The sequence below is a fragment of the Homo sapiens genome, chromosome 5 (genome assembly GCF_000001405.40).
Source record: "Homo sapiens chromosome 5, GRCh38.p14 Primary Assembly".
NCBI classification, from domain to species: domain Eukaryota; kingdom Metazoa; phylum Chordata; class Mammalia; order Primates; family Hominidae; genus Homo; species Homo sapiens.
The window spans coordinates 6,286,091-6,358,179 of NC_000005.10; the positions used below are offsets into that span (position 1 = coordinate 6,286,091).

Genomic DNA, 72,089 nt, shown 5'->3' on the forward strand with positions numbered 1-72,089 from the left:
GCTCTCAGTTAACTATGAGTAGGATGGAGAAGAAGGAGAGAGGGAGGGAGCGAAGGAAACAAAGAAGGAAGGAAATAAAGAAGGAAGAAAGGAAATAAGGAAGGAAGGAAATAGGAAGGAAAGAAACAAGGAAGGAAGGAAGGAAGAAAAGGCAAGCATGCCAGAAAATTTCAAAGTCCAACTGTTGAAAACCAAAGGTGAAAAGAAAATCTCAAACATAACCCATAAGACTTCCTGATTCAGCTCTGACAAATAAAGAACTTGGAAGACAACACTCCCATCCATTCTTAGAAGCTCAACAAACTGAAAATAAATTTTTAAAAATTAGACTCATCAGAAAAATGAGACTGAAGGGCAAACCACCACCCCAAAACCTAGGAAAACAGGCACAACAGGAGCGATGTACCCACCACGGTCTGTGTACCTAGAGCAGGAGCTGCTGGAGCCATGGACTGGAAGAAGCACATACACAGTCGTCTGAGTTGCTGGAGGCTTAGTGTGGACCAGCAAGAGACTGAGAAATTTCTGGAAACCACAGCATGGCAGGAGGCGTGAGGGCGCCCACACGTTCATGGGCGTCACTACCTGGACACACACCAGGTTTCCATGGTAAGGATCTAAGAAAGATCTCTTATGGCTATGGCATGGGGAAGGGAAGAAATATTATCAAAATCTTAAGTGAAATAACTCAGAAACAGAGAGTCAAATGCTGCATGTTCTCATGTATAAGTAGGAGCTGAATCATGTCTACCGGTGGATGTGGAGTGTGGAATAATAGACATTGGAGACTCCAAAGGGTGGGAGGTGAGCAAGGAGTGAGAGATGAGAAATTACTTAGTGGCTGCAAGGTACATTATCTGGGCGATGATTACGCTACACCACTACACAGTATATCCACATAACAAAACTGCACGTGTACCTATTACATTTGTACAAAAAAGAGGGGGGGTGGGGGAGAAGTGCCCAGACCTTCTCTGTAGCAAAGGCTCACTCTCCAGGGAAAAACACGGGTTAAGGGCATTAATACATCTCCAGCCCTTGTTCACTTAAGGGGAAAACTAGTCACCAGGGGCCAGGCTTTAAGGAAATAAATTGGCAATGCTACAGCCAGGGAATCCAAAGGGGAGCAGGTGAAACCTATCCCATGAAGAAAGACTGGTGAAGGTCACAGCCCACAGACACAGGCCCACCAAGCCACCGACATTCAATCAGAACCTTACAGACACGCCTCCTCCCCTTCCCCTTACCACCCACGCCCAGCAGGGCTCCCATGCAGCGGCGGAGCACAGCTAATATTGCTGCAAGTCACAGACTGTCAAAGGAGTGTTCTAAAAGAAGCTCAAAGACAAGAAGGAAGATAAAAAACAAGGACACTAGGGGAATTTGAAGCCCCTAACACTTAGAGCCACAGCAAACATTGAAACAGCAGCCTGGCTCACAGCCAGATTCACATAAATCCTCACATAAAGGCCTATGAACCTTCGTTCTTATTATCCAACTTTCAAAAAAAAATTACAAGGCATGCAAAGAGGCAAGAAAAAAATAGTCTGAAGAGGCAAAGTAAGCATCAGAATCAGACTCAGAGATGACACAGATGTTGGAATTAGCAGACACTGAATTTAAAGTAACCATGATTAGTATGTTAAGAACACTAGTGGAAAAAGTAGAAAACATGCAAAAACAGATGGGTAATGTAAGCAGAGGGATGAAAATTCTAAGAAAGAATTAAAAGGAAATGCTAGAAATCAGGAGCGCTGTAGCCGAAATTTTAAAATGCTTTTGATGGGCTTGTAAGAGACTAGACACAGCCAAGGAAAGAATCAGTGTGCTTGAAGCTATGTCCATAGAAACTTCCAGAAAGAGAAGAGTAAAAACAAAACAAGGAAACAGGCAAACAACAAAAATAACAACAACAAAAACAAACACCCAAAAATTTGGAGACAATTTCAAAAGTTGTAACATAAGTGTAATTGGAATATCAGAAGGAAAAGAAAGAGAGAACTCATCAGAAGAAATATTTAAAGTAATAATGGCCCAGATTATTCCAAAATTAAAGATAATACTAAGCCCCGAATCTAGGAAGCTCAGAGAACACCAAGCAGGATTAATGCCAAAAGACACACACACCCATTCATAGGCGTAGCACATTCAAAGCGCGAGAAATCAGACAAGGAAAAAACCTTGAAAGAAATCGGGGTGGGGGAGCAATCTTATCTATAGAAAATCAAGGATAAATATTACAGTGTTTCTCATCATAAATTATGCACATATGAAGAGAATGGAGTGAAATATCTCAAGTGTTGGAAGGAAATAAAACAACCAATCTAGAATTTTTATATCCCATGAAATTATCCTTCAAAAATGAAGGAAAAATACTTTCTCAGATGAGCAAAAAGTGAGACAATTCATTGCCAGCAAATCAGCTCTGCAAGAATATTCAAAGAAATTCTGTGTCCAGAAAGAAGGAAAACAACAGAGATCAGAAACCAGGTTCTACATTTTTTAAAATTAAGAGTATCAGAGAAGAAATACGTGGAAGTAACATGCTTTTATTGATCTTATGCTTAATTTATCTGAAAGATAATTGGCTGTTTAAAGTAATAACAGTAACAATGCATTGGGAGATTATAGCACACAGTGAAGCTGAATAAATGGCAACAGTGTCACAAGGTATAGGAGAGAGGCATTGGGATTGCTCCAGTAGAAGTTTCCTGCACCACATGTGACGAAGTGTAGCAGCATTAGAAGGTTGCTTTGGATCATGTAAAAATAAATATTGTAAATTCTAAGGCAAACATGAAAAAAAAGCTAAAAGAATTAAAATTGACACGCTCAGAGAAGAGATAAAATAGAATTATATAAAATGCTCAATAAAGCAAAAGACAGCAGAAAAATAGGAAAATTTTTTAAAAAATAAGAATAAATGGAGTAAATAGAGAACTGTTAAAAACAGTAGATATTCATCCAGTTATATCGATAAGCACTTTAAAGTGTACAGCCTAAGAAATTATTTTTAAAAAATTGTCAGATGAGTTTGTTTTTAAATATCCAACTATATGTTGTTTACAAAAAGCACATATTATATAGAAAGACTCAGACAAATTAAAATTGAAGGGATGGAGAAAGTTGTAACATGCTGACACTCTTGAATAAAAAAGCAGGAATAGCTGTAATAATTTCAAACACAGCACTCTTCAGAACAGGGAAGATCAGTGATGAAGAGGGACATTAACAATAAAAGGGTCAATTTTCCAGGAAGACATAATTATAAGCATGAATATATCACACAACAGAGCATCCAAATACATGAGGAAGAAACTGACTGAACCGAAAGGAGAAATAAACAGCTCCACTATTATAGTTAGCCACTGCCAGAATTGACAGTTTAAGCAGGCAGAAAATCAGTAAAGATGCGGACAACCTGAACAGCGCTATCAATCAACTTGATCTAATTGACATTTTTAAAAATATTTCAGCCAGCAGTAACAGAATACACATTCTTCTTAAGCTCACAGGGAACATTTGCCAAGATAGGTTACATTCTGGGCCTTGAAAAACACCTTAAGTTTGAAAAAATAGAAACCCATTTAAAGCATGTTCTCAGACTACAATGGAACTAAATTAGAAATTAATAACAGAAAGATAGCTGAAAAATTCCCAAATATTTGTAAATTAAATAACGTGCTCTTAAATACCCCATAGGTCTAAAATAAATCTCAAAGAAATTTAAAAAGACTTTGAAAACTAAATGAAAATTAAAATACAATGTAGCCAAATTTGTGGAAGTCAGCAAAAGTATCAAAGAACCAAAGAGTTAGTTATTTTAGGGAGGCAAGAAGAAGGATCCTAATGCCCACAAAAGACCACCATCTGGATTCCTCCTGTTCTGTTCAGAATTCTGCCCAAGATCAAATTCACAAAGCCTGACATCTCTATTGGAGATGTGGCAAAAAAGCTGGCTGAGATGTGGAATAACTTAAATGACAGCGAAAGGAGCCTTACCTCACTGCATTAGTCCAGTGTCATGCTGCTACGAAGAAAAACCTGAGACGGGGTAATTTATAAAGGAAGGAGGTTTAATTGACTCACAGTTCCGCATTGCTGGGGAGGCCTCAGGAAACTTACAATCATGGCAGAAGGCAAGGAAAAACAAGCACCTTCTTCACAGGATGGCAAGATGGAGTGAGTGCCAAAAGGGGAAATGCCAGACACCTGTAAAACCATCAGATCTCGTGAGAACTCACTATCACAAGAACAGCAACCGCCCCCATGACCCAATTACCTCCACCTGGTCCCACCCTTGACAGGTGGGGATTATCGGGATTACAATTCCAGGTGAGACTGGGTTGGGGTCACAGAGCCAAACCATATCAATCACCAAGGCAGCAAAGCTGAAGGAGAAGTATGAGAAGGATGTTGCTGACTATAAGTCTAGAAAGTTTGATGGTGCAAAAGGTCCTGCTAAAGTTGCCCAAAAACAAGTGGAAGAGGAAGATGAAGAAGACGAGGAGGAAGTAAAGGAGGAGGATGAATTAAAAAAACTGTTCATCTATTTTAAAAATGCTTTTCTATAATGACTTTGTGTCCTACACCTCTGATAAGTTCAATTAATTTTAGCATTTTTTAATATATTCCTTAGGATTTTCTACTTAATGATCAGGTTGTCTGCAAATAAAAACAACTTTACTTCTTCCCTAAAAAAAAAAAAAAAAAAAAAAAAAAAAAAAAAAAATCACAAAATTGATAAATCTATAGCCAGGATTACCAAAAGTGAGAGAGAGAATATAAATCACAGATATAAAAAATGAGAGAATATTCATTAAATAATGAATCCCTTTGGCATAAGGATAATAAAGGTATACTATGAACAACTCTGTTTCCAAATTTGATAACTTAGATGAAATGAATGAATTTCTTGAGAGACACAAACTACCAAAACTCACACAAGGAGAGAGAGGCAACTTGAATAGGCATGTGTTTATTAAAGAAATTGAATAAATAACTTATAGCCTTCCTAAAAAGAAAGTACTATACCAGATGTTTTCACCAGTAAATTCTAACAAACATTTCAAGAAATAATACTAATTCTTTACAATATCTTCCAAAAAAATAAAAGCAGAGGGAACATTTCCTAACTCAGGTATGAGGCCAGATTACCTTAATACCTAAATCAGATAAAGATGTGAAATGAAAGGAAAACTATAGACTGATATCTCTCATAAATATATATGAAAAACTTCAACAAAATATTAGGAAATCAAATCCATCGAAGTACAAAAAGAATTATACATCCCAACCAAGTGGGATGTATTTAAAACATTCAAGGCTGGTTCAAGACTCAAAAATAAAAAAAAATCAATGTAACCCTCCATATCAACAAGCTAAAGAAAAGAAATAATTTGATCAAATCAATCAACACAGAGAAAGGCATTTAACAAAATCCAACACCCATTTATCATAAAACTCTTAGCAAACTAGAAACAGAGAGGACATCATCAACTTGATAAAAAAGTTATTAAAAGCTGAAAGCTAATATCATATTTAAAGAAAACAGAGTGGAATCTTCCCCCTCAAAATCAGGAACAAGGCAACAATGTCCTCTCTCACCATTCCTATTCAACATTGTGCTAGAAGTTTTACCTGGTGCAATAAAAATAGAAAAAGGAAGAAATGTATATGGATTAGAAAGAAAGAAGTAAAACTGTCTTTAGTCACAGATATAATCTTTTATGTAGAAAAGTCCAATTAAAAACACTTCTGGAACTAATAAATATGTATAACAAGGTCTCAAAAGTCAATTGCTTTCTTTTATACCAGAAATTTAAAAATTAGCATTTGAAATTAGAAAAGAAAATACTGAGATGCTTAATTTTATGTGTCAGCTTGACTGAGCCACAGTGCCCAGATATCTGGTCAAACATTCTAGACTTTCTTGTGAAAGTATTTTTTTGGATTAACATTTAAACGGATAGAATTCGAGTAAAGACAATTACCCTCTATAATGTGGGTGGGCTTCATCCAATCAGATGAAGCATTCAGTAGAACAAAGACTGGCCTTTCTCAAGCAAGAAAAAATTCTGCCAGCAGATGGCCTTTGGAGTCCAACTTCTACTCTTCCCTGGGTCTCCAGCCTGCTGCCTAACCTGCATATTTGCAGTTGCCAAGGCTTCACAATTATATGAGCCAATTTCTTTAAATCTTCCTGTCTCCCCACCCCAAACACACACACACACTCACACACATTGTCTCACACACGCACTCACACACAGAGATGATGATGTTTCTGTTTTTCTGTTTCTCTGGAGAACCCTAATACAAATACCATTTACAATAGCACAAAAAATGAAATGATTAGGTATAACTATAACAAAAATATGTATAGGATATGAATGCAGAAAACTATGAAATGCTGATGAAATCAAAAACTAAATAAATGGACAGATATTCCATGTTCATGGATAGGAAGACAATATTGTCAAGATGTCAGTTCTTTCCAACTTGATCCACAGATTCAAGACAATCCAGACTTTACTGGACTACTTTGTAGGCATCAATAAACTAATTTTAAAGTGTGTATCAAATGGCAAAATAGTTAGATCACACAACACTAAAGAAGGAGTAGGAGAAGAAGAAGGAGGAGGAAGAACAATAAAGCTGAAGGACTCACAGTGCTCTATTTCAAGACTTACTATTAAGCTACAGTAATCAAAACCTAGTGTTGGCAAAAATAAATAAATAGGTCAATGTAACTAAATAGTCCATAAATAGAGCCACACAGATATAGTTAACTGATCTTTGATAAAGGAGCAAAGGCAATTCCATATAGAAAAGACAGTTTTTTTTAACAATTGTGCTAGAAAACTTGGATGTCAATATGAAAATAAAACCCTAGCCCTTACACATGTCACAAAAAATTAACTCAAAATTGACCATATACCTAAATGTAAAACACGAAGCTATAAAACTTCTGGAAGAAATGACGAGAGAAAAAACTATAAGACCTGGCTTTTTTGAGGTGGTTTTATATACAACATGAAATGATAATCCATGAAAGTAAATTGAACTGATAACTTGGAATTTATTAAAATTTAAAACTGCTATGTAAAAGATACTTATGAAAATAAAAATACAAACCACAGAATGGGAGAAACTATTTGCAAAACATATCTGTTAAAAGACTTGTATTCAAAATATACAAAGAAACTTAAAACTCAACAATGAAAAGAGAAATAACCCAACTTTTCTTTTTTAGATTCATGGGGTACACATGCAAGTTTGTTACATAGGTATATTGTATGGTGTTGAGGTTTCGGCTTCTAATGATCCTGTTAGCCAAGTAGCAAACATAATACACAATAGATAGTTTTTCAATCCTGTCCCCCCATTTCCCCTTTTTGGAATCCCCAGTATTTATTGTTCTCATCTTTGTGTCTATGTGTACCCAATGTTTAGCTCCTCTGTAAAAGTGAAAACATGCAATATTTGGTTTTCTGTTTCTGTACTAGTTTGCTTGTGATAATGGCCCCAGCTGCATACATGTTGCTGCAAAAGATATGATTTTATTATTTTCATAGCTATGTAGTATTCCATGGTGTATATGTACCACATTTTCTTTATCCAATCCGCCATTGTTTGGTATCTGTGTTGATTCCATATCTTTGCTATTGTGAATAGTGCTATGATAAACATGCAAGTGCAGGTGTCTTTTTGATGGAACAATTTATTTTTCTTGGGGTATATACTGAGTAATGGAATTGCTGGGTTGAATAATAATTCTAGTTTTACTTCCTTGAGAAATCTCCAAACTGCTTTCCACAGAGGCTGAACGACTTTGTATTCCCACCAACAGTGTGTAAGAGTTCCCGTTTCTCCACAGCCTCATCAACATCTGTTATTTTTTGACTTTTAAGTAATAGCCGTTGTGACTGGTGTGAGATAATATCTCATTGTGCTTTCTATTTGCATCTTCCTGATGATTAGTGATGTTGAACATTTTTTTCATGTTTTTGGCCACTTATATGTCTTTCTCTTTCTCTGAGAAGTGTCTGTTATGTCCTTTGCCCAGTTTTTAAATAGTTTTTTTTTTCTTTTTGATTTGTTCAAGTTTCTTATAAAATCTAGATATTGGTCTTTTGTGAAATGTACATTTTGCAAATATTTTCTCTCATCCCATAGGTCATCTGTTTACTCTGCCGTTAGTTTTTGTTATTGTTGTTTGTTTGTTTTTGCTGTGCAGAAGCTCTTTTGTTTAATTAGGTACCAATTGTCAATTTTGTTTTTGTTGCATTCACTTTTGAGGACTTAGACATAAATTCTTTGCCAAGGCTAATGACCAGAAGGGTATTCCCTAGATTTTCTTCCAGGATTTTTATAGTTTGAGGTTTTGCATTTAAGTCTCTAGTCCATCTTGTGTTAATTTTTGTATATGAAATAACTCAGCTTTTAAAACAGTCAAAAGATTTAGACACTTCACCAATGAAGACTTGCAGATGGAAACTAATCATGTGAATAGGCAACATCATTATTCATTAGGGAAATGCAAATTAAAACAATAATAAGTTATCATTACAGATCTATTGGAATGGCTAAGTTAGCTAGAATTGGCTAAAATCCAAATAACTGACAAGATCAAATCTGGCAATGATACAGAGCAACAGAAACTCTCATTCATTTTTAATAAGAATACAAAATGGCACAGCCAATTTGGAAGAGAGTTTAGCAGTTTCTTTTAAAGCTAAATTTACTCTTCCCATATGATCCAGCAGTCATGTTCTTGGGTAATTACCCCACCAATTTGAAAACGTTTGTACACACAAACATCTTCATGCAGATGTTGGTAGTCATTTTATCATAACCACTGAAAACTAGAAGCAGCCAATAGGTCCTTCAATAGATGAATGGATAAGCAAACTTGGTACATCCATACAGTGGAATACCATTCTCCAATAAAAAGGAGTGAGCTGCTAGTGAGCCACTTAAAGACACAGAAGAAACTTAAATGCATATTGTGGAGTGAAAGATGAAAATCTGAACAGGATATGTACTGATTCCAGTTATGCGATATTCTAGAAAGGGAAAAATTGCATAAAGACAACAAATCAGTAGTTGCCAGAGGTTCATGCTGGGGACAGGGCGTGTATAGGTGAAGCACAAGATTGTTTTCGAGTGGCAAAACTATCCTGTATAATACTGTAATGGTGGGTACATACACTATACAAAACCCATAACATAAATTTGCAGCACAAAGAGGAAACCTTAAGGTATGCAAAATTTTTTTTTTTTTGAAAATTACTCAAGAGGTCAAAGGATTCCAGGATGGCATAAAGATTGTGAAAAAGAATGTGACTATTTTACAAGTGTAAGACATAATCTTCAGAGGCAAGTGGAAAAGGCACTGGCTTAAGTAACTTAGAAAATGCATGGAGCCTGTAAGACTAAACACAACAGAAACAGTATATAAGCACTGTGCTCTAGCTGATAAAGCTGCTTCCCACAGGGGTACAGGTTAATAATTCTGACCACTATGCATGTCTAGTGAAATTGAACGATTAAATAAATGGATGGTGAATGGTAGGAGTTATATTTCTCACGATTGAAATGGAAGGTTCGAGATAACTGGAGGAGCTAGAATACTCCACGTGATGACGGCTCATCATTGGTGACATAAACTCATGTTTACCTTAATATGAATATGGATGGTTTCATAGAGAAACATTTATAGATATATGTATATACACAGGCTGGTATACACACGTATTTCCTTGCTGTCAGATGATAGCAACTAGGACTAACAACACCTCAGTGGCAGCAAGTACATCTAGGCTCCAGACCATGGTTTCCACTCATAATACTCTCCTGCAATGGAAGGACCCTGGTATCCTTGGGGAAATGGCTGGTTCTAGGCCTGGGGCAGGAAACATAGAAGATGAACCTTAAGCATCTCGCAGCACCAGGAAGCAAGTAAGTAATAACAACAATATCAGAAAATAAAATATTCGTAATAATTATTTTTTAAATTTAATTATATATAACATTCAAAACTGTGATAAGGAAGCCAACTAAAAGATGTCTCAATGGTCTAAGTTGGCTCTAGTAAAATAGAACCCAACTAAAAAGCTTTCAATTGTCAAAACTGGACCAATTTGAGCAATACAATGAATAAAGTAGTATTGGATTATAACCCAAAGTGTAAAAAAAAAAGTCCATCCATGAGTCCACACTGATATAAAGAAATAATTGAATAAATAAATTAATGGGGAAGAATAGAAAAGGCTGTCACACAAAATAATTCAAAATAATCTGTACAGATACTCTGCCTTCCAAGAGGTGGAGCCTAACTCTCCACTCTTAAGTATGGGCTGTGCATAGTGACTTCCTTCCAAAGAGTATAGTAGGAAGCAGGGGTTACTTTACAGAAGAGAAATGTCACAAGTGTGACTGCATCTGAGTGTTCAAGGTTAACTTCCATAGTGGTAAGTCATGTTAATAGCATGTGCCCTTTGTGTGACATGATGAGAATGGCATTGTACATCTGTGATCTTCCTCCCCAAAAACGTGTAATCCCCAACTAATCGTGAGAAAACATCAGACAAATCCCAACGGAAGGATGTTCTACGAAATACTTGGCCGGCTTTCCTCCATACTGTGAAGGTCACCCAAACAAAGTCTGCAAAAACAGCACCACCAAGAGGGGGCTAAGGAGACAGGATGACTAAATGAAATGCGGCATCCTGGGCGCGGGCCCAGAACAGAAAAAGAGCATTAGGCAAAAATTAAGAAATCTGAATGAAGTATGGGTTTTAGTTTATACTATGTCAATGTTGTTTCATTAATTATGAGAAATGTAACATACTAATTTAAACGTTAACAATCAGGGAAGCTTTGTGTGAGCTTTATATGAGGGCTGTATTCTCTTTACAACTTTTCTGTAAGTCTAAAATTATTTTACAACTAAAAGCTTATTTTAAAACATGAGCTGTAAAATGACATATAATCAATGAATTTTCTAGCTCTTCATTTATTACATTTACTTAATTCTTTTTTTTTTTTTTCAGACGGAGTCTTGCACTATTGCCCAGGCTGGAATGCAATGGCACGATCTCCGCTCACTACAACCTCTGCCTCCTGGGTTCAAGCGATTCTCCTGCCTCAGCCTCCCAAGTAGCTGGGATTACAGGCACGTTCCACAATGCCCGGCTAATTTTTTGCATTTTTAGTAGAGACGCGGTTTCATTATGTTGGCCAGGCTGATCTTGAACTCCTGACCTCATGATCTGCCCACCTCAGCCTTCTTCTTCTAAATTGTTCAATTCTGGAACATTATAAGGAAAACCAAAATTAGCAGAATATGGCTCAACTTATTCAAATCGCTTTTCAATTGCCACTGAATTGTAATTTATAATAGATACAATCAGTTTCAGAATCATTAGTAAACAATCTTATTCACAGTTACGTAAGCATTTTTGTTACTTGGTTCTAATTTTTTTATATTTTATTGGAATGTCACGTCCACTGTTGTTTCATTTAAGCAAAATCCACTTTTCTTTTTAAAAAACTTTCCAAGTTACTTTAATTTTTTTAAGCAAAATCCCTAAACTGCTCCAAAATTGTTATCCCCATGGGTATGAGTTGTGATTCCTTCATATAATATGGATGGTTGCATACAGGAATATGGATTCCTCATTGGATTTTCCACCAGAACAAATGGTGTTAACAAATGGATTCCCACTAGAATTCTGGCTTCTATACTTTTCAACAACATTCCTCGTGTCTTTATCTTAGGTGTGCCCTTAACTACTTTTTTTTCCAGTTTTATCAAGGTATAATTGACAACAAAAAATTATATATACCTAAGGTGTACAACTTGATGTTTTGATGTTCATATACTTTCTGAAATAATTACCACCATTAAGCTAATTTGTGTATCTATCACCTCACATAGTTACCTTCTTTTTTTAATCATTGTGGTAAGGATGCTTAAGATCAATGTCCAAAACTGAAAGTTGCCTATTCCATCTTTTACTTAAATCAAACCTATACATTTTCCAATGGACATAAAAGCAGTGACATAGCTACTAATTTTGATATCTCCGTTTTCTTTTCTTTTTTTTTTTTTTTTTTGAGATGGAGTCTTGCTCTGTCACCCAGGCTAGAGTGCAGTGGTGTGAACTCGGCTCAGTGAAAGCTCCGCCTCCCGGGTTCACACCACTCTCCTGCCACAGCCTCCCAAGTAGCTGGGACTACAGGCACCCGTCACCACACCCGGCTAATTTTTTGTATTTTTAGTAGAGATGGGTTTTCACCGTGTTAGCCAGGATGGTCTCGATCTCCTGACCTCGTGATCCACCCACCTCAGCCTCCCAAAGTGCTGGGATTACAGATGTGAGCCACCACGCCAGGTCGATATCTCTGTTTTCTTTTGACTGGTGGTTAGCAATACAAACAACAAATGTTAGTTGTTCAAGATAATTTGTCCTTGATATACTCTAGCTGAATGAATAATATTTACCATTTTAAACATTTGTTTATGATTTCTTCTCTCACTTTAGTCTTTAAAATATGGATCTTATATTCTAATTTTTTTATTCTTGACCATGTTCATATGCTTTACTTTTCATCTATATTTCAGACTCAGCCATTCAGTTATTGAAATAATTTCTACTAAATTAAAAAGTTTCTATTGCTTTCTATAAATATTGTATTAGTGGTACCACAAGCTCGCACACACACCCATATACGCACACAACCATATATCATCATCATGATTATCATCGTGCTTGCTAAGTATTGGGTATAAACTGTTATCCTTTAAGAATATCACACCCATGTATTTCAGTACCAGGTGTCTTTCTTGAATACCTTTGATTGTTTGCTGCTTATTCAGATGTTTTCCCATGGTGGTAACATGGTGTGATTTTTACGTCCAAGTGATGTTTTTTTTTTATTAAGAATGTGAGTGTTTCTAGCCACAAATATCGTCTTAGCCAAAGCTGTTATAAAATATGAAAAAAAAATTAGAAAATACTTTGTCTTTGAATTTAAAATATAAAAGTTGATTTATACACTTTCTCCACTTGAAGAAATTTTGATGTAAAATACTAAATTTTTTTCAGACTTATCCAAAGAAAAATCAGAATCATCCATTTGAATCAGACTGTTTGCTAGAAGCATTCACACACTATCAAAATGATGCGATGAGGTTTCATCTTTCTTGCTCAATTTACCAATTTTGTGAACAGCATTTGCCTCATCTTCTAACAGAAGGCTGGAGCTGTTTGTTGCTTGTAGTTGTGGATTTGATAAGAATTAATCTTGTCCATTCGCATTCATTGTTTAATAAAAAATTAACTCTTCCTTTAATAACAAATATGAAGAGATTTTATTGTCCTGTTCATGTTTTATATCTGGTAAGAATAATTTTTTTAAATGTAATATCCTGTTTGCTAATTTCAAGTGAGTCACACTCAGTGAAAGTCTGCTGAATTACTTGGTCTCAAGATTTTTTTAATTTAAGCAGAAATTTCTCTTTGAAGATTTTTCTGTTTCCTTTTAAGCTTTTCATTTCTGAGCTCTGCTTCTATATTTTCTATTTCTACAAAAAAATTGGACTTACATTTATTCTCCATGATTAAAGTAATTCTTTAGTTAATAAAATATAAAATTTCAGATTAAAATATATAAGATGCTACTTGAAATATATAAATATATAATATTTGAATATATTCCCATCAAAAATATAAATTAAATATATGAATATATAAGTACATCAACATAAAAATTTAAATAATAGGGCTGGGCGCAGTGGCTCATACTGATAATCCCAGCACTTTGAAAGGCCAAGGGAGGGGAATCACCTGAGGTCAGGAGTTCAAGACCAGCCTGGCCAACACGGTGAAACCCTATCTCTACCAAAAATACAAAAATTAGCAGGGCACAGTAGCGGGTGGGAGGCTAAAGCAGGAGAATTGCTTGAACATGGGAGGCGGAGGTTGCAGTGAGCCGAGCACTCCAGCCTGGGCAACAAGAGCAAAACTCTGTCTCAAAAAAAAAAATTAAAATAGTATTAATAATTGATGATTTAAAAATATTTTGGCTGGGTGTGATGCCTCATGCCTATAATCCCAGCACTTTGGGAGGCCAAGGCGAGTAGATCACCTGAGGTCAGGAGTCCAAGACCAGCCTGGCCAACATGGCAGAGCTCTATCTCTACTAAAAAATACAAAAATTAGCCAAGCTTGATAGCGGGTACCTGTAATCCCAGCTACTCGGGAGGCTGAGGCAGGGAGAATTGCTTAAACCTGGGAGGCGGAGGTTGCAGTGAGCCAAGATCATGCAACTGCACTCCAGCCTGGGCAATAGTGAGGCTCTGTCTCAAAAAAAAAATTTTTTTCAAATATTTTCCTTAAAAAAAATTGTTTTTCTTCTAGGATAAACTACTTTTTAAAAATTAAAGGTCAAATATAAATTGCATTAATAAGCTCAAACACTGTAAATCAAAGTTATGTTAAATGAAGCTATAGTTATGTAAATTAAATCTTATTAAACATTTTTGTAGAAATAACGCTGTTCACAATTCTCCTGTTGAAACTTTTTGAGCTGCCAGTGTGAAAAATCATTGTCATGCTTCAAACCATGGCAGGGCATCTGCAGGCCCAGCCAAGCACCTCAGCCACCCCCAGCTCCCCACACCACAGAGTCCCGTCCATCTCTGACAGCAGCGGGGCTGTGACTCGCAGCCTCTCCCAGCTTTCAGAGCAACATGAGATGAGGGGAACTTTATCTTGGAGCCCTAACGGTGTCAGCCATGAGGTAATGGGTTTATGGGTTATGGGCCATGCTGTGCCAGTGCGAAGTGGCAGATCCTGAGCAAGAAAAGTACCCATATGTCCCTAAATAAATGTGTGTTCATCTGCGTTTGTTCAATGCCCTCATGCCTGACCCGGGGAGCCCAGCCTCAGTGTACTCCCAACAGAAGCACCTGCAGATGTGACAAGGAATCATGCAGAGTGACAGTCAGGGAGGCATCATTGCAAGAGCTAAAGCCATGTCAACCATCTAGATGTTGTGCATCTATTCCACTAACAATAAAAAGACGAGCCAATTGTTCTGCATTCACGCGTGGAATACTAAACAGCAAAGAAAATTAGAGAACTGGGGCTACGTGCAAAAATGCAAGCGAGTGTCACACCCATGAGGCGAACAAAGAAGCCAGGCATCACATAAAACACTCATCAATTCCATTTACGAAAATCTACTATCGGGTTTAGTGATGGTACCTACCAGGTATCACTTAAGAAAATCCAAGAAGGGGTTATCATAAGAGTCAGGATGTTTGTGGCTTGTAAGGAAGGAGAGTGGAGAGGGCAGTAATGGGGAGAAGGCACAAGGGAGGGCTTTCACGGCGCTGGAAATGTTCTCTTTCTGAATTTGATAAGCAGTTACAGGTTGTTTCATTGCTGTGTTTCACAGTATAATAGGTTACAGTTAACGTTTATGCTTGTGAAGTTTTCTGTATGTGTAGTATTAGACTTCAGAAAAATATTGTTTAAGTGAATTGGTGTATGCAAAAAAGAAAGGAGGGAGAGCAACGTTAGACAATTTAATCATTCATTCAGCAAATATTTATTGGCACTATGGGTAAAGTTGCCCTGAAAACAATGGTCCAGGCCGGGCACAGTGGCTCACACCTGAAATCCCAACACTTTGGGAGGCCAACATAGACAGATCACGAGGTCAGGAGATCAAGACCATCCTGGCTAACACAGTGAAATCATGTCTCTACTAAAAACACAAAAAATTAGCCAGGCCTGGTGGTGGGTGCTGTAATCCCAGCTACTCAGGAGGCTGAGGCAGAGAATTGCTTGAACCCTGGAGGCAGAGGTTACTGTGAGCCAAGATTGTGTCACTGCACTCTAGCCTGGGTGACAGAGCAAGACTCCATCTCAAAAAAAAGAAAGCAAGAACAACAACAATGGTCAGAAACAAGTTCAGTATCTAAGGCCCCTCTCTGTCCTACAAAGCCATCTCAGCCCAGAAGTTGTTCATCTTTAAATAGTCCCCTCACTTCCTCTCTGTGGGGGTCCGTCCCGCAGACCCAGCTGCACAACAGATGAATAATGTACTCAGACACTGATATTCAGTGAAAGAGTGGGCTAGGGGGCCAGGCCGCTGACTGAAAGAGTTGTAGCAGCTGTGGCCCTGACTCGCTGGCCCTGCTGGCATTTATTCAGCACACATTAAATGACAAAAGCTTTGAGTCAACACCACTAGAGTGTAATTAACCTGGTCACCCTCCTCCTGAGAGAGCCACCCTGCCCACAAATGATCAAGGGTTAGTTTTAGGACCACATGAGTAAACAAATTATTTAGATAAACTCCCTTACATTCATTTGTATCTACTTTAAGCTATTTACTTAAGGTAAGAGGATTAGGCTGCTTTCAGCCAGATCTATTACTGAAGTTATGCAACCCCCACAGCCTTCTAAGAAGGTTTGTGTCTATTTCTTATAACTATCTTTAACATTTTTCCCACCAGCCTGCCTGAACTCCCACACCTCTATGCTTGTGATCAGAAATACTGCAAAGAGTAAGAGATGTGAGTCCACACCTTGCAATCTGGATCCTGCTCTTCCCAAGAGCCGGTCAGAATCACGGCTCTCTTCTAACGATAACCCCGAAGAGAAAAGCTAGGGCTGGATCACAGTCATCCACCAGCATCCCTTATTAAATACTCTTCAAATTATTCTCATCTCACTTTTCGAGGGCAGGAGGAGCTTGGAGGTATGCAACTGCCCCCCCCAGAACTGACCTTGGTGCTGAACTTCTTAGAGGAAGAAGAGTGAATTCAGACTCACCAGATCTTCCAAATCTCCCTTTTTCTTAGAAATCTATCTGCTTTGAGTGGCTTTTCTACCATTTGAATTTTGAACTTATTACTTTAGCAGGTGAACATGGGAAAGAAATTTAAAATGCAAATATAAGGAACTCTTTCTCATATTTCCAGTGGGACAAAACACCACACATTAATAAAGTTATCCTTCTAAATCAAATTATGATGGATGGGTTATTTTCTTTCTAATGGACCAAACTTCTTGATAATCCCAAATAGATACCAAGAGCCAGGCTCACATGAATGTTTACTCTATAATCCCCATGATCCTATTACATTCAGGAGACAGAAAGGCTGGTTGGTACCTAACTCAATACACAGGATGTGTGTAGCTGGAATTTATGAACCAGCATCCCGGCAGAGGTGATCAGTCTGGCCGCTGTCAGAGAAGCAGACGTGATGAATTCAAATATTTTAGAATGCCACAGGCTGGCAAGCCACATACATCCTGCTGAGCGAGCTCAGAGGTGAACAACTACCTTCTGATTCTCACAGTGAAACATCACGTACAGTACTTCAGCTCAGAAAACTCCAAATAACTAGAAAACTTACTATAAACAAATTGTACTGAAATCTTAGTAGACTGTGGTATTAGTGATTTTTTTCTTGTAATTCTCAGTATCTTTCTTGATTTCTCTATATCTTTTTACTGCATTTGGAGAACACTTTCAAAGTCCCCTTGTAGCTAATTTAATACCTATGAATTCCCCATGGGTGTTGTAGAAAGACTGTGCAGCTTAGGAGATTAACTACTTTATATTTTATTACAAAGGTATGGGCTCAAAATATATAAAGGCCTTATTATCTGAAGAATACTTTCCCTGTCTAAAACCAGAACATATAATGGGTTATTTTAGAAGAGAAAATTATTATGTTAAAGCATGTCACCACCAATAAAATAACATGTTTAAATGTAATTCAAAGACTAAAGAGTCAAGAAAATTAAAAGAAAGTTCTAATTTCAATACAATATCACACAGTATTTATAGAAAACCCCTTTTAACTGAATGACTATTCACATAATCTTGGATTTCTTTCATTACTGCTCACTAATATTATCCCAATTAGAAGTGCTGTTCTAGCTCTCTTGTATTAGTTAAAACCACTTCTCAGAGGAACTCAAAGTAAATAAGTTTAATTAAAACTAATCTTTCCAATTCCCACTGTGGTAAAAAGGAAGTAGGTATTATGTCTCATTGACATGCAGGAAGGTTCATCCACGAAGGAGCCCCAGGTGAAGACTCTGGTGTTAGTAGGGTGCTGGCTCACAGCATACCAGAGTGTCAAGGTGCCCCCTGGGCTCCCAGTGCTTACCAGTCCTGGGTCAGGGCCCCTCAGTTACATGTTCGCACTTCCTGTCAAACAAGCCTTAACCCCAGTAGTGACTTTCAGATCAACAGGCAGATGAGGGGAGGCTATTGGGCAGGGGTCTCTCAGAACCTCACACGTCCTTAACCAGAGCCCTGAGCACTTGAACCTACTCAATGATATTCAAGGCAAGGTCCAGAGGAGGGAAGGGAAGGGAAAAAGATGGAAGAAGGAGAGAAAGAAGAAGAGGAGGGGAAGGAGGAAAAGAAAAAGGAGACGGGAAGGGAATGGGATGTCTTAGTCCCTTTGGGCTGCTGTAACAAAATATCACAGACTGTGGGGCCACAAGCTACAGAAATGTATTGCTCGCAGTTCTGGAGGATGAGAGTTCAAGATCCAGATTCTGGAAGATTCTATTTCTGGCAAGGGCCTGTTTCCTAATAAACAGCTGTCTTCTCACTGATTCCTCACATGGTGGACAAAAGGGGTGAGGAAGTTCTCTGGGGTGTCTATTATAAGGGCACTAATCCCATTCATGAGAGGCCCACCTTCATGACCTCATCAGCTCCCAAAGCCCCATCTCCCAGCACCATAAACTTGGGGGTGAGGATTTCAATGTATAAATTCTGGAAGTGAAGGAGGGGATGTAAACAGTCAGATCACAGCAGGAGGAGAGATGGTGAGGAGGGAGGGGAGGAGCGGAATAGAGAAGGAAGAGGAGGGGGAGGGGAGAAGCCGTCATTCCATTACCCCTATTTCCAGTAGAGTTCCAAAAGTCCAATCCCAGAAAACCGTTTGCTTAATGGACAATGTGTCTTGTCTCAAAGGAAATAGAGAAATTGTCAATATCTGAGCTTTTTGTTTCTTCAAATTATCATTTACTTAGGTGATAAAATAAATTAATTTTTAAAAACCAGGAATATTTAGGGCTTTTAAAGAGAAATGTGGTTACTCTTGGTATCATATATCAGCTCTTTTAAAAATTATTTTTATGATATACCATACCTAAAGAATGCATAAAACAAAAACCCACAGCTGTAACCAATGTAACCATCATCTGGGTCAAGAAATTGCCAGCACCTCAAGAGGGCCCCCTCATAGCTTATATAAGGTTAAATATTCCAAAGAAAAAACCCTCACATCATCTTCCTCATTGACATAGCATTTCCATGTGAAATTTAGAATCAGTTTGTCAAGTCAAACACACCCTGTTGGATTTTGATAGGGATTTCAGTAACCCGTAGATCAATTTTAAAGAGTTGACATCTTTACAGTATTGAATCTTTCCATCCATAAATATAATAGACCCTTTCATTTGTTGAGTTTTCAAATTTTTCTCATTAATAGTATTCTTCATGAGGTATTACATATATTTTATGTTATTTGTCTTACAATTTTGATGTTTTTCATAGTTTTAAATACTTTTTGAATTTTATTTCTAAAATGTATGTTGCTTCCATGTAGAATTTTTATTTTATGCATTAATTTAGCAGCAAAACTATACTCATTATTAATTCCACCAATTTATTTACTGGCATTTCTTATGCCTCTGGCTCCCCAGGGCATTGGCGTGCTCATCACTGGTGGAGGTGCCAGGGGGAGAAGCTGCAGAGGAGCAGAGTCCCCTGTCAACCTTCACCTGAGAGTGCCCGTGAGCCCCAGTGTCCAAGGCAGGTGTTCACTCTGTGCTTCTCACCCGAAGAAACTCTAATCTCCAGCCAGTCTTCTGACTCATGTGTGTGTAGGTGTGTCCCTGGTGTGGCTAGACATTACTTGCTCATAAGATTACAGGGATCTGGACTTAATTAGCAGATATTGCTGAGGGCTCAAGTATTTAATCAACCTCTAGATATTTTATCCACTGTAACGTGAATGAAGCAAGCAATTATACACGTTGCTTCACAAAGAATGCTTTGGGGAGAGGGGGGTGTGCGCTCTCCATGCAGTTCTGGAGAGGAAGACCTGGGCCACTGAGTAGCAGCCAGCCACAAACTGGTGCAGAACTCAGAGAGAGAGATGAGCCATGAAGAGAGAGAGTCAGAGCCAGGAGCTAGAGGGGTTCCTGCACCAACCCCTGGCCACCCCCTCCCCTCGGCCCACCCAGCACAGGCTACCAGCACCATGCCTTAAACACACGCCTGCTCATGTGAGCCACCAGTTCTGTCCCCATAAAGGTACCCCTTATCTCAAAGATACAGGGTGAGGATCACACAGCTCCCCTCCACAAGACCCTATGGTTTATTAGGAGATGGGGGGCTAGGCAGGCAGTTTCTCACGCTGTAGAACCTCCTTTCCCCAAATCGTGTTTTGTCCCATCAGGGGCCAGGCTCTCCCATATTGGACATTGCTTCCTGAGGTGCCTCCTTAACCACCCCACCTTGACCGCTGGCCTGTCTTGCCTGACCTGGGTCAGCTCTCATGTCACTGCTCCAGTGCAGCATGAAACCACCAGCCCTGGCTCTAACCTCAGTTCCATACTTCTTCTGAGTTCAGGGGTCCCAACTACACCTTCCAGCAAATTCTTCTTCTTTTTCAACCTAGGCTTCTAGTACCCCCTTGCACACTGCTTCTGCAGAGGCAGCTTTCAGGCCCTAAATTTTCCCCAGACTCCATGAGCTGGGACTGAGAGGAGGAAAGTTGAAGCCAGCAAGTTAAGAAGACAGAATAGAGAGAAAAAATCGCTGGCTTTAAGTGGAGACTCCTTGCTGCCCCTTCACTGCACCTTCTGCATTTCTGCAACATAAGCTGACTAGCTCTCACCTTGAGCTCATGCCAGCTTAAATCTTCAAGCTGCATTTACTGTAAATGCACAGCCGCGGTGGATTTCACGCAGAGTGCAATTTCACTATAACTCTATCTACTGTGTTGCAGAATTGTGAATTACTCAGCTTCCCTAATTAAAGAAATTTCCCCTATAAAGCCTTTATTTATATCTTTTCTAGAGTCCTCTGGCATTAACCCAGAAGACAGTGTTAGAATCCAATTTATCAATGTCAAAATATTAGAGTAATAATGAGGTTTGGAAACCTCTGTTGACCCAAAAGTAGACTCCTTCACAGTCAGAAGTGTAATGATTTTTCCTGGATGTGCTTCTGCCGGTGGAGGCGGTGGTTCCCATGTGTTAAAATGAAGTGCTTCTCATGCTTCCACCTGAAGCGCACCCCTTGGCACACAGAGTTTGTGCTTAGGAAAGTTGAAATCATCCAAACAGATCAATGGGGCTCAGCGCCAACATCCTGAATTCTCTCTGCTCCCTCAGAAGCAAACCCAATCACCAACAATAATGCTGACATGTGAGCCTCAGGATTAAATTGCAGGAACACTTCCGGGCAGCCTTTCTAGCAGTTGCTTGCATGCATGGAAGTCCATCCTCTGAGGCTGGCTTTAGTCTGGCTTCTCAGCCAGCACACACTTAAATCTTTCGATTTTCTCAACTGTATCTTGAGAAAGCTTTTTAGAATGGGTTTCTTTTTTACCATTACTTTTTATTCATTAAGTGTGACCAAAACCGTATGACGATAATTAGAAAATAGTGATAATGCAGTGCTGATAATCAAATAAAACATTTAAGGGAAAGGTGTTTCCAGAGTATTCTTGAAAAGACTGCTGCCTTTTTGAGATGAAAGAGATTTGGTGCCACACATTGAAAGCAAAAGTTGAATAGAATTATATTGCTAAAAGGGAAAGTGTGCTTTAAAAGAAGGCAGTCCAGTCTGTTCACTGCAGCTTTCAAACCAATTGTAGTTCAGTAGAACTTTTAATATTTGAATAGCTTATGCCAGACTCAGTTTTAGAAAGGGAAGAGTGTTTAGGGAAACACTTTAATGAGCTACTTAGAAGAAAAGGAAGGCTTTGAGAACATAAATTATCAGCAGATGCAGCACATATGAAAAGAAATTGGGGGTTGGTTTGAGAGAATAAGAGGAAGAAAGAAGGAGCTAACATGGCAGAAGTATGAGAAACAGATTGAAGAAATGGAGAGGGGCTGCTGTGAACAGAACTATCTAAAACTAAGTTTGCATAGCTACAATACTAACTCTACCATGTCTCTGAAAGTTCTGTAAAGTCTTCTACATATTTAAACTCTTAGGTGAGTGATGAATTTCATGTCAGGATCAAAGCCATGCAGATAGAGGATCATACTTGCTCACTGGAAAGATAATTGCTACAGCAGACTAAGTCAGTAGAAGCAGGATCCTGTTGGCCCAAAGGCAACCTTTAGGATGTATGCAGCTGGAGAATTTATTAAAATTTTGGTGAAAGCACTGTTATTCCATGGGGGTGAAATAAGAACTTAAACTCAATCCAGGTTTTTAGGGGGAAAAGTCATCCTAACAGATACATGGGTGAAATGATGATGATTGTGACAATGATGCTCATGATTTTTAACAACAGTGATGATGATGGTGATGGTAATGACGGCGATGATGATGGTGAGATTTAAGATGATGATTATGATGGTAATAGTGATGATGATGATAATGATCGTGATAATGGAGATTATGGTGATGATGGTGATGGTGATAATGGAGATGATGATCATGGTGATAATGGAGATGGTGATGATGACGGTAATGATGGTGATTATGACATTGATAATGGAGGTGATGGCGATGGTAATGATGATGATGGAGATGATAACAATGATGATAATAGAGGTGGTGGTGATGGTAATGATGGTGAGAATGAAGATTATGGTGATGGTGATGATGATGATGGAGATGATGACAATGGAGATGATGGTGATGATGGTGATGACAGTGGTAGTGATGATGATGACAATGATAGTGATGATGATGGTGATGATAATAATAATGAAATAGTGGTGGTGGTGGTGGTGGTGGTGGTGAACATGATAATGATTATAGCTAACATCTTTAAGTGCTTACTATATTCTACATCCATGATACCTTAATTGAGTTATTGAATTGAATCCTTACAATGTATGAGGTTAGCCTATTGCTATTGCCATTTTGTAGGTGAGAATAACAATAGACCTTGTCACCTAGTACCTAGAAAGCTTCTCTGTAAAACCCAGATTGTCCCTGAGTGTGGAGAATTGGAAGTCATCCACAAACAATGAAAGGTCAGTTCACAGTGGGAACATGGCCTTGGAAGTCGAATAGTCAATCCTGGGCATCTGATGCAAGGCCAATTGCTTGCAGACAGGGATTAGAACAGAAAACACTACTAGTGTTAAGTCAGTAATTACATGTAAGAACTGTGTAAGTACACATAGACGAAGCAAAGAAGAGGCAGAAAGAGAGAAAATGGCATAAATGGAGAGGGAGAGGTGACAAGCGGAGAGGTGTCCTGGAGCTGTTTATTCCTAAACAGGAGTAACAGGATGAAAGACCAAAGATAGCCACTGCACATCTACCTGAGTCTCTGCCCTACCCACATCTGCTCCTCATCCTTCTACCTCCCACTTTTCAATCTGTGGAGGGATCTGCCTGCAACTTTCAATAATCTAGTCCACCAATAAGGTGCCAACCACAGCAGAGTTGCCAGGCAAATGCAAGATGCCTAGTTACATCTGGATTCCAGATAAACAAAAAATAACTTTAATAAACACATCTTACACAATTTTGGGAAAAGTTCAAATGTAATTGGGAATCCTATATTTTTATTTGTTAAATCTGGCAATGATGCCCCTTACCAAGACCATATTCTTTCTATTGTCCCACCTCCTTCTCCTGTTCATTAATCTGAGGGAGGGAAGATAAAAGCAAATTCATTGAATATTTCCACAAACTCAGATTCTCAATCATGAGGACTGGAGGAGAAAGACTGGGTCTTGGATGATGAGACCACCTCTAGCTGCCTGTGAGCAGTTCTATGGTGAAGGGTAGCACATGTGCATGGGGCCTGGAGGAGGGATGACCTGACCTTAGATAACCGTCTTTCATTCATTCATTCATTCATTCATTCATACTTCAACAGACAGCTATGAAGTACTGTTGACCCTTGAACAACGTGGATTTGAACCCTGTGGATCCACATCTATGTGAATTTTCTTCTGACTCTGCCATCCCTGGGATAGCAATACTAAGCCCTCCTTTTCTACCTCCTCTTTAGCTCACTCAACATGAAGATAATAAGGACGATGACCCTTTGATGACCCACTTCCACTTAATGAATGGTAAATATTTTTCTTTCTTACGATTTTTTATTAGCAATTTATTTTCTTTAGCTTGCCTTATTGTAAAAATACAGCGTATAACACATATAGTATACAGAATATGTGTTATCTTCTGTTTAAATTATCAGTAAGGTTCCTGGTCAACAGAGGCTATCGGTACTTAAGTTTTGGGGGAATCAAAAGTTATACTCAAATTTTCTACTGCAAGGTAGGTCTGAGTCCCTAACCTCTGCACTGTTCACAGGTCAACTGTGCTCCCTTTGTGCCAGACAGGGGATATGCTGAAAGTAACAACAAAGAAAGTCAATGACTTCGTTAGGATGCCATGGAGTGTTGAAGTCTTGACTCCAAGGACTTCAGAATGTGATCTTATTTGGAAAGAAGGTCCCAACAGAGATAATCAAGGTAAAATCAGGCCTAATGGCCTCAGGGTTTGGGCCCTAACCAATATGTCTGGTGTCCTTAAAACAAGGGGAAACGTGGGCACCATCATACACAGAGAGAAGATGATGTGACAATGCAGAGAGAAGACGGCCATGTGAAGATGGAGGATTAGAGTGCACAGTGTGGAAACAAGCCAAGGGACCTCTGTGGCCAACAGAAACTGGGAGAGGGCCAGGCGTGGTGGCTGATGCCTGTAATCCTAGCACTTTGGGAGGCCGAGGCAGGCAGATGATTTGAGGTCAGGAGTTTGAGACAAGCCTGGCCAACCTGGTGAAACCCCACCTCTACTAAAAATACAAAAATTAGCCAGGCGTGGTGTTGGGCGCCTGTAGTCACAGCTACTCAGGAGGCTAAGGCAGGAGAATCACTTGAACCCAGGAGGCGGAGGCTGCAGTGAGTCGAGATCATGCCATTGCACTCCAGCCTGGGCAACAGAGAGAGGCACAGGACAGATCCTCCCTAGAGTCTTAAGGGAGCCTTAGGGAGAGAGATGGGACAGATCCTCCCCTGAGGGCACCTTCATCTTGGACTTCTGGCCTCCAGAACTGTAGGACCCACCTAATCTATGTTTTGTCACAGTAGCCCTAGGAAATGAATACACACAGTCATCTACTCAAACCCTAAAGGTGGGAAGAATAACGACGGCTGGGCACTATGAAGGGAGGTGTGCAGTGCTACAGGTTCATATCAGAGGGTCTTTCCTGGCCAGGAGACTCAGAGACCTGCCTCTGAGGAAGCCACACTTGCATTGGGAGAGAAGCAAAGCCTGTGGGCAAATAGGCAGAGGAGCTTGGGAGCAGGAGGCCCTGGGAACCCGAGGGGGGCAGGTGATCTGTCCGCATGCAGGCTATGGACATGATTAGTGGCATGAAATCCAGGCCTTGACTCTAATGGTTAGATTTGCCCATCAGCAAAAATCTTCCCAGAGGCAATCCTATGAGGATAAGATCTGTAAATACAGGGCTGATGAGATTAAGGCAACTCCTCAAAATCTCATCAGGAAGCAAGTGATGCAGATGGAACTAATAAAAGATTAAATGCAATCTTGAAACCTGTAATGCATAATGCTGTAATTGCGGAGGCCTTTGGAGAATGATAGGAATATTTTAAACAAAGGAAGGAGAGGGAGGAGTGCATTCATGCCCTTCAGCACTGTCTGGGAGGATGGATGTCCCAATTTTAGAGGTCCCCTCCCAGGTCTTTTTCTGGAAATAGCCCCAGAGTCGAAAAGAACAATGCATCTTGCTACCACAGCACATCGGAAGCATCCCTTCAGAATATCCACTTCTCTTTGCTCCAATTTTATGCTCACTAAGCAACCTTCTGAGTTGTAATTTGGTGTTCTGACTAGGTGATTTTTTTTCCAGGCCCTGAGCCAGGACTATTCTGGGGGCCTGCGTTCAGGCTGTGCAGGGACAAGGCAGATATGAGAAGGCCAGGCTCTGACACCAGGCAGCACCACATGAGCCAGAAAAAAAGGGGGGGTTCAAGACTGGGTCAGCTCAGAAGAGCAGGGGAGTGCAATGTCCCTAGAAGACGGGTCCCTCCAGCCTGGCAGGCAGCACTGGGAGGCTCGGCTGAGCGGCCGATCCATCTTGGGCACGTGTACATGTTCCATGTGTCTTGAGAGAGCAGGCAGAGGAACCCCAGGAGAGGGGAAACCTGATAGAAGGCAAGGCCAATGTCTTCAGTCAAGAAGGATGTGGCTGTTGCAGGGCCCATAGGAATGAGATCATGTAGCATTTGTCCTTCTCGTTTCTTCTTGCACTTGGCATAACATCCTCCAGGGCCATCTACGTTGTTGGATGGAGGATTTTCTTCCTTTTTAAAGCAAAGAGGTAGATCTAGAGTGTTCTCACCACACACACACACACACACACACACACACACACACAGAGAGAGAGAGAGAGAGAGACAAAAGTAACTGTGATGTAATGGACATGTCAATTAGCTTAATTGTGGTGATGTTTTGTAATGTACACATATATCAAAACATCAAGTTGTACACCCTAAATATACACAATTCCTATTTCTTAATTATAACTCAGTAAAGAAGAAAATAAAAGGATGTGGCCAGTGTGTAGCTGGCCCAGAAGGCAACATTGGTCTCTGCCCAGCCCTGTGATACACCTTTGAGGCTGACTCTGTGACACCCCATCCCCCACCGCCAAAGCCTCTCCACCTTTGGTAACCGGAGTATCTGGCCCTGACGCTTGGTATAGACGTGTTTCTTACTTAAAGTTCAGTTAGTGGTGGACACCCATTGAGGATTCGATGAAGAAAGGTGAAAAGTGATTTTGGATTATATTTCTCTGCAGGTTTTCTTGTTTTCCCTTAAGCCAAGGCCCACTGATGTTCACAGTAAGTACACAGGTTGGAAAATATATCATAAATCAGGACAAATTGAGAACTATCCTACAAGACCCAGCCAGAAGACTATCTGATTTACTGAACTTCTTGTCCAATGTTAGAGAAGGTAGTTGTGTCAATTAGTAATATGGTAAATTTAAAATTTGTGGTCACAAACTTGGAAACTCAAAAATGGATGGTTCTAACTCTATAATGGAATTCAGTGGAATTTACACTCTGTTTAGAGCTCTTCATTTACCCAATTCCATGCATCTCATTCAGCCCCATGTCCGTCCTTCCCATGTGATTGACACATTTAGGGAAATTACAAATCATGGTGTCATGGAAGGGGAATGCTTTAGTATGAATATTTTGGGTCCTGGCCAACATCCATGGTGAGAAATTGATTCTACCTGTTCCCTCTTCACCAATGGCAGAAGCATTCTCAAGTGCTCCTAGGACCTCTGATGCTCTCTCCTGGGGGCGCTAAAATCCTCTGATGCTCCTTCCTGGGGGTTCCCACATCCTCTGATTCTCCCTCCCGGGGACTCCCACATCATTTGTCCTCCCTCTTGGGGGCCCCACATCCTCTGATGCTCCCTCCTGGGGGCCCCACATCATTTGTCCTCCCTCTTGGGTGCTCCCACATCCTTTGATGCTCCCTCCTGGGGGACCCACATCCTCTGATGCTCCCTCCTGGGGGCCCCACATCCTCTGATGCTCACTCCTGGGGGCCCCACATCCTCTGATGCTCCCTCCTGGGGGCCCCACATCCTCTGATGCTCACTCCTGGGGGTTCCACATCCTCTGATGCTCCCTTCTGGGGGTTTGACATACTCTGATACTCCCTCCTAGGTGCTCCCATATCCTTTGTTCCTCCTCTGTGGCTGCTCTCACATCCTCTAGTGCTCTTTTGTGGATGCTTCAGGACCTCTGGTTCTCCCTCATGGGTGTTCCCACATCCTCGGGTGCTCCCACATCTTCTAATGCTCCTTTGTGGGTGCTCTCAGTAGCTATTCTCCATCAGCCCCTGTGTCTTTCGTGGGGCAGATGTTGTTCGTGAACTTTCAGGAGCTCCTCTGTGCTCAATTCTGAGATCATGAGAGCCAGGATGGGGGGTGCGGGGAATGCTGTCCCCCGCTCTGCTGAAACCACCTTGTCCAATGGGGGTTGCCCCATATCGATGTGGGAACTGGGCAGTCATTTCCCCCTGCTTTCCCCCTGAGCTCTCTCAGGGGTCCCCTTCAGGGAGAGATGAAGCTACAAGCTGGGGACCACCAGGGTTGCCAGGAGCCACCAGCAGCTGGAGGAGACGAGGAAGGATCCTCCTCTGGAGGCTTTGGAGGGGGCACAACCTTGCTGGCACCTTGACTTCAGACCTCTGGCTTCCAGAATTGTGAGCAAATAAATTTCTGATGTTTACGTCCTGCAGTTTGTAGTAATTCAATGTGACAGCCCAGGAAACTAATATAAGTATATGGTGGTCACCTTTCCCATTCCTCTCAACAGACTTCTGATGTTCAGACATCTCACCCCTCCTCCTCTCTGAAAGTAACAAAAGATAAAATGAATAAGAATGGAAATGGAACCTCTGTAGAGAATGACCCGAGTTTCATGAAGAAGAGCAGCTTAGGTTGAGCAAGCCAACCTGGAGGAGGGGACACCAGCCCTTGCAGACCTATGACATGGTCAGCAAAGCCAAGGATGTCAGGAGGGACCACTCCTGGATGAAGGGGTGAGCAGGAGCGTGGATGGGCTGCAGAGCCCCCAGAGTCCCCAGCCCTTTGTGCTGGCCTAAAGTGCAAAAGGAAGTCAGCTGATCCAGGAGACAGGCAGGGACACCCCTTTTGTTCCAGTTCTCCTGCCTTCTGGTTTCTTCTCATAGAGATTATCTCCTGTTTGTATGTGGGTCCACAGACCCTGGAATACAGCCTGATGCAGAGTAGGTGCTCAGCGAAAGCTATGAAATGAACAGATGGCAAGAAAATTCCTCAGGAAGGAAGGGGCTTCATGAAAATGTCCTCTATGGAGCAAATATTTAAAATTAAGATAAAAGAAGAGCTCAAGATAAATATCATAAAACAACAGCGGGAGTTGGAAAAAATGAAGAAGAGCCAAATAGTAGCAGAGAAGCTGCCCCAGCTATGGAAAAGGAAGTCCCCACAAACAGATAGATGGGCACTGCTGGAAATACACTCAGAGACTGAGAGAGTTTTAAAAGAAAGAAAAGTGAGGTGGAAAGGACTAAATGTTAAAAGATGGCAAGAGTATACCAAAGATTGAAGACAAAGAAAATTCATTCCTCTTAATTGCCAAACTCAAAACTCCACCTCTATCCATATGTGCTCGGTCCCTCTTAATTGCTTCCTCTTCTGGGGAAACAAACGTAACCATGAGTGGACGCCCTAAGCTCCCAGGCCCTGCCCATCGCGTGTTCTCCTCCTGTTGGGAGTGGACACCCCTCCTGGCCACCCATCCCCACCTTCCTCCTGCTCCTGCTGAGCTGGACCTCAGCCTCTCCCACCATCGACTCCACTCCCGGGGGTGGCCAGTGCTGGCCAGCTATGGTGCACTTTGATTTCCCACAAATGTCCTGCCCCTCATGTGTCCGTGGACTGTGCCAGAGAATGAGGTGGGGGAGCAAAGGCCAGGGCTCAGGATGGGGGAGTCAAAGCCCAGGATGGAAACAGGTGGGTGAACAGGAATTTTTTTCACAACAAGGACACATCCAGGGAAGGGAGTCAGGGCCAGCAGCAAGGCTGCTGTGATGTGGCCTCTGGAGATTAGGATGGGGCATCCCCTTATCTCTCCTGTGAAAGGGGCCATATTGGCCTCAGAGCCTGGACAAGCTCGAGCCTACAGGTCAGGATTAATGGGGGTCTTGTCAGTGTATCCTACAACATTCTGGCTTGTAACTCAGTCCCCCTGCATAGGACATGTTTAATCAATGAACCAAAAACTGGGTGATGGGCTAGGGAGCAGGAGGGGACATCTTCAGTGGTGACTTTCCTCCACTGTGCATTGGGAGTTGCTGCCATCTCCTCAGTGGCCTGGAGTCCCTGTCCCCACGGACACATCAGCAAAGGGTCCTGTACCTTGGCCTGGAGCCTCCTGAGAAATAAAGACCAAACGGAAGCCTCGCCTTTTCTTCCACTCTGGAGAAGCTTTTGAGACCCCCAGGAGGGCCTTGGGCTCTAAATTCATTAACTCTGAAAGGGGCCCCAGATCCTAACCCTAATTCCTGCCTCCTGGCCCAAAGGGCCCTTCTGATGCCTTAAGTATGTGGGATCCTGATCCCAAGTACAGTATCTCCCTAAATAAAAGAGCTAATCTACCTTAAAAAGGTTGGCAACTAAGCTGTGCAAGCTTGGAATAGAGATATGCCTCTCCTCCCTCTTACACATGTTTGCCCATCTCCTTGGAGAGGCATGTTGGTTTTGAAAATGTTTGCACTGAGGTCTGTGGGCTGCAGCAAGGCACAGTGCAAGGTGCACACCACTTTCCTCTTGGAGCTCAAAATAGTCAGATACAAGTCTCTCTGTCAGGAAGACTGGCTGCCCTGCCTTCCTCGACCCAGAAAGGGACCATGGCCCAGTAGGCACCTTAGCACCACCCCTGGGTCTGCACTTCTCTCTAACTGCCACTTCTGGGAAAATCTGCCACCCGCTACAGCAGCGGAGACAGGAGATTGGTAAACCAAACCCTGGCATCCCGTGCTTTCAACCCAGATCCCCAGCAAATGTATCCTCTGATAGACAGCTCATTAGTGTCCCCTCCCCTCCCACTCCCCAATCCCCAGGCACATGGAGTCCAAACACCGACCTGCTATGTAGCTAGAAGAAGGAGGAGGAGGAGGAACAGGATGGGGGAGAAGAAGAGGAGGAGGAGGAGACAAGAGTGAGTAGACAGCTTAGTTTAAAATAATAAAACCACCTAGAGCCCTTTGATTGGTCAGGACTAAGCTATCTCAATATGCAGTAGGAAGCTATGCTTGATCAAATGGTATGAAAAATGGCTCAGCAGCATCTGCAAGGTGGAGCCCTCAGCAATCACAGTTATGGGCTTGCCCAGCCCTCTGCTGACGTGGGCAGCCACTTTCTTAGATTAAAATGTGCTGGTCTGTGGAGAGCAACTGGGTGGGCAGTAACACTGAAGCCTGGCTCTTTTGAATTCTCTGTCCATCCTCCCCTTCTGATTGTGACTCACATACAGAAGTGTGTGGCGAAACAGGCAAAATGCAAGACTGGCACTTTCACGTTTATCTAGAGGCTTTGCATTGGGAGCTTGGCAACTCCATCCTGTGACCCAAGCCAGGGAGCTGTCTAGCCCTGGGAAAGTGGCTGAAGGCTGCATTCTCCTCACCTACTCCAGGATGCTGTGGCATGCCTCTCTAAGCCCAAGGAGAAACAGTGTGTGCAGTGGTGAAGTCATCACTATACTATTATTGTCCTAAACTTACAACCTCTTGATTTATTCCTCCCGCATTCATAGAAAGAATAGAGCAATTTCAATATTGCTATAAATTCTTCTGCTCTCATAGAAGGGTTTAATCAAGCCACTTCCATCTGTTCTTTCTCCCAAGATGGCAACAAAATCATTTTCTGCCTATAAGAAATAACTTTGGAGGAAAGTCCTGGATACATTCAAAATACACCAGAAAGTTCTCAAAGTTAGATTTGTTAGTTTCTGAGATTGTGAGCTGTTCTGAATCCTGCAGTCCTGGCAGAGGGGACCAAATGCTCACCAAGAACCTGAGACTCTCCACACTTCACCAAGCCCGGAGTGCACTCTGCACCAGATTTGATAACTGGCCTCTGGAGAGGGCAGGGTGGGAAGGAATCAGCCCAGGCACTGTAGGCGTTCTGGGGGAACGTTGCTCCATCAAAGAACTGTGGGTGCATGGGGAAAAGTGCTTCTCCTAGAGCTCTCCATCGCAGTCCAGTGAGATGCTCTGAGCAAGGAGTCTGCCTGTGGAGCCCCTCACACCACACCTTCTCTCTCACTCTTGACACCCACAGCGCAGTCAGCACACAATGGCTCTGACATAGGGATAGGGAGGCGGACCTTGGTAAACATACTTCCTTTGGAATTGCATCGCTGTTCTAGACTCAAGGGAGGCCCTGTGTGTGTCTGGATCAAAGCTTATCTTCCTCTAAGACTCCTGTATTTCCTTTTCTATTTAACGAACAACTGGCTGGGCACGGTGGCTCAGGCCTGTAATCCCAACACTTTGGAAGGCCAAGGCTGTTGGATCACTTGAGGTCAGAAGTTCGAGACCAGCCTGGCTAACATGGTGAAACCCTGTCCTACCAAAAATATAAAAAATTAGCCAGGTGTGCTGGTACACACCTGTAATGCCAGCTACTTGGGAGGCTGAGGCAGGAGAATCACTTGAACCCGGGAGGCGAAAGTTGCAATGAGCCGAGATGGTGCCACTGCACTCCAGCCTGGGTGACAGAGTGAGACTCCGTCTCAAAAAAAAAAAAAAAAAAACAAAAAAATCTGCATTCCCTTTGTCCAAGAATATTTCAGCTCTGCTTTACCCCTTGCTATGATCTGAATGTTCATGTGCCTATGTTGAAATTCTAAGCTGCAAGGTGATGGTATTAAGACATGGGGACTTTGGAAGGTGGTTAGGTCATGAGGGTGGAGCTCTTATAAATGGGATTAATGTCCATAAAAGAAGCCCTAGGGAGACCCTCACTGCTTCTGCCCTTGAGAAGACAACCATCTATGAGGAAGTGGGTCCTCACCAGACACCAAGTCTGCCAGCACATTAATTTTGGACTTTCCAGCTTGCAGAACTGTGAGAAAGAAATTTCTGTTGTGTATATGCCACCCAGTCTATGGTATATCATTACAGCAGCCAAGGCTAAGACACATCTAAATGTTACTTATCTAAACAACAATACTTTTCTGGCCAGTGGATGTCAGACAGGAGATGGAACCTGAGCGATCACCTTGGTGCTGAAATGCCTGCTCCACCCTCAACACTCAATGCACACTGGCAGAGAACGGCAAGATGCTGGACACACACACAAAGCAAACACCTCTCGGTATAAAGTGAAGGTTCCAGGAATGAGCTGTCTGCCCGTCTCTCCCTGTGTTTCCTGCCGGCTGCATCACCGGATGTTGGCGGGTATGGAATTGGGAAGGAATGAAAGCGGGGAGGGGATCAGGGCATTGGCAGGACAGGGAAGCAGTGTTCCTTCTTTACTTAGAATGTTCTTTTTTGAGCCAAACCAAAGATGAAAACTTTCTCAGCTCCTGGAGTCCCAAGAGACAAAAATAAAATATTCTAAAGCTGGTCTGTGTCTTCCTTTAGTTACCCAGAACCCACGGGGCCACCTGTGACAGATGGTGGCATTGATCCAGGGTGTAATTGATCAGGTTTGGCAAGAGCAGTAGAAGAAACTGGGATGCTGACAGAAGAGAAGCTTAGATGATTTGCATATACTGCTCTTCCATCATATAGAAGACAAAAGTGAGCCCCCAGTGATTGGGCTCCAGGTGTCTCTTGTTGGGACCCTATGTGGTCTGCTCCTTGCTGGATAACTGCAGTTGCATGGCAGCCCTGCTTCACAAAAATCCAGGGTAAATTGCATTCCTCCTACACGTCATCACACAGAAATACAACCTAAGTAAGCACACATTTTCTAAAACCCTAAAGAGGGCTCACACCTTCTGGATAAGCAACTAATCCTGAGAATGTCACTCACTCTGCTTATTGATAGCCAGTGATTGCCAAGTTTTCTGCCTCCAGAATGGATCAATTCCAGCTGTCTCATGTGTGAGTGCCTTTGCTGACAGTGCTTTTTGTATTAACTAATACATCCTTGGAAAGGGTCCCAAGTGGGAGAAAGAGCATCACACTGACGTGCACCCTCTTAAAATAAATAATCATCAGGAGAGGATTTCATATTAACAATCTGAAAACTCACAGTTTTCAATAGTGTTTCTTCAGTATTCAGGGTCGCTCCTTTTTTCCTTCTTTTATTTTTCCTTCTTCTTTTTTTTATTTTATTTATTTATTTATTGTACAACAAAGTGTCTCACAGATTCTCTATTGCTTAGAGGGAGAAAACATGGCCCTTTTAACACACTGATTTCTTTCATGGCTGTGCAATTTCTTTGCAGTTTATGAATAATTTTTGTCCACAGGTTTTGCAGCAAATATTAGTTACAGTGTAATCAGATGGATAGAGCCAGGGTTAGAAAAACAAATCCTTTCAATTATTTTCACAGCTTCATCACAGACCTTGTGATTTTTCAGCAATCTGTGAGCCTGTATGTCTAAAGGTCAAACTATTCTGAAGCAAAGAAATAGGAAATTCACAAATTCAGAAACTGTTTATGCATTATAGTTGCCTCCCAAATCTAATTGCAGGACTAGATGACTTCTTCCCAAATGCACACAGTCCTTACTTTTTTAATGTGTGGTGTATTCCTCAGCTCAGGCTGCCATAACGAATACCGTAGACTGGATAGCTTCGACAAGAGAAATGCATTTCCTCCGAGTTCAGGGGGCTGGAAGTCTAAGGTCAGGGTGCCAGCGTGGTCAGGTTTTGGGGAGGTTCTTGCAGACAGCCACCTTCTCTCTATGACCCTGCATGGCTTTCCTCCAAGTCTGTGCAGGGAGAGTGCAAAAGATCTCTCTCTCTTCCTCTGCTTATAAGGCCACTAATCCCTGTGGATTGGGACCCCACCCTTATGCCCTCATTTAACTTTAATTACCCTAAAAACTGTATATCCAAATATAGTCAATTTGGAGTTAGGCCTTCAAAATATGAATTTGGGAGGACACAAGTCAGTCCGTAGCAAATGGCCACTTCATGTAACGTCTAGTGCTTTGAGCTGAGTAACTTAAAGCACTGGGCATTATATAACATATAAGCATGTATGTATCTGGAAGGGATGAGAATATAATAGTCATTTGATGGGAATTCCATGGAGAAGGAGTTGGAGTATCATGTGGCATCGTGGAGGCACATAGCAGAAGGCATTGAGCAGACCTTCAGGAATCAATAGGATTGCAGCAGGCAGGATGGGGGTGGGGTGGGTACCCAGAGCTGTGAGAAAGTGCAGCATCACCATGAGTGAGAGAAGTTCACAGGGAGCACACATGCCCTTGAGTGCTGAGCTAAGGACCTGGAAAAGAACCACTGTGAATTCTGCAGCTATGGAAACCCTGGGGCTGCCTGTGGTCAGAGAGGGGCTTCAAGATCAGTGATTTTCCAGCAGCTGGGAGAATGGACTGGAACAGATACCCCCTGAACCGTTCTGACAGCCCAGATTAGAAGGGGGAAGGTGGAGGAAAGGCACAGACAATTCAGAAGAAGAAAAAAAAGCGGTATGTGTGAACCACTTCTTTTTTAAATTGAAAATGAAAATAGCTTTATGGAGGTGTCCAATGGGGATAGAAATGTATCCCCTTAAAATCAGGTTACCTAATCCATGGAAGGGCAGAATATCACAGAGAAAATTAAAATGGGTTTTAATCATGGAAAGTAAACATCTGAGCATATTTGACAAGTCTCAGCACAGAGCCAGCTTTCTCCAAGCTAAGCCTGATAGAGGATCTGGTGTCTTCCCTGGTCCCTCACCCATCTGGCCCATCCCAGACTGAGAGAAGCACCTGCAGCTGCCCCTGCCAGGGACTCCCTGCTTCACGTGAAACCACCTGGCTCTCAGCACTGCAGGGCTTGGACGCGCTAGCTTTCTGACACACAGGGAGTCAGCAGATGTACTACCAATGCTCACAATTATTTCCAAACAAGCCTGCAGGCAAGGACTCTCAATAACTACGGGCCATCATAGGAAAGGAAATCTGCCCATACAAAACCAACACAGGTGCACCAATCTCACAGTGGAAGCACAGTCTCGCAGTGGGAGCACAGTCTCGCAGTGGGAGCACAGTCTCTCAGTAGGAACACAGTCTTGCAGTGGGAGCACTATTTGACAGTTGGAGCACAGTCTCACAGTGGGAACAGTCTCACAATGGGAGCACTATTTCACAGTAGGAGCACAGTCTCGCAGTGGGAGCACAGTCTCGCAGTGGGAGCACTATTTCACAGTAGGAGCACTATTTCACAGTAGGAGCACAGTCTCGTGGTGGGAGCACAGTCTCGCGGTGGGAGCACACTCTCATGGTGGGAGTGCTATCTTGCAGTGGGAGCGCTATCTCACAAGTGGGAGCGCTATCTTGCAAGTGGGAGCAATATCTCACAGTGGGAGCACAGTCTTGCGGTGGGAGCGCAGTCTCGCGGTGGGAGCGCTGTCTCGCGGTGGGAGTGCTGTCTCGCGGTGGGAGCCCTATCTCACAGTGGGAGCGCTATCTCGTCATAGTGGGAGCACTATCTCATCATAGTGGGAGCACATTCTCACAGTGGGAGTGCTCTCTCACAGTGTGAGCACTATCTCGTCATAGTGGGAGCACATTCTCACAGTGGGAGCGCTCTCTCACAGTGTGAGCACTATCTCGTCATAGTGGGAGCACTATCTCAGAGTGGGAGCACATTCTCACAGTGGCAGCACAGTCTCACAGTGGCAGCACAGTCTCACAGTGGGAGTATTATCTTGCAGTAGAAGCACACTGAGCACACTGTGTAGCTGTTCACAGTTGTTTCCTCACCCTGACTCCCCACGCCAAACCCCCAGAACCGGTTCACACTCACCAAGAGATCTTTATTTTAACTTGAAGAATCCTTCATTTACTTAGAAATAGAAAGGCCCCTTCAGGGATACACCAGGAGGCCTATCATATCTGTAATGGGTGGAGCAGAGAGATTGGAATGGCCTTGAAGAGCAGAAGCTCCCAGGCTGGGTCCTGCTAGAACCTGCTCAGCGCGTCTCCAGGAGCAGCACACACAGCATGCCAGTCAGGACGGGTGTGGGAAAGATGGCAGAGAAGAAGAGGCAGCCAGAGAGAAGCCAGCCGTTCAATGAAAGTCCTAACTGGTGGTTTGGCCCTCCCTTCCCAGTGGCAAGAGGATGCCTGTTGTAAAATGGATGTGAAGCCTGGCACCATTAACCATCCAGCTCAACCAGCTTTAAATCCTAGGCCCTACAAATGAACTTCAAATTTTCAGCTTCCCACAGAGGATCTCACCACCTTCAAACCACCCAGGCTCTGTGCCAGCCATACTGGAGTTTTCACTGTAAATTAAGTACATGGGCCTTCTGGTATTATACATCAGTATTTCTAGCTTAGCTAATGCGAATCTACCTCTAAAATATGGAGACACTCTCAGAGTGCTAACCAAGCTAGCTGTCCGATCCTGGCAGGCTTCTTGGCAAACTGAATACCTGGCCAGGAGAAAGGCCAGGTGACTGTGTCCCCACTTGGCTGCAGGGATGAGAGCAGTGTGATTTCTGATTTCTCCTTGAGATGCCCCACATAGTTCTGCTCCTGGGCTTCAAAAAAGATGATATCTAGTGAATGATTCCTCCAGCATTTGGATGGGAAATGGGCCAAGGGCTCTTCTCCCTACTGAGCTCTTTTCTACCCACTGAAACATCCCCCAGCCAAAACTGCACCAGAAAGCCCAAGATTCTGGAGATGCCATCCTGGAGAAGGTATTCAAAGGAGTAGGAGACTTCTCAAAAGCTAAACAAAACTTCCAACTTATCTCTGCCAGAGTAGGGTACATCAAATGGCCAAATCCACCGCTTTGCAGTCTCCCAGTAAGAGGCAGATCCTCTGAAACAATCATAGGCACAGATCCTTGCATTTTTTAGAAGTCACAGAATTAAGATTTTTCTGCATCTCGATGATTCAGACACTTTAGAATTTGATATTGGCATAGAAACTAGGAATCATAAAATAAATTTTTAAAAAATTGTCATTTAATAAACATATTATGTGTCAACCAGAGCATAAAGAAACAGGCAAACAAATAGGAGTGTAAATGTTTGCATGATACATAGGGAACAATTTAGCAATAGCTGTTAACTATTGAAAACATTTGCTTTTGGGTCTAGCCATCTTACCTCTAGGAATTTTTTGAGATATTTTCAAGGTTCACAAAGAAACAATAGACCATTTTAGCATAGTTTATCATGATAAAAAACACAAATGTGCAATAATCAAGTTTGGTGCATCCATGCAATGGAATATTATTAATAAATGTCCTGTATACTGACATGAAAACCTATCCAAGGGGAATTAAGTGAATAAATGCAAGTTGAGCAAACAATGTGCATCATTCGCATATGTTGGTAGAAGCATGAAATGTTCTGGTTTGATTCACTATTCAAAGAGGTTGTCTCTGAGGACTGGCACTACAGGGCATTCCTTTCTAGAGAACATATTGGTGTGCATGGAGGTTAGGAGAACAGACTCACCCCAGCAACACCATATTTTGACCTTGGGCAATGCCAGGTTCTGGGTCTACCTGAGCACAGCCCTACTTCACAGAGTGCAGCAGGGCTCACATGAACTCACATACATGAGGCACATAAAATAGTGCCTGGTACATAGTAAACATTGTATGAGTGCTCTTATCTTGACCACTGCTATTGAGCCCCCACATGAAGGTTTTTGCAATCATAACCACCTTGGTGTTCTTATGCCATTTAAAAAAAAATAAGACTTCAGGGCTGCAGGCGGTGGCTCACGCCTGTCATCCCAGCACTTTGGAGGCTGAGGCAGGCAGATCACTTGAGGTCAGGAGTTCAAGCCAAGCCTAACCAGCATGGTGAAACCCCATCTCTACTAAAAATACAAAAGTTAGCTGGGCAGTAGTGGTACAAGCCTGTATTCCCAGCTACTCTGGAGGCTGAGACAGGAGAATCTCTTGAACCCGGGAGGCAGAGGTTGGCTGCAGTGGCCCGAGATTGTGGCACCGCACTCCAGCCTGGGTGACAGAGCGAGACTCCGTCTCAAAAAAAAAAAAAAAAGACTTCAGTTAGTAATAGAATGTTTTTTAAATCAGCAAGATGATGATGTAAGTAATGGTTATTTAAATCAAATCTCAAAATACTGGAATTATGTCATCCTTGAAGAAGACAAGAGGAGATCTGGGGGTTCCAAGAGGAAGTGCCCCTTCACCTGCAAGATGGTCACCTTAGAGAAATCTCAGTGCCTGGGGTGGGTATGAACTGAAAACTCCTAGCCAAGAAGGACGGAAGACCTTGGTATTAGGAAGGTTTAGATTAGGAAGGTTTAGATTTTGAGATTTTTAGATTTTGAGATGACATCCAAGCATGCAAGCAAAAAAAGTCTCTTTTGCTTTTATCTAAGTCATACCATGAAGCTGGCCAGGGTGATTCTCTGACTCCTGGAATGGCAGACCTGGTAAGCAGCTCTATATCCCCTTTCACACCCACCACTACAAAGCTTAAGCCCAATTCTCTGTTCAACCGCAGCAAGTGTGGGGGGCACTGTATCCTGTATGTCTTTATTTTAGTTTATCCACCAACCTTGTCTCCAGGGTCTGATTTGCATCTTGTTTGGCTATTGTATATTTTTGTTTTTATTTCGTATTTCTAAATCACCTGTTCTTTCTGCAAACTGTATCAAATCTTTATCACGCATTTCCTGCTTACTCCCTAAAGATCGTCTGCCCTTCCCACGTCTTCGCCGATCAGTCCCCACTTTCCAGCCTGCACAAGTGCCTTGGAGCCCTACCCTTTGGATGCAGCCAAAGCCATTCCTAGCAGCCCTTGAGGGTTCTAACAACACAACTGTGGAGTCAGAGGTGGGTGCTCCTTTTTCTCACCTCTCGAAAGGTAGGGAATGCAGCATCAGGAAAAACACATAGTAGGCACTATGGAAGGGATGTGGAAGGAGGGTGTGAGAAATGAACTCTGAATGAATGGAGGCTACTAAGCTGCTCTAAGTGTCTTCCTCCTCTCCACTGGGACACTTCACTGACCAGATTTCCTTCTCCTTCCCTGGAGGAAGTCCTGTCTCCTGGGATCCCAAGGCTTCATCCAGGGACAGCTACATGTAAATCAGGAAGAGAAATCTGCTGTGGAAAAGGTCTCCATTGACCAACTGCTCCTCTGGTCTCTGCCTGTCCAGCAGACAAGGTATGTGAAAAAGTGTGTGCAGTCTGAAACTTCACACTAGCAATAGCAGTGATCAGAGTAATGACAGGGATGGGAAAAGTAATAATAACAATAACAGGCACTCTAAATTTGAGTAGCATTTTGTAGCTTTCAGAAGTGCTTTCAAATGCATTTGCTGTTTTCTCCTATGCCTCCAGTGACCCTGTACATACCCAGATAATTACTACTGTGGCCACATCTTTAAGTTTCTGTGATTTTATATCAAGATTCAATTGTGTAGGGAAAAGGAAACTTTTTCATCATAGAAGGAGACATTTAATTCACTTCTGACCATTCCAGGAAGGGTAGGCACCTGACTTCGTGGCAAGGATGTGGACTGATGGTGTTGTCTGGATAGTGATCAGGCCACATACTCGTTGTCCACATCTGCAGGGGCCTTCTCAGTCCACATTCCTGGTGAAAATCAACATCGTGTGACTTTACAGATTCGTGAGTGCCAGGGAATGAGCGACCCTCTGTTGCTGTCACAATCTCATTTCTTTTCCTTCTCACTGGAATTTTAATCAGTCTGAGCATCAGTTAATGATTCTTTCTTATCCATTTGATTAAAATACAAAGTCATTGAGGCAGTAGCAAATTGCATTTTTTTTTCCTTGGCCCTTAGTGCACTGCAGTAATGAAATCCACGACTTCCCACCTCTGCCAGTGAAGAGTCAGCATGTACCGTGTGAAAGCCAGGAAGGCTCATCTGTCTCGTGAGTGATTTCCTTTCCTAAGGAAGGCCCTCCAAGGAGCCATGCATCTCTGGAACGGATCACCCATGCTGACAGAACTGAAGATTGAACCTCTAACTAACATGACTTGTGCAGGTGACAGGGAAATTGTTTGTAATATAACTTCATTTCTTTAAAAGCAGCTACGGATTTATACTTGGGTGAAATTATATCCCACATACTAATTTAATAAACTCCTCTAAGCTTACACAGAGTCTCTTCTTGGAAAAGGATGTGTTTCTGATCCACTGGCCAGTGCACTGAATGATTTCCCACTACAACCCAAGGGAGAGGGAGTAGTGAAGACTGAAAACTAGGCAAAGCCAATTCGTATTCTGATGAAACTTTACAAATGCTGCTTATGACAAAACCCAGTTGTAAAAACTAAAGGGTAAGGTGAACACCCAAACCCTGCCATTAAAATAACAAAGAAAGGGGCTCCCTGCTACCTTTGGTTAATCTTTTCCAGTGGAACCTTCTTGTCTTGTGTCTCATTACCTCAAGTCCCAAGATTTCCAACCCTGGGTAAAGACTGTCTCCTCAGGGCCAGGCACAGTGGCCCATGCCTGAAATCCCAGCAATTTGGGAGGCCGAGGCGGGTGGATCTCTTGAGGTCAGGAGTTCGAGACCAGCCTGGCCAACATGGTGAAACCCTGTCTCTACTAAAAATACAAAACTTAGCCGGGCATGGTGGCACATGCCTGTAGTCCCAGCTACTAAAGAGGCTGAGGCATGATAATTGCTTGAACCCAGGAGGCGGAGGTTGCAGAGAGCAGAGATCGTGCAACTGCCCTCCAGCCTGGGCGACAGAGCGAGACTCTGTCTCAAAAAAAAAAAAAAAAAAAGACTGTCTCCTCAGAGCTTGACAGTAGTTCTGCTAGTGAAAGTGATTTAGAGCAGCTGCTCGCAAGTGGGCAGAAGAGCCTGTGGCACACCTTTCTGACCCTTTCTCCTTTCCAAAGAGAAAAGAAGAGAGGTGACAAAGAATTGGAGAGGAACAAACTATCAGAGTAGACTTCTTGTTAGCAACATATTTTTTAAACCATTGTTATTTACTTTATAAAAGAATAACATGCGCTCACACACCTGATTTTATATTGATTCATTCAACAAATTTTATTTGTTCTACTTTGTATTAGGCACTGAAGATATATCAATAAGAGAAATGACAAAAAGTTATGTCTGCACAAGACTTTTCATTGTACTCTAAAACTGTGCCCTATTACCTGAAAAATAACCCAGTAGTTGTATTACACTTGTGTAGTAGGTCCTTAGGATGGATAACATGCCACATCCTCCTAGCTCAACCAACTTCAGCACTGCAGTGTCGGACAGCTCCATACACCTCTGCAAGGAATTCCAAGTCAGGCAGGGGCCACTTGTCTCTCTGCATTCCAAAGCAGCAGAAGGCTGCTAAGCTACACACAAACACAACCTGAAAAATCAATACCCTCCGGGGCAACCCACCACATGTGGGAGATGAGAACCCATGGATAAATTCCCCAGCATCCCACTCTCTGACTCCTTCACTGGGATCACCTCTCGCATAAACTATTTGTACCTTGCCGCAAAGTTTGCTCTGGGGAACCTAGAGCAAGGTACAAATAGTTTATGTGGGCTTGTTAGAACCCCAGATAAGCCAAGACAACTTGTAATAGCACAAGGATGCAATAAGTATGACACAAGTGAATTGTCACTGTAAAAGCAAATTTGGGGTGGTGGAACTGTATATAAACAAACTTCAGTGGTGTATTTGTGTGGTAGGGGTGTGAGTGAATCATAGTCAAATCATAGTTCATGCGACAATACACACTGAAGGATTAACAAAAATTATTAGAGAAACTATATTAGTAAGTCTGAAGCTGAATCAATAGCAGTTTATCATTAAATTTCAGAAGAACAGCCAATAAAAATATAGAACAGCCTAAGAAACATGAAAGAATGCAGCAATATGGTTTGGCTTTGTGCCTCCACCCAAATCTCAGGTTGAATTGTAATCCCTAGTGTTGGAGGAGGGGCCTAGCGGGAGGTGATTTGATCATGGAAGCAGATCTCCCCCTTGCTGTTCTCATGATAGTGAATAAGTTCTCACAAGATCTGGTTGTTTAAAAGAGTGTAGCACCTCCCTCTTCGTTCTCTTCCTCTGATCCAGTCATGTAAGATGTAACTCCTTCCTCTTCACCTTCCACCATGATTGAAAGGTGGCAGGCGAAGAGGAAGGAGTTACATCCTGAGGCCTCCCCAGCCATGCTACCTCTACAACCTGTGGAACTCAGTCAATTAAAACTCTTTTCTTTATAAATTACCTAGTCTCAGGTAGTTCTTTATAGGAATGCAAGAACAGACTAATACAGAAAATTGGTACCAAGAAGTGGGACATTGCTATAAAGTTACCTGAAAATGTGGATGCAGCTTTGGAACTGGGTAATGGGCAGAGGTTGGAACATTCTGAAGGGCTTATAAGAAGAAGATGAGGGAACATTGGGAACTTCCTAAAGACTTGTTGAATGGTTGTGACCAAAATGCTGACAGTGATATGGACAATAAAGTCCAGGCTGAGGTGGTCTCAGATGGAGATGAGGAACTTATTGGGAACTGGAATATAGGTCACTCTTGGTATGCTTTAACAAACAGACTGGCAGTGTTGTGCCCCTACTCTAGGGATCTGTGGAACTCTGAACTTGACAGCGATGATTTAGTGTAACTGGCATAAGAAATTTCTAAGCAGCAAAGCACTCAAGATGTGGCCTGGCTGCTTCTAACAGCCTAAGCTTGTACTCATGAGCAAAGAAATAATCTGAAACTGAAACTTACATTTAAAAGGGAAGCAGAGCATAAAAGTTTCCAACAATGTGGATAAACCATGTCACTTGAATTTATTGCCAGTATTTGAATATTGATATTCAAAATCATATAGTATTACAGATTTGCAGCCTGACTACATGGTAGAAAAGAAAAACCCATTTTGGAGGAGGAATTCAAGTCATCTGCAGAAATTTGCATAAGTAAAGTGGAGCCTAATGTTAATAGCCAAGACAATGGGGAAAATAACTGGAAGGCACTTCAGAGACCTTCACACAGCCCCTCCCATCACAGGCCCAGAGGCCTAGGAGGGAAGAATGGTTTCATGGGCCAGACCCAGGGCTCTGCTCCCCTGCACAACCTCAGGACACTGCTCCCTGCATCCCAGCTGCTCCAGCTCCAGCGGTGGCTAAAAGGGCCTCAGATATGTTTCAGAGGTGCTGCTCTGCTCCAAAGGGTGCAATCAAGAAGCCACAAAGGCTTTCACATGGCATTAAGCCTCCAGGTGTGCAGAGGGCAAGAATTGAGGCTTGGGAACCTCCACCTAGATTCCAGAGGATGTATGGAAATACCTGGTTGTCCAGCCAGAAGTCTGCTGCAGGGGCAGAGCCCTCATGGAGAACCCCTACTAGGACAGTGTGAAGGGGAAATGTGGGGTTGAAGCCCTCACACAGAGTCCCCACTGGGGTACTGCCTAGTGGAGCTGTGAAAAAAGGGCCACTGTCCTCCAGACCCCAGAATGGTAGATTGACAGCTTGCATGTGCCCTTGGAAAAGCACAGGCACTCAACACCAGCCCATAAAAGAAGCCTTGGGTGCTGTACCCTGCAAAGCCACAGGAGCAGAGCTTCCCAAGGCCTTGAGAGCCCACCCCTTGCATCAGTGTGGCCTGGGTATAAGACATGGAGTCAAAGGAGATTATTTTGGAGCTCTGAGATTTAATGACTGCCCTGCTGGGTTTCAGACTTGCATGGGGCCTGTAGCCTCTTTGTTTTGGCCAGTTTCTCACATTTGCAATGTGAACATTTATCCAATGCCTGTACCCCCATTTTCCATTGTATCTTGGAAGCAACTAACTTGTTTTTGATTTAAGAGGCTCATAGGCAGAAGGGTTTGCCTTGTCTCAGATGAGACTTTGGACTTGGATTTTTGAGTTAATGCTGGAATGAGCTAAGACTTTGAGAAACTGTTGGGAAGGCATGATTGTATTTTGAAATGTAAGAAGGACATGAGATTTGGGAGGGGCCAGGGACAGAATGATGGGGTTCAGCTCTGTGAACCAACCCAAATCTCATCTTGAATTGTAATCCCCAATGTTGGAGGAAGGGCCTGGTGGGAGGTGATTGGATTACGGGGGCAGATCTCCCTCTTGCTGTTCTCATGGTAGTAAGTTCTCATGAGAGTTGTTTGTTTAAAAGTATGTAGCACCTCCTGCTTTGCTCTTTTCTTCCTGTTACAGCCATGTAAGATGTGACTCCTTTCTTTTCACCTTCCACCATGATTGTAAGCTTCCTGAGGCCTCACCCACCATGCTTTCTGTACAGCCTGCAAAGCTGTGTGTCAATTAAACCTCTTTGCTTCATAAATTATTGTCTCAGGTAGTTCTTTATAGCCATGGGAAAACAAGCTAATACAAGCAGCATCCACCTTGGTTAATTCTTCTGCAGTAGGATCCTGACCATGGTGCCCAGGGGGATGTCAGACTTCTCAGGAGAACAAATTTATTTATTTATTTATTTGTTTGTTTTTGAGATGGGGTCTCACTCTATTGCCCAGGCTGGAGTGCAGTGGCACAATCATAGCTCACTACAGCTGACAACTTCTGGGCTCAATGGATCCCTCTGCCTCAGCCTCCTGAGTCGCTGGGACTATAGGAGGTACCACCTATATAGGCACCACCATACCTGGCTAATTTTTTTTTTATTTTTTAGAGACAGAATCTCACTATGTTGCCCAGGCTGGTCTCAAACCCTAGCCTCAAGTGATTCTCCTATCTTGGCCTCCCAGGTCATTGGGATTGCAGGTGTGAACCACCATGCTGAGCAGACATTTTAAAGAAACTTTAATTAGTCCTGAATAAACTAGGCAGAAGCCTCAGTATTTGGGTAAAGTCTGACATTTGATTCATATTAGGCCGTCAGAAGGAAACTGGACACGTACCTGTATCAGTGTCATCGCTGGATCACTAAACTTGTGAGTGTTCAGCACTCACATGGTCCAGAGACTGCCATCATATCCAATCAGCATAAAAATTCCAATAATGTGGACAAAGTATGTTACTTGGATTTATTGTCAATATCTGAATATTGATTGTCAAAATCATGTAAGTATTACAGATATGGCTTGGAGTGAAAATCTCCTAATGTTTTATGTATTAAAATTATTTTAACCAGTTGAGGTCTAAATTTGCATTTATTATCACAAAATATAATGCTGGCAGCATTAACTTCAGTAGTAGGGCCACCCAACTACCTTCACCACGAGAACTACATTAACACCTCCTCACACTGGCCATGCTCAAACCCTACCAGTGGGAAGGAGGCAAGCATTTTGCATTACTAGCATGCACACTAGGATGATCACAGAAGCAATCTATCATACTTACACTCCACCATCAGAAAATATAATGATCACATTTTTTAAAAAAATTCAAGTTTATTCTTTTATTCTAGAAATTTATCCTGTGAAGGTAACATGTAGCTGATGGTTGATTTTCAGCATTTGGTATGTTGTCATTGAGTGCATCTCTGATTTAAATGACAAATTTTATTGGTCCCTAATGACTTAGTAGTGTACTAGTGAGTAGGCCTTAATCACATGAAAAAATGAGTCTACCAAGTGGCCTTCCCCTCTTTGATAATGGCAAAGAAATGTCCCATGTTTGGGGATGGATGTCCAGCTCATGTGGCTGCCTACTGTCTACCTCTGGGCCACAGACCAGAGGCCAAGCATCGTTGTGTCCAGTGCCACCCAGGAAAGGTACTCATCTGCCTTTGTTCCAAGGAGGTCCTTTTTCTCAACAGTGTTTAAATAGTGCACACGTTTGTACATACCATAGAGCAGCAGTTCATATTGGCTGTAGATGTTGTGAAAACAATAGCCATTGAGTAGAGGCCAGGGATGTTGCCAAATATCCTACAATGCACAGAAGAGCACCCCCTCACACACACACTGCCACAACAGATAATTCTGACCCAAAATGTACATGGTGCCTAGATTGAGAAAACTTTGCACAAAAATAGTATCTTGGCCTGTCCGCCTCCTGCTCATGGGACTTCAGTTCAAAGAGAACTGAAATGCAGCTTTAATAAAAGCCTTTGTCTCTGAGCCATGAGTGTTGTGGAAACTGGGGCCAGCTGAGGTGTGTACTTGCAAGTAGGATAAAAACTCAGACCTGCATACTTCCCAACATCCCTCTACAGACAGCTGCAGCCTATTGGATCTGATCTATTGATGTCCACAACCTGGGATACCTAGATGTGCTAAAAGAGCAACTATAGCACGACAAGGCTTCCAGCTGGGTGAGCGGGAGGAAAACAAGAAAAGAGCTTTGTGTCCAGGGTACATCCACCCAGCCAGCCTCACATATCACATTTGCTGGGGATCTGGATGGTGGCAGGGCTCTCACAGCTGAGGAGCAGTCCACAGTGCAGGAAGGAATTCTGTTACAACTCACTCCAAAGCTGATAAACAGCCAGACAAAACTGAAGCTGTAGCTGCCCTGTGTGACTGCATCAGCCTGTGGAAGCCATCAAAACAATTCAATAACTCAATGACATAGTCCTAGTTCCAATTCATCTTTCTAGCAGGCATCTGTTTCTATTATATTTGAACTGTGCAGAGGAAATTGGATAAGGCATGCTAGCACGGGACACTGCAAGCTGCAGCAACCACATGCCCAGCAGCGGGAGCGGGAGGATAGAAGACAGGAGGAGAGAAGCCAGGTACTGAATCTCAATCAGAAGCAGCTTAAAGGTCAGACTCTGAAATTTCCTTCAGAGCCCATCAAAGCCTACCTGTAATTTCCACAACAAAGTAACCCAAAGCCATTTCTTGGTGACCCCCAGTGTCAGGGTACTCACCCCTCATTCACAGACAGACAGCCCTCAGTGGTAGAGTAACAGCATCAATTCTTCTCCCCATCTGTTTCCACTCACTGGCTCTGCCCAGCCAGCCAAGAGTCAAAGCCTTAGGCATTGGAGCATGGATTCATGGTCAGGTTCCACTCCTTGGTTGAAATTAAGGGTAACTTAAGTTCTATGGGTGGAACTGGCTGGAGGGAAGACAATAATTTGGCAAATGACAAGTGCTCCAAGGGGACCCGTGATACATTCTATCTAGGTCAGGGGTGGGCAAACCATTCCCCATGGGCCAAATGTGGCCACTTCCACTCACTGACCCATCTTCTGTGGCTGCTTTCACATTTCAATAGCAGAGCTGAGTAGCTGCAACAGGACCGCATGGCTGGCAAATATTTACTCTCTGGCCCCTTCCAGGAAAAGTGGCCAGCTCCTACTCTAGAGACCAGACTTCTAAGAAAAAAGTGAATCTTCAGGATGCAGATTTTCAGTAGCATACATGGGAGGACTTGAGAAAGAAAGGAACAGGCATGGAGATACTGAAGCCCCCTCTTCACAATGGTGAGTGACAGCTCATAGTCTCAGGAGTAATTGGTTGATAGAGGCAGACTCTAAGGCAATGAGATAGAAGGAAGAATATTTTTGATGAAGGGGCAGATGGAGGAACCTTTCCTAGTGTAGGAGAATCCCTCAGCAGAAGAGAAGCAGCGCCCATACCTGCATGGGGTGGAAAGAAAGGAGCAGGAGCCCCCAACAGCAACTAGGAGAACCACAGAGAAGCCAAAGAGAAGCTAAGAACTTGATCTTGTCTTGAATTTCTGTAGCATCTGAGACACTAGAGTTCAGTCCTGCATTAAGCTCAGGGTTTTCCAAACCAGTCAGTCCACACGGCCTTTCCACCTGGTAGCTGCCATTTCCATCCAGGCCCTGGAATTCATGAGGTTACCCTTTGGAGAATGCTGCATTCAACCTACCCACTCCCTTTACAGATTGGACAAACCCCCTTGACACCGTACCTCCGTGTGAACATCACACAGCAATTCATGGAAAGCGTGCACCCATTAGCAGGATGGGAGAGGCTGGAAACCAGCCCTGGCACATTCAAGATGCCCTCCTATGGGAGGAAGAATTGCAACAGCATTTTGTGCTCTGAATGCCCAGTCTATAGGAAGATGAACAGAATGTGCACTAAATATTTAGGCATCTGAGCTGTGGTAGCTCATGGCAGGAAGCCACGCTCACCTCCCAGGACCTGATTCTGCCATAATACACTGTCCCAGAACCACTATAGATCACCTCACCACTGGCTGAGGAAGACAAAGACAGGAGCTGAGTGTAGATGGGCAGCAGGCTCATCCTTGTCTCCCTTCTGCTGGCTGATGCACACCTTGTCCAGCTTGCTTAAGACACATGCTCCAACACCTGTCATTGTCAGGCATTAGATTCGTGGCCATGCCTGCTGTGCCCACCAAGCTGCCAGCACCACATGGCTGCTGCTCACTGGTGTGCGGTGTGTGCCCAGCCTGAGGGCCAGGCGAGCTCAGGACACAGACCTCCCAGTGCCAGCACATAGGAAGGCCCTGGTAGCTGGCCAGGGAGGCCTAAGCTCACTTCAGTCATCAGACACGAAGTTCCATTCTCTAAGGATATCATCTGGGAGGAGGTGAAGCCTTTCTGTCTTGAAGGTTGGGTCTACCTCCAGGTGTGAAGGAAGGACATTTCATATACAGGGGAAAGAGGTATTGGCCAAGAAATATGGAGCCCAGATTCAAAGGGGGACAGAGACCCCATCTCTTGATGGAAGGAGGGTCAAGGAATTTTAGAAACTTATTTTCCCCAAACTTCTAGAGTTGTTGACACCAGTTGTTTATTTGTCACATTGCTTATTTATTCACTTACTTATTCTTTAAAAGTTATTTTAAGCATAATTAAAGATATAATTCATCTCAGACTATTATCACGAGATTATTGTCTTATTATTACCTTCCACACTCCAAAGCCACCACCCTTGGATGACATAAATATCCAATGACTATTTATCAGAACCATAGGCATTTTTATCTACCTGTCACCTTGCAGGGTCAACATTTACAAACACGTCGTTATTACAGGAACACAGAATAAGATAATGATCTTATTATCAAGACCACAGATAATAATCGTGGCTCGTTGAAGCCCTTTGAACCCAACAGCTGTGGGCCCATCTGGAGCTAGTGGCCTTACTTCTCTAGATCAGATTTGCACACTTTGAAAACTGCAGCAGTTAGGAAGCTGCAGCATCCCACAGGGGGAAGCAGCTCAACAGCCAGAGCTGGGCTGAGAAGCGGGTATCTGGAAGCTTGCTCCTTAATGCCTCCTGAGGAAGCGCTGGGCACACACCTGGCACAGCCCACATGCAAGAGTTAGCACCACCCGCACACATAGTGCTCAGCTGTTCCTTTGGCAGCACTGTTGTTAGCAATGTGTGACCGCATTGGGAGGGGGTCTGAGTACCATGGAGGTGACTGAGATGCTCTGTACCTCTGTTACTTAGCACAGTGCAGGGCAGGAAGCAGGAAACTCAACAGATGTCTATTCAATGATTGATGGGCAGCTGCCAAGCAACTTCCAGAGTAGGGGGTCCCATGATGCAGATCCCTCCTCCCCACCCACTCCATGTCAGCCTTATTTCAGGCCTCACAACATCCCACTTGAAATATTAACTGAGCTCTTGGCCTCAGTCATCGTGTTCTCCTGTCACCACTGCACCATCTCAAAGTGGCCCTTCCTACCCCACTAGGCTTCCCACTGCCCCGCACACAGCCAAAGCCCTGCCCTCACAGCCTGGCCCTCCAGATGTCTGCAGCCTGGGCCCCATCTGTCTTCAGACTTCGCTTCCCATAAAGTTTCCTCATCTGGCTTTTGGTTTTGTTTCACAAATAAGCCACACACACATGCACACACAAAGAGGTACATGCACACACAAAGAGGTACATGCACACATGTGCAAACATCTGTGACCACAGACCCAGATGCCAGCACACACGTGCACACACACTCATGCTTCCAGGTGCAAATACACATACATACACACACACACACACACACACACCAGCTCCATACTTTAAACCTCTTTCCCCTGTATATGAAATGTCCTTCCTTCACACCTGGAGGTAGACCCAACCTTCAAGACAGAAAGGCTCCACCTCCTCCCAGATGATCTTCTTCCCAAGTTGCAATTGAGTTCTCCCTCCCCATTTCTCTATACAGCGGCAACAGACTCACCATCACGATACCATTGCCGTCTTCTCTCAATGCAGGTGCCGTCCATGCTGTGAGTCCCTGGAGAGCAGCAGGGATACTTTTTACAGCTTTTTCGATGCTCACTTACGGCCCCCAGCAGAGAGCACCTCAGCAGGTGCTCCAAGAACGATGTTGCCTTGGAAAGGTAGCGAGGCCCTGAAACACAGAGAATAAGGGCAAAGTCTGGGCTGCTCTCAGAGCCTCAGGGCCCTGCCACCCCAAAGTCCTAGGACAGGGAGCGTGTCCTCTAACTTTTCTCTCTCCCTGCACTTTATCTCCACCAGGAATTCTCAACCTTTTTTGTTCTAATAGAGCTCTCTTCAACCGCCTGAAAAAGTTCCTAATCCTTTTATAAAATATTGTCTTAAAATGCACATAATAGGCTGGGCACAGTGGCTCCTGCCTGTAATCCCAACACTATGGGAAGCCGAGGCAGGTGGATCACTTGATGTCAGGAATTCGAGACCAGCCTGGCCAATATGGTGAAACCCCGTCTCTACTAAAAATACAAAAATAAGCCAGGCATGGTGGTGCACGCCTGTAATCCCAGCTACTCAGGAGGCTGAGGCAAGGAGAATCACTTGAACCAGGGAGGCGGAGGTTGCAGTGAGCGGAGATCATGCCATTGAACTCCAGCCTGGGCAACAGAGTGAGACTCCATCTCAAAAAAAAAAAAAAAAGAAATGCACAAAATAAATATTACAAAGGGCCTGAGTGATGCTGAAATCCAGCTCTGCGTTCACACTTGAGTTGGGGGATGGCAGGTTCCCCAGCACCGTGTGCTCCCAGGTTCCCAGCAAATGTGAGCTCACTCTCCCTGGAGCCCTTGCCCTGGGTCCTGATCACCAGCCCCCTCTGGTTGATCTTCCCTCAGGTAGGAAGTAGCCCTGAGGAGGGGGAGCACAGAGGAGTTGTGGGCAGGGGTGCAGAAGGAGAAAATATGTTGAGGACAACAGCATCAGAGGCCAAAGGCAGACTCTGGCTGCTGGTCTGCACAGACCACCATCTATGGGTTGCAGAATCTGGGTGGACACGTAAGGAGAGGAGGGAAAAGAGAGAGAAAAAAAAAACTGTCACAGGCAAGCACAAAGAGTAGCTGCCCTCAATTAGGGCTAGTAAAGAATTGTTCCCACTGCACGGGGTTTTCCAACTGCAATCTTTGGGCTTGTGAAGCATTTTCTCTGCATCTGTTGTTGATGCCATTAAGTAGAATGAGTCACTGTATATATTAAGCACTAAGACCAGCAGCGACATAAGTCTATGAATTCAATGATCATGCCAGCTTTAAGTAGAAAAGGAGCTTTTTTTTTTTTATTAAACCAGTGGCAAAGCAGAGGAAATCAAGTAATTTTTACATTATAAGATTTTTGCTTTTTTTTATACTGTGTCTATTTCCTTTTAATGACAGTTATCAAAAGTCACTTTTGGGAAAAGGCTTTGAAATTGAATAGAAAAATCTCATGCATTTACTTTTCCTGTTTTTCTGAAATTCAAATAAGATGTGAGCGACAGGCGCTGAGTGCTCCAGCCCCCATGCTCAGCAATCGCAAGCTTTCTTCAGACCTCTCTTTGCAAGCTCGGGAGGAGACCAGAGAGGTTCCTTAGGAGGATCCCTGGCTGGAATCTAGGCCAGGAAGCCAACAGCAAAATGTGTTTGGGGTGAGCATCTGTGTTTGGGGCCTTCTGGCATGGTAACACTCTGACCTGGGGTGTTCGACATCACTTGTGCTCTCAGCACAGCTTCCAGAACAAGCCAATGGCCCCAACAAAGGACAAAGGGTCCAGAACCATGTGACCAGAAAAGGAAGACAGCCAGGTGTATTTGACAGCTCCCAGAATGACCTGGCCAGACACTCAGAAGGCCACGGAAGCTTCGCTCAGGCATGCTGCCAGTGTGTGTTTATGTCCCAAACCCTCACACAGCATTTGCTACCTGACTGGCCTTTGGCAAAGGGCTTTAGAGATGTTCCCCCAAGTCCCACATGGCACAGAGGGCAGGTGCGCATGCTGTGACAATTTCACAGGTGAGGAAAGGGAGGCCCAGGGAGCTTACAGAGCTCATGAGAGGTGCAGCCAGGATGTGAGCCCAGCCAGCTGGCCCCACAGCCTGTGCCCATGTGTGACAGGTGCCCCTCTGCCCCTTTCGTGGGGTCACATTGCCTAGTTGCATCAGAAACTTAACCCAACCTTACAGCTTGGTGTGTGGGTGGGCAGTGGAGGGTGGTGCAGGCGGCATCTCCTTACCTCTGATGCAGCATCCACCAGAAAAGCTGCAGAGAGTGTGGAAGGCAGAACAGTACTTCCAAAAAAAAACTAAAAACATCCAAGTCCTGATCTCCAGACCTGTGCCTATGTTAGGTAACGTGGCAAGGCGACACTGAGGTTGCAGATGGAATCAGCAGGCCTTGAAAGAGGGCACTTGTCCTGGATGGTCTTCATGTCCTCAGTGTAATCACAAAACTCCTCAAAAGTGAAAAGAGGGTCAGGGTCAGAGGAAGATATGACTATGGAGAAAGGCACAGAGAAACGCACACTGCCAGCTCTGAAGACAGAAGGGTCCACAAGCCACTAGCCGAGGAAAGCAGGAGCCTCTAGAAGCTGGGAAAGGCAAGGACCAGATATTCCCCTGGAGCTACAGAAGGGACCCGCCCTATCGACACCTCCACTTTAACCCAGGGGGACAGTGCCGGGCTTCCAACCTCAGGACTGTAAAACAATAAAATTGTGAGCCGGTGTGGTGGTTCATGCCTGTAATCCCAGCACTTTGGGAGGCCAAGGCAGGTGGATTACTTGAGTTCAGGGGTCTGAAACCAGCCTGTGCAACACAGTGAAACCCTTGTCTCTACAAAAAGTACAAAAATCAGACGTGTGTGGTGGCGTATGCCTGTGGTCCCGGCTACTCAAGGGGCTGAGGTGGGAGGATTGCTTGAGCCCAGGAAGTAGAGGCTGTAATAAGCCAAGATATCACTACTACACTCCAGCCTGCGCAACAGAGCAAGACCCTGTCTAAAAAAAATAAATAAATGAATAAATTTTTAAAAATAAAATTGTATTGTTAAGCTGCTAGTAAGTGGATCAGTCAGTATTCAAGCCAGGTGGTGTTAAGCATTGTGTCCCTGGGATGAGTCATCATTCATAATCATTGATGAAAGTTTTAAATGTTAAGTATAACTTGGAATGATTCTACTGTATTGTTAATAACTTACAGTTATCATGAATCACTAGGCCAAAATATGCTATTGTTAGGAGAAAAAATTTCACCTCTACCACTTGGGTCCCATGCTTGGGGGCCTGCAAATTAACTGAAGATAGATTAACAGGAGAAAAGGCAAGGTTTATTTACATGTGCACGTGGGAGTTGCTCAGCCATAAGTAACTTGCAGAATAATGTGAAGGTTTATATGAGGGGACAGTGCATGTCCTTGCACCTTCACTTTGGACTTGACCACATGATTTGTTCCAAGCAATGGGATGCACATAAAGTGACAGTGTGCCAGATACAAGCAGAGGCTTTAAAAGGCATCATTTGCTTCTGCTGTCCTTCCTGACTTCTACCTTGCACCCTGAGGAAAGCATGCCCCAGGGTGTAACTTCTCTGCCAGCCTGGGTCCTGGGTGAGAAGAAGGGTGGCCCAAAGGAGTCCAGCCAAGAGGAGCAGCTTAGAAGCTGCAGCCAGCCTCAGACCCCAGAGTGAGAAACAAACATTTGCAGTTGCAAGCTACAGAGATGTCTGGACTACCTGTTACTGCGGCAGAAGCTAACTACCACAAGAACACGTAGATTTTTGGCCTAAGCAACAGTGAGGATGATGGTGCAACTTGCTAATTTGAGTTGCAGCAAGTGGGGTGGGAAGGGGGAAATTAAGATTTCATTTTAGAATACACTTAGCAAATAGCAACACCTCCCATGCTATGAAGGATAAGATACAAGACACAACTTTCATACTCCTTGCATTTGGAGAATAATACAATTATTTGTATTTGGAATTTAATATCCCAAATAAACATTCATATCCTTTACACTCAACCTGTTCATTGTCAAACATTTTGTTCCCTGAAATTGCTTAATTCACATTTATTCAAAAAGAAAGTGCATTTGGAGTTAAAACTAGTTTTACCCAAGAGGGTCTAAAGAGCTTAAAAATAGAAATGGGATTATGCCAGGATGAAACCCATTAACAACTCAGCTGAGTGAGGTCAGTGGGGGAGTGAGCCTAGGAGCTCCAAGTAGGGAAGAGAGCCCCCATCATCATACCCGGATCATCAGGAGAAATGACATCCACATGGATGGCACACTCTAAAGACAGCCAAGGGAAACTTTGCCAAAAAAGCAGAAGATTTTTTTTTCTTTTTCATCAAGATAATGCCACTTTAACCAAGAAAAGGAACAGATTTTGTTTGAAAACCCTAACTGGATATTTGGTTATTAATAATGTTATATCATATTAATACTTTTATATCATTTTCATTCACCATCTACCATATTTCCCATGTAATGATATAATCTTCATAACTAGAATTTTAATGGCTGCCCAATGAATAGCTATATCATAATGTTGGGGGTTTTTTGTTTGTTTGTTTTGTTTTGTTTTTTCAGATGGAGTCTCACTCTTTCACCCCAGCTGGAGTGCAGTGGCACAGTCTTGACTCACTGCAACCTCCACTCCTGAGGTTCAAGCAATTCCCCTTCCTCAGCCACTTAAGTAGCTGGGATTACAGGCACCCACCACCAAGCCCAACTAATTTTTGTATTTTTAGTAGAGACGGGTTTCATCATGTTGGCCAGGCTGGTCTCGAACTCCTGACCTCGTTGTCCATTCACCTCTGCCTCCCAAAGTGCTGAGATTACAGGCGTGAGCCACTGCACCTGGCCGTGTATTTTTAATTTATCTTATTTTGTAACTTAGCTTTTTCTACCAAAAAATAGGCATTCATGAAAAGTTGTTAAATATACATTAAGTGAGGAAAGCAAGACATGCTGGATAATATCCTTTGCATTATGTCATTAGCCCATTTATATGCTGGAGGTTGCAAATTTTTTTGTGAAAAATCAGACCACAGCGATGACCTTGAGCAGTAGGATACAAATAACTCCCACAAGCTTAGCATTCCAATAATGGAACACTAGCCATAAATGGGTTAAGATTACAGACAATACATTTTGTGTATGAATATACTTATATTCATTCTGGACAGATTAATGTTAAATTATAAGCGAGGTGAGTCTATAGAAATTATTATTTTAGTTACTAATTTCTACATCATTTATTTATGATGAGCATGTAGTTATTCTGTAATTTAAAAACAACAAAAACAAGATATTTACCAATAAGTAATAGAAGAAATGATTCATTCCAGAAAGGCTTGAGGAAAAGATCTTGACGCTAAAGTACTGTAGCTAAAACATATTGAAATAGGGCTGGAAGAGAGTGGCATCATTAGCGAGGCTTTCAGTCCACACACAATGAAGAACCCAGCCCCAGCTTACATCTTCCAGTCCGGCAGAGCTCCTGACAGCTTAACACATACTTCAGAATGTTTATTATACTTTAATATGGATACTGTATTCATATTTTATGTTCTTCTATTGTTTCTAAGTATAGCCTGGATAAACAAGTCACAGAGTAGACACATAAAAGCACACAGCTAAATTCACATTTTCTCTTAATGTTAGAAACCACAGATGCATTAAAAAGGATCATTAGGGACAGAGGTGCACTTTGATGTTTTGATCTAACCCGTTTTCACATTCAAAGGATGCTTCGAGTGTTATTCAGAAGTACATAATTGTGCTGAGAGCAAAAAGCACTTAGTGTCAGCTGAACACTCGCTCAAAGGCTCAGTTGGCAATACACGAGGATGTGTTGGAGGATGCATTGACTTGGGCCCTTCTGAGCTCCGTGGAGAGCTGGTGGGAGACAGCTACGGGGCGCCGGCACTGGTGAGGTCCAGACGGGTGCCTCCTGCGTTCTGCGCCAGGCATGGCGAGGGGCATCTCCTTGCCACCTCCTCTTTGTTTGCCTCCACCTCTTGCCCCTCCCCACCACCCCATTTCCATTCCTTCACAGGAAAAGCTAGAGGCACAGAGATGTGTTTAGTCCTGTGGTGGATGAACTCATCTCAGAACGCCAGCTGCACCATCTTCACGCAAGGGTTTACAATTCTATCCACTTTCACAGTGCCTTTGGTATTTGAGCTTGGATGAAACCAAAAGGTCACCAAAAGCTTCAGGAGGAACTGCTGAATTTCACTGATGGCTGAGTCAAAAATCTCCAAATTTAGCCCGGCTGATCTCCCTCTCCAAATGCTGATTCACGAGGCTTCGATGCTTGATGCTTCCAACACGGCTGGCTAGCAGGGGAAGTTTGAACACAGTCTGAAACCTTGCAAGCTTCTGCCTCATTTCAAGGCCTGAGTATATCCGAGTTTCCCCTGAATAATTAAATGGAGTGCTCAGACTGGCATGGGGCCGTGGCTCTATTTATTCTGATGGAATCTCCAAGACCAGGTCACATTCAAGATAGCGCACTGTCAGTGTGTGCCTGCCAGGCCGCCTAGCCCTGAGGCTCTGCAGTTTTCTTTTAGCTTTACAGTCTCTCATAGATTGAGGCAGTTTTGTGAATCGCTGCTTAAAAAAGAAATCCCGTTTAAGGTTGATTCAAAAAATGGATCTTCTATTTGGTGCCTTAACACTTGAAGTCAATACAGGTTGAGCATCCCTAATCCAAAAATTTGAAATCCAAAATGTTCTCAAATCAGAACCTTTTTGAGTGGGGACGTGATGTCTACAGAGCTCATGACACAGGTGTCTTTGGAAGCCCTGCCATGACTGTCAGCCCCACCACAGTCATCAGGGGCTCTCTCAGTGAAACATGGATGCTGGAGCCACACCCAGGGGCCGTCGCCTTGGGTGTTTGCAGGCAGCAGAAGCCAGCAGCCAGGGGAGAGTCACTGCACTGGGGCACGGGGTCTGTGGTGACGTCACCACTCCTAGCCATCAGTACTTTGTGGGTTTGGGCCCTGTAGGGTCCACTTCTGGGTTCCAGGAGGTGGGCAGGTCCACCAAGAAAGCAGGGAATGGATGTTGGCACCACAGTTTGCAACCTCGTTGGAAATAAAAAGCTCCAAAGAATCAATTAGAGAAAAACTCAGCATAAAATGAATGCTAAAAGTTGGAATTAAGAGAATTAGCAAGTGAGACAAGACAAAAAACAGGAGGTTGATTACGCAACAAGAACCAGCTCTGTGAAGATCTTGGCCTCATTCAATAACAGAAAGAAAAACTACGGCACGGGGAAGCCACTTGGTTTTCCCAGAATCCAACAATGACTGGGCTTCTGGGCCAACCCCAGAACACAAAGCTCCTGACTCAGGCGCCCTGTGACCCACTCAACGTGAAAGGGAACCCTCCGGCTGTTGTCTGGATAATTGCTTTTTCAAAAACGCCCACTGGATAAATCCAGATAATTAAGCCCCCCAAAAAGTGTGCTTTTCTTCGTGAATTATCGACATAATTGCCTTAGTTTTCACTTGGTTTTGCATATGCACTATAGCCTCACCTCTCCTTTGCATGGTCAGCATGAAGCAAGTTGATAATCTGCATTCCACACATATTGAGCTACTATCATATGTATGAGGCAGCATGATTGGTGTGATGAGGAATTGTAAACAAAAGTCCTAAGTAATAAGCACAGGCAAGTGGCCTGCCTTCAGAAGCTCACAGTCTGCTCCACACATATTCTTAGGAGAAGGAAACTCATAAGATAAAGCAAGGCGGGATGACTAGAGAAAGGCAGGGTGGACGAAGGAGGGAGACAGGAGGAGGGACATGATGCAGAGACGGCTTTGTTGGGAGGGCCCTGGAGGGTTTCGGCTGAAGGGAGAGGAGTAGAGCATGGGCAGCTATCCAAGAGTGACATGCTGCCCAGTTTCAAACCTGGGCTGTAGCACTTGCAAGCTGGGTGACTCAGTCACTTCACCTCTCTAGGTCTCAGTTTCCCATCTGTAAAATATTTTCTTTGTTAGGTTATTTTGAGGACTCAATGAGCTGCTATCTGCAAATCATTTCCAAGGTGCCACCAGTGTGGAAAGTACCCATGTGATTGTGAATGACCAACCTCAGGTCTTGGAGGGGTGGAAATGGCAGTCATTCTGAACTTTGAGCAGGGTGTGCCCATTCACCACTGCCTCCACTACCTGTCACTTATCTGCAGAATAGAGGGAAGCCAGGGGGATAAGCAGCCACACGTTCCCAGGAGTGGCATCAGTCAGCCCTGACCTAGCACTGGGGCCTGGGAATATCATAAAATCACAAATAAGAAAGATGTGACAAGGGAAAAATTAACAGGCCATCACGACTGACCTGGTACCCAAGGAGTGAGGTGGCAGACACAGATGACCTTCCACTAGGAACGGGGGAAGAGCAGCAGAGAACAGAGGAGGAGGGAGGCACCTCCACTCTGCTGAGCCAAGGTCTTGCGTGGACCTCTGGGAGGAAACCCACTAGCCTGTTGGAGAAGGGAGAGCAGATGTGGTTTCAGGAGGTGGCAAGATAGAGCTATATGGAAGATGGATGCTCCAAGGAAAAGATTTTAGGAAGGGTGGTGGGCTAAGGCGTGGAGAACCAGGGAAAAGAGGTTCTGTCAAGCTGCAGAGGACACTGGTTCTTGGGGACAACAGATATGGCAACTGGAAGAAGCCCAGCACTCTCCATAGAGCCCACATCTCCAGCATATTCATCACTCCATGTGAAATATGGAAACACGACAGAACTCCAGATGACGGCCTGTACTGGGGAGGAGTCCGAAATCCCATGCTCCAAAAGTGGCGCAAGACACAGGTCATGACGGTGAATCTGTGGGTACACAGGAGGGGATCAGCCAGGGCTGGCTGGCCTTGCAGGCATCTTGGAATATCTCTCATGCCTTCTTTTTTGACCAGTTACTCAATCTGCAAATCCACAAGCAGGACCATGGCTCTTTGTAGCCCTATGGGTGCTTGGCATGCATGTTAAATGGACCAGTTATAGCCAAGATGACACTTCTGAAGGGTGGGGCTGCCCCAGCTATGTGAAGCCCCTAGAGATGAAGAATAAAGAGGGCTGGCTGCACACAGAGAAGAAAAACACCACCCAGGAACCTCAGTTACTTTGCCCTTCTGCCTTCTGAACGGAAGCCGCCAGTTCTGCCAGGCAACATGCTGTTTCCCCTGAGTCTTTTTTTTTCACTTCAGAAACTATGGGAGATACATGTAAACACTCTAAATGTATAGGCTCATTTTCCAGTAAGTACAAAAGTGGATGGGTGGGTGGATGGATGGATGGATGGATCGGTTAATGGAAGAAAGGAAGGGTGAGAGGAGGGAAGGAAGGAGGAAAGGAAGGAGGGAGGGAGAGAAGGAGGGAGGAGGAAAGGGAAAGATATGCTGTATAGTAAACTTTCCAATCTAATTGAACCCAAAACTTACAATAACTTCAGTTTCCCAACTGTGAAATTAAACTGCTTCTTTCTATAGGCTTTATCTTTGCCTTATAAAATTTGGTTTAGATAAATTAGACAAAACTTCTGATCTTCTACCACCAAATCCCTACAGGAAGCCCCTGGAAACTTCCTTTACACTACCACGTTGTCTACTGCATTTTTCCCAGTTGAACTCAAGAAGAGCAGGGCTTGATTGTGGCCGGTGTCCAGATTCACGCCTCATCGTTTCTCCCACCGATGTCCCCACCAGTCAGTGACACCATCATTGTCCTTGGGTCCCAGTCCAAACATCTCAAAGCCATGTTTTACCTCTGTGCCCTTCACTCCACCCACTCCATGTTCAATAGCGATGGAGCAGGCTTGGGCGCGTACATCTCTGAAATGACATAAACGATGTAAAAGAGCTTTTTGAAAAAGCAATTGTAAGAACGAACGTCTCCTCTTCCCCTCCATTTCCATTGGAGTTTATACAACTGAATGGGCTAAAGTTTTCTGCAAAATCCCTCCTCCAGGTTCCCTCTCCTCATTCCTCAGGGCCCCCCAAGGGAAGGGCAATTATTGCTTTAGTACCTGCTTGCAAAATGATTTTCCAAGGATGGATTTCAAGTTCAGCTTCTCAAGCTTGCAAATGTGGCATCTCAAGGAGACCCACCAACCCGCCTGCCCCCATCTGCCCACCTGCCGAGGCTTGCTCAGTGCCAGCCCTCTCTGCTGCGGCAGCTCCAGCCTCCGCATCCTCCAGTGTCCAGCACAAGCACAGTTTCCCCACCTGGACCCCATTGCTGGCCTTCCCATGCTGATTTGGAGTGACATCAAGACACTCACACAGTGGCCAAGGAGAAGTTGAAGGGAGGTTTCTGAATGCATCTTTCCTCCCAAACATGCTGAGCAGTTCTGCAGGGCAGAACCAGGTCACTGCACATCCCCGTGTGTCTTTATTACGATTGCTTATAAAATGAATAAACGGTCTCCCATCCGAGTACTAACCAGGCCCGACCTGTAGTCCCAGCTACTTGGGAGGCTGAGGCAGGAGAATTGCTTGAACCTGGAGCGCAGAGGACCGGCTCGAATGTGAAAACATGGGCAGGTATTTGCTAGCAAGACAGGGAACAAGCGGCTTCCTGATAATAGAAACAGAGGCGGGGGCGATGCTGAGACCTGACCCCACAGTGGTCCCTGAAGAACGAAGGGTGGGCACGGCGACGTGAGGGCCTGGGGGGCCCAGGGAATGCGGTGGGACCCTGGAGGGCACGTAGCCACGCTGGGCAATTGTGATTGGGCTGCCACGCTGGCCTCCAAGCATCGCTGAGCACAGGGGCCATGATCAGAGGTGTGTTTGCGCAAGGCCATTGCAGCAGGGTGAGGAGGGTAGATTTGGACGCGAGTGGGAATGAGGTGAGGGAGGGATGAGGGCGGGTCAGGTGGTTGCTGCGGTCAAGTCCTGGACAGCAGGAGCAGTCTCCAGGGGTGCCTCAGAGCGGACTCTAAAGGCCATCGTGTACATCTCCTCAGCTGCGGTACAGACTACCCCAAGCCAGGCAGCTTAAAACAACAGAAATGTATTCTCCCGCAATTCTGGACCGCTCGGGTCCAAAATCCAGGCGTCGACAGGGCCGTGCTAGGGCTGGAGGCTCTGGGGGAGAATCCAGAATCTGCTCCAGGTCTCTCTCCCAGCTCCCAGGGGTGCTGGGAGCCCTGGAGCCCTTTGGCTGTGGACTCATCCCTCGGATCTCTGCCTCTGCCGTCCGTGGCCTTCTCGCTGTGTGTGTTCACATCGTCTCCCTCCGCCTGTGCTGTCTCTGGGTCTCTTCTCCTCTTGTAAGGGTAGCATTCAGGGGCTTAGGGCCCACCTTAAACCAGTATAACCTCATCTTAACTTGATGACATCTGCAAAGATCCCATTTCCAAATAAGGCCACATTCACAGGTATCACGGGTTAGGGCTTCGACATGTCTTTGTTGGGGACCCAATACCACCCGTAAGAGGCCTGGTGCTTGGCGGGGGCTGCAGGAGGCAGGGCAGAGCAGGGCTTCAGCCAAGGGCCAGGTTGGCCCGGAAGCTGGTTCGATTCCCTGGAAGGGGCCGAGGGCAGGAGGTACTGTTCCGTGTGGCTTTGGGGCTTCCTGCTGCAACGGGCTCCGGGCAGAGAGGCCTCCGCTGCCTGCCAAGGTTTTAGTTGCTGCCGCTTCTCCCTTATGTTCCTCCAAATCTCCCGCTGCCCCCATCTGAACCTCAGAAGCATGCTATGGGGGCAGGGGTTCCCGGTCCTCAGCTTCAGGAGGCTGGATCTACTCCTAACTGGGGTAATCTGTTTGCTTCTTTCCCAGGGGACAGGTTCCCAAAAGGCGTACCCAGAGCAGAAAGCTGAACATCTAACCAGTCTCTGCCTCCTGATGCAGACCGATGTTGTGGGAAGACCCGAGAGTCAGGACCCAGGCGTGTGAGAGTCCAGCCCCAGTCCTGCCCTGCAGGGCCTGTTCCATCTCACCGGGCTCCAGTCTTCTCACCTAGAAAATGAGGGCTTCTGATGCAAAGTCTCTAAGGAGCTTTTCAGCTTTAAAGCGTTCTGAATCCCATTTTCCCGCTGACTGACATTCTAATTTCACAGCGGGCTTATCTCCCCCTCAGAAGGGTCTTCAGCCGCAGCAGGGCCTTCCGTTTTTGCTTAAATCGCTCTGACCTTTTTATCAAGCAGTTCATAAACGCCCTTGCGCTAGGAGCGGCCGTCGCCCTGTGGTCCCCGGAGAGGGTCCTCCGAGGACTCTGAAAGCCGCTTCCATGGTTGGCGCCGAGCACAGGCGGCTCCCTCTGGCTTCCGCAGGCACGGACGGGGTTTGCCCAGAGACACCCTGCTCAGCACTGCCAAGCTGGAAAACAAGTGGGTGGGGGCAGCCGCCGGGAGGGGCCAGCAAACCGGGCCCTCATCCAGGAGCAAATTCCACCTTCAGTGCCTCACTTTTATCTCCAGATGGGCGCGTCCTTGTGAGAAACCACAGTATTGTCCCTCACCCATGAAGGGAGGCGTGGACGTGATCCCAAAGCCCCTATGTTAGACGGTCCAGCCTCACCTGAGCAGTCACATGGACCTGCCCGGTCCTTTGACCTCAACACCACACACTTCCCACCCCTGCGGCAGGAAGGCGAGGCAGGAAGCATCCACACAAACCTGAGTATATCACAGTGGCACCACCAACGTGCCGGCTGCAAAGTTGATTTTCTAAACCAGAGGCAGCAAAATGGACCCGCTGGGGAATTCTTGTATCTTGCCTAGCATTTATATTAATATTTGGGGGTATCATTTAATTGATTAGTCATTACTGCATACAAGGTTATAAGAGTCGAGAAGTATAAAATCTATATGTTAAAATTTTAAGAAAAAAATGTCAAGTAGAACTAGCCAGACTGACATCATTAATCTGGTACCTGCACACACTTGTCTTATAAAGTGCGAGGAAAATGGATATTTTTCTTACATATTATGCAATTATGTATGGCATATTACCTGTCTCTGTAGCTTGAAAATCATTACACTGGTCAAGCTGTCCCACTAGTAAAAGCAGACGACCACTTCATAGGTTAAAAAGACATCTGCAAGCTATTTAATACTAAGCTTCATTCCATTAACCTTCATTTTTGTCTCAAAATAATCCTGACCATTTAATATATAACCCCTCACTCCAAAAAGCATTGATTGTACTGTGAAAACATGATTCTTCAGGCATGGGATTTGCTTGTTTACCAATTATTCTCCTTTCCTGGCTAGAACCCTAAAATAATATCAGCAACTGCTGGGAGGGAGGGAGGGAAGGGGAGGAGTCAGACTCGGAGGACACGTCTGACAAAGAGGCAAAGGAAGCTCCTTGCTGCTGCTGCTGTCCTTGCTGCTGTTCTGCCTGGGCTTCGTTTTACAGGATCAATGTTGGGGTGTCACCGGGTCAACGGCAGGGAGGTCTCTCAGCAGGGACACCCAGGCCCAGCGAACACACTGATGCACCGTGCTCATATACCGGCCGGTGATCACTTCGGCTTCTTTGGGGGAAGAATTTCCGGCCTGAGCCATCACATTCCAGGGAGTTCCTGAGGACAAAGGGTATCATGGAGTCTCTGGGCACAGCCCCTCGCTCCTCTGCAGGACCTGAATGGTCACCCCACAGCAACAGAGCCGGCACACCCTCAGCACGGCTGCAGCATAGCTCTTGTCCACTCCTTCTATGGCGAGCAGGATGGCATCACCCACGGGGCCTGCCGTACCCACCAGCAGCACCTAGAGAGGGACAAGAGGAGACAGGGCACTGCCTCCTCTGGGACAGGTGTCGAATGGAGTCAAGATCTCCTGATTGTCAGAGACCAAGGGGTCAAAAGGACCCATGCCCCCAGCACCTTCCCCAGCCTATGAGCAAGCCATGGTCCCATGCTTTCCTCCAAAGCCATGGAAATGGTACTGTGGGCAGGGAGAGGTCTCTTTAGCCACAGACACCTGGCTCCCCCTTCATCTTGAGGGCAATATTTCTCTGGTGGGTTGGAAGTGCTCATTACTCACATTGGGAATGACACTTCTGGGGTGCCCAGTGTCAGGGACTTTGGGAGGGATTGCATTCCTCTCAGTAAAGTGGCAGGGAACACAGAAGCTTATGGCAAGCGTTGGACCAAATACCAATGAAAATACCAGACAGAGTAGCTTACAAACACATTTCCAAAGAATTTCCCTTGTACTCATGGATGGAGTTCACCTACCTTTCTCTCAACACTGGACTCAGGCAATGCTGGAGAGTAATCCAATTTCATGCAATTCAATGAATACAGTGAGGCCAAGGGGGAAAAGCCCCCTCCTTCCCCTGAGAAGGCTCGCAGACCTCCAGGCAAGCAAAGTGCTATGATGGGCTGTGCCGTGCGGCACAGTGGAGGGCAGAAGAAACTCACGGCATCAGCAGGGCTGGCAGGGCAGGCACTCACAGTGAGGCAGGAAGGTGAGCTCGTTGTCAGGCACAGGAGACACAAGCAGGAGGTGAAGGAGGATCAATGGGGAGACAAGCCATGAGCCGCACTCCCTGGAGAGCCAAAGGGCTAGCAGGCAGAGGAAGAGGGTGGCAGGAGGGTGTGGCTGAAGTCAAGCAGGAGAGCAGCTTTGGGGAATGGAGACCAGGATGGGCTTCCTGGAAGAGAAGTAAGGGAAGTGAGGGAGCCAGTCTGCTGCCCACCAGACCAGAGTTCACTGGGCGGGAGGGAGCTGGGAATAAAGACACAGGACCCAGCAGTCCCTCTTCCTCCTCCTGCCCTCCCACTGCCACCCACACAAAATCAGCCATGGGACACTCAGGAAAAGGAGAGTCCTCAAAACGAAGACAACAAGAGACAGAGAAAAGGCAGCAGATATTTAGATGTGTATCTAAATATCAGGGGCAATAGACACATATCCCCCATTCTGACCTCACATTTACAAATTTAATTCCATATAGATTGTAAGTCTCACCATGAAAGGTGAAATAATAAAACTTTAAGAAAATATGGGAAAAGAAAAAAAAGCACTAAAACCACAAAAGGAAAAAAAAAGGTACATTGAGCCACATGAACATAAGAAGTATTATTCATCAAAAGACACCACTGAGAGGGAAATTCAGACCACAGAAAAGACATTCATAAGACACGCATTTGGCAAAGGACTTGGGCAAATCAACAAGAAAAATCCAATAAATCCAGACAATTCAAAGAAATGGGCAAATGACTTGGACAGGTACTATGCAGAAGAGGATAGCCGCGTGGCTAGTAAACAGATGAAAAAATGGTTGATATCTCCCACAGGGCAATGCAACACCCTGCACACGTGAGAACTACTGACGTGACAAAGGCAGTACCCAGCGTGGAAGGGAGTGCAACATGAGCTCTCATCTCTATTGAGAAAGCGTTCACTCATCCATTCCAGAACAGGGTTTGCAGGATCTACTGATGCTGAGAACACATCTCCCTATGGCCCAGAAACCCTGTTCCTAGGCATTCACACAACAGCAACGAGTATGTGTGTGCATCCAAAGACAAATCCACACATCATCACAACAGCAAGATTCATAGTTGCCAAAATCTAGAAACAACCCAATGCCCACCTACAGTAGAATGGATCCCTAATTGCGGTGTGTTCACACAGTCAAAGCTATACCGCAACAATGAAGATGAACAAGTTTCAACTAGACACAACAAAAGGGATTTATCTCACATATAATGGTGAGCAAAAAAAGCAGGCACAAAAGCGCACACAGTGTGGCTCGGTGTATGTGTGGTTCAAAATTGTGCTGTTCAGACGTGGGAGGTGGGTCCTGTTGGAATGCGGGTTAAGGACAAGTAGGAGGCACGAGGGGCTTGCAGGATGTGGGAGAGGTGCTATTCCTTCTTCTGTATCCTGTTTGCCTGGATGTGTTTCATTTGTGACGATTCACTGAGCTGTGTACTTAGAATCTGTTCATTTCCCTTCTATCTGTTTGTAGTGGGCCGAATGGGGACCCCCTAAAACATAGGTCCACAACCTAGTTCCCAGAATCTTTTATGATGAGAATCAACCCTACCTGATATGGCAGAAGATGTGATTATGGTGAGGATCTTGAAAGGAGGAATTTATCCCGGATTACCCACGTGGGCTGGAAACCTAAAATGAGAGCCTCCTTGTAAGAGAGAGAAAAGGCCACACAGCGACACAGAGAAGACCATGTGAAGATGGAGGCAGAGCTTCAAGGGATGTGGCCACAAGCCAAGGAGCTCCCGGAGCACCCAGAGCTGGAAGAGGCAGGAAGGATCCTTCCTTGGGGCCTTCGGAGTGAGCACAGCCCCGCTGAATTCAGACTTCTGGTTTCCAGAACTATCAGGATACATTTCTAAGGCTGGGCACGGGTGGCTCATGCCTGTAATCCTAGCACTTTGGGAGGCCAAGGCGGGCAGATCACTTCAGTTCAGGAGTTTGAGAGAATAAATTTCTGTTATTTTAAGAGACCATGTCTGTGGTCATTTGTAAAAGCAGCTGCAGGAAACCGATCCACTCTTCTACTTCAATGAAATGAGGAAATTAAACAGTAAAATCGAATTCTGCCTGGGCCCCACTCTAGGCCAAGTAAGTCAGAACAGGCTGGGGAGGGCCTGAGCATTAGGCGGCTCCCATTCCCGGGTGGCGCCCAGGGTTCCCCGGGCTCAAGAGGCTTCACCAGGAAGGGAGACTCCCTGCTGCCTCGGGCCCCTGAAAAGGTCCTCAGGGACATGGGGCAGGGGGGTTGGGGGCACCAAAGTGGCCAGGACCACTCGGCCGGGTTTCCAGGCCGCACTAAGACCCTTCTGAGGTTTGCAATCATGAATCGTAAGTGAGCCTCAGCCAGATGTGTAACTGTCTCCTGCGATGTTCAGATCCTCAGGGTAGATAAATGTGTTTAATCAGAGCTGGGATGTTTCCAAGTGAATTATAAAAGAGAGGGAAGAGGGCAAGGGAATTGAGGATGCTCAAAAGAAGGAATGACATCATGAGCCACAGAATCTTAGCTGGGTAAGAAAGGAACTAAGGGTGGAGGGAAAGCTAGGGAGCAGAAATGAGGTAAGAAGAATGAATGGGGGCCAGAAAGCACCACAGTGGGGGCTCACCCAGGAGGCTGGGCAGGCGGAGGCAGTCAGAGAGGGAGGCAGAGGCTGGGGGAAGACAGGCTGAGGTTCAGCCTCAGAAGAAGGAAGCAGAGGCTGGAGGGGGACAGGCTGAGGGTCTGGACATGGAAGAAGGAGGCAGAGACTAGGGAGACAGGCTGAGGTTCAGCCTTGGGAGAGGGAGGCAGAGGCTGGAGGGGGACAGGCTGAGGGTCCAGACATAGAAGCAGGAAGCAGAGGCTGGAGGGAGACAGGCTGGGGGTCCAGCCTCGGGAGAAGGAGGCAGAGGCTGGAGGGAGACAGGCTGAGGTTCAAACACGGAAGAAGGAGGCAGAGGCTGGGGAGAGACAGGCTGGGGGTCCAGCCATGGGAGAAGGAGGCAGAGGCTAGGGAGAGACAGGCTGGGGTCCAGCCATGGGAGAAGGAGGCAGAGGCTGGGGAGAGACAGGCTGGGGGTCCAGCCACAGGAGAAGGAGGCCACAGCGTGCCAGGAAGGTGGTTAGAGCTGTGAGGAGGTCCCACAACAGAGACCAGGCATTCAGCAGATTATCCTCAAGGAGACCAATGACCTAAAAATGGTGCCAGGAAGGAAAATGAAAGGAACACCATGACCAGGGTCCGGAGGCTCAGGGAATGAGGGAGTGGTCCTGTAGGTCAGGGATAAGAGCTATGGGACATGGGCTTAGATGGGCTTTGTGTCTGGCAGAGGGTGAAAGAGAGCATGTGGACAAGGCCACAGGGAGGGGAGCAGGGAGGGCACGCCTCAGTGGCAAGAGAGGGAACAGCCTCCCTTTGAGAACTCAGAGGATGGCCGACTTGTGTGAAGGGGACACTCAGAGAAGAGGTGAGGATGCTGCAATGCTTTCTACACCCAGGTCTGCAAAGCTTACTGAAAAGTAATACATCACTGCTCTTTAGCTGTAGGAATTCTACTATCTTGGTATACTTATGAAATAGCCAAAGAAAGGCAGCTTTCCAATCCTTCACCCCTGAAAGTTCACAAACTCAGTCTACGTGACATCACTGCGTCTTCAAAGCAGGTCCTCCCAGAGCTCACCCTTCTAAATGCAGAAACTGGCCAAGTGGAGCTAGGAGTCTGTGTCATTTCCTAGGACATTCCCAGGGTCCCTATTGTGTGACAGCTACTAGGAAGGCACACGAGGCACCAAGTTCCTCCGCAGGAGACCCCTCTCCCCTGGCGGTTCTCTGCTGGCACTGAGCCACTGTGTGCAGCCGTGATGCCCAGGCAGGCCCTCACCCCAGGTACCTCTGGGGCCTCCTGGGTGCTGCAGCTTCTTGCTGGGCTGTTCATGGAACAGGTTGCCCTTGGTGCCTACATGTCCCGCCCTCAGCACCAGCTCCTGTGAGGGCAGGGACCCCAATGCCCTCGACCTAAGGCTCTCCCTTCTTTCCTGTCTGCCCCATGGCCATCCTGGAAGGCATCACCAACAGAAAGCCATTCCAGAAAGCGTCCTCTCTGCCCAGATGGACGCAGCTGCCCTGTGTGAGCTCCAGGCTACCATCTAATGACATCTTATCTTCTTCCTGAAACCAAGATACCCCTGGCTGGTGGAAAGTGAATGGCCTTGGAGTCGAAAGAGACTCTTTCGGGCAACCTGTTGTGTTCGTTTCTTGTTGCTGTTGTAACAAGTCATCACAATCTTAGCAGCTTAAAACAACACTAGTTTATCATCTTGGGATTCTGTAGGTTAGGAGTTCCAAAGCCGGTCTCACTGAGCTAACCTGAAGGTGTCAGCAGGGCTGGTTCCTCCTGGAGGCAAGGGGTTGGCCGGGGCGGGGTGGGGGTGGGACTTCTGCTCCATTGCCTTTCCAGCTTCTAGAGGCCACCCACATTCCTTGGTCCTCTTAAGCCAACAGCCTTGTGTTTCTCTGACCATGCCTCTGTGCCCAGGCTCCCCCTGACTCTCCTCTTCCACCTTCCTCTCCCACTTCTAAGGACCCCTGTGATTACATGGGGCTACCCAGATAATCCAGGGGCATCTCCCTCTTTTAAAGTCAGCTGATTAGCAACCTTAATTTCATCTGATTCTCCTGCACCACATAACCTAACGAATCCAAAGGTCCAGGGGATTAGGAGGTGGACCTCTTTGGAGGGCCATTATTCTGCCTACCACACCTCAAATGCAAGCCGTCTTCTTTTCCAGGCTTCTATTATTTCACTTGGTTCCTGACATGGTAAGGGAAAAAGGGGTTTCCCTGGCAGCACATGCTGCTAAAGCGGTTGAGGGTCCCTCCTCCACAACTGCGTGGCTTTGTACACAAGCAGTTCCAGCAAGCAGGGAGAGCTCCAGAAACACAGTTGCCAAAGAGACTGAAGTTCTAAAATTCACGGTAGGAGACTAACATGCTCCTGCAGGACAGCAGTACAGGCATTTCTGCAAACACATCTTTTTTTCTGTTTTCCCATGCTTCGATCCAGAGTCTCTAGATTAAAGCGTTTTCACCATGGTACCCAAGGAAGCACAGATAAAGGCTCCCCAGATATATGTGTGCATGTGCTTATGTGTATGCACACGTGTGTTTGTGTAAGGGAGAGAAGTTTCAGCAGCCACTTGTGATGACAAAGTATAGGCATGCACCAAATAACGACGTTGTGGTCAGTAGGCACCAAGTATATGACGCTGGCTCCATAAGGTTACAACGGAGCTGAAAAACTCCCACTGCCCAGTGATGTTGTCGCCATAGGAACACGGCACACTGCGTTAGTGATGCTGTAGTCATAGGAACACGGCACACCGCGTTGCTCACATTTGTGGGGAGGCTGGTGTCAACAAACCTGCTGCACTGCCAGTCGTAGAAAAGTGTAGCACATACCGATTATCTACAGTACATCATACCTGATAATAATAATAAATGCATATATTACTGGTTTAAGCATTTACTATACTTTTATCATTATTTTAGGGTATCCTCCTATCTATGGTGTACTCCTATTTATTTTTTTTTTAAAGGTAACTGTAAAACAGCCTCGGACAGGTCCTTCAGGAGGTATTCAGAGGCACTGTTGTCATGGGAGATGACAGCTCCATGCGTGTCACTGCCCCTGAAGACATCCCAGGGGGGCAAGATGTGGAGGTGGGAGACAGTAATATTGATGATCCTGACTCTGTGTAGGCCTAGGCTCATGTAGGTTAGCCTAGATGATAGGTTTGTAATGTAGGTTAGCCTGTGTTTGTGTCTTAGTTTTTAACAAAAAAGTTTAAAAAGTAAAAAAATAAAAAACTTAAAAGCTTATAGAATAAGGATGTAAAGAAAGCAAATATTTTTGTACAGCTATACAATGGGTTTGTGTTTTAAGCTAAGTGTTTTTCCAAAAGAGTCAAGTTACAAAGAATTTCAAAGTTTATAAAGTTAAAAATGTACACTTAGTTAAGTATATTATTGAAGAGGAAAACATTTTTAATAAATTTCACGTAGCCTAAGTGTCTGGTGTCTATAAAGTCTACAGTAGTGTATAGTAATGTCCTAGGCCTTCACATTCACTCACCACTCACTCCCTGACTCACCCGGAGCAACTTCCAGTCCTGCAAGCTCCATTCATAGTAAGTGCCCTGTACAGGTGAACCATTTTCTCTTCTTTTTTTTTTTTATTTTAAGTTCTGGGATACATGTGCAGAACATGCAGGTTTGTTACATAGGTATATATGTGCACACATATGTTTCTTGCAGCACTATTTACAATAGCAAAGACTGGAACCAACCCAAATGCCCATCAGTGATAGACTGGATAAAGCAAATGTGGCACATATACACCATGGAATACTATGCAGCCATAAAAAAGAACAAGATCATGTCCTTTGCAGGGACATGGATGAAGCTGGAAGCCATCATGTTTTGTCTTTTGTACAGTATTTTTACTACACCTTTTCTATGTTGCGATACACAAATACTCACCATTGTGTTGC

At 44.4% G+C, this 72,089-nt stretch overlaps 1 long non-coding RNA gene and 1 pseudogene across 1 annotated transcript, besides 3 other annotated features; one reads left to right on the forward strand and one right to left on the reverse strand.

Moving 5' to 3' along the window:
* On the forward strand, positions 3,717-4,523 carry HMGB3P3 (high mobility group box 3 pseudogene 3; annotated as a pseudogene).
* On the reverse strand, positions 24,351-51,202 carry LINC02145 (long intergenic non-protein coding RNA 2145). Its single transcript, NR_028351.1, has 2 exons — positions 51,060-51,202; positions 24,351-26,626 (listed from the first exon to the last, which is right to left on the reverse strand). It is a non-coding gene; the product is annotated as a long intergenic non-protein coding RNA 2145 (long non-coding RNA).
* Positions 29,641-29,866: a silencer, noted in NCBI's record as "fragment chr5:6315844-6316069 (GRCh37/hg19 assembly coordinates)". NCBI's record gives its function as "represses an EF-1alpha promoter that drives an FKBP-Casp9 reporter gene in an ReSE screen in K562 erythroleukemia cells {active_cell/tissue: K562}" and the evidence as "EXISTENCE:reporter gene assay evidence [ECO:0000049][PMID:32094911]".
* Positions 56,956-57,456: an enhancer, noted in NCBI's record as "H3K4me1 hESC enhancer chr5:6343159-6343659 (GRCh37/hg19 assembly coordinates)". NCBI's record gives its function as "activates a minimal SCP1, AML or CMV promoter by ChIP-STARR-seq in naive H9 embryonic stem cells {active_cell/tissue: H9 hESC(naive)}" and the evidence as "EXISTENCE:reporter gene assay evidence [ECO:0000049][PMID:30033119]".
* Positions 64,306-64,600: an enhancer, noted in NCBI's record as "tiled region #13881; K562 Activating non-DNase unmatched - State 21:Repr, and HepG2 Activating non-DNase unmatched - State 22:ReprW". NCBI's record gives its function as "activates a minimal TATA promoter and a strong SV40 promoter by Sharpr-MPRA in K562 cells, with weaker activity in HepG2 cells {active_cell/tissue: K562 | HepG2}" and the evidence as "EXISTENCE:reporter gene assay evidence [ECO:0000049][PMID:27701403]".